Source organism: Petromyzon marinus, chromosome 1 (assembly GCF_048934315.1).
Source record: "Petromyzon marinus isolate PM22_M1 ecotype Great Lakes invasive population chromosome 1, UKy_Petmar_22M1.pri1.0, whole genome shotgun sequence".
Taxonomy (NCBI): Eukaryota; Metazoa; Chordata; class Hyperoartia; order Petromyzontiformes; family Petromyzontidae; genus Petromyzon; species Petromyzon marinus.
In genome coordinates, this window is record NC_133667.1 from 9,343,374 (window position 1) to 9,406,609 (window position 63,236).

At 45.8% G+C, this 63,236-nt stretch overlaps 2 protein-coding genes across 4 annotated transcripts; both read right to left on the reverse strand.

Moving 5' to 3' along the window:
• Positions 1–22,785: 22,785 nt before the first annotated feature.
• LOC116943002 (uncharacterized) lies at positions 22,786–30,708 on the reverse strand. Its single transcript, XM_032955588.2, has 3 exons — positions 30,292–30,708; positions 27,364–27,918; positions 22,786–25,423 (listed from the first exon to the last, which is right to left on the reverse strand). Exons 2-3 carry the CDS (start codon positions 27,914–27,916, stop codon positions 24,939–24,941), a joined length of 1,038 nt encoding a protein of 345 aa, XP_032811479.2. The 5' UTR covers positions 27,917–27,918; positions 30,292–30,708; the 3' UTR covers positions 22,786–24,938.
• Positions 30,709–39,719: 9,011 nt separating this feature from the next.
• LOC142915323 (uncharacterized) lies at positions 39,720–60,188 on the reverse strand. Of its 3 annotated transcripts, XM_076061237.1 has the most exons (9): positions 59,468–60,188; positions 56,974–59,434; positions 55,404–55,732; positions 53,832–53,987; positions 49,300–49,422; positions 47,375–48,384; positions 46,263–46,525; positions 44,630–44,897; positions 39,720–43,365 (listed from the first exon to the last, which is right to left on the reverse strand). In XM_076061237.1, exons 1-9 carry the CDS (start codon positions 59,868–59,870, stop codon positions 43,096–43,098), a joined length of 5,283 nt encoding a protein of 1,760 aa, XP_075917352.1. In that variant the 5' UTR covers positions 59,871–60,188; the 3' UTR covers positions 39,720–43,095. The 3 variants fall into 3 exon arrangements, with proteins under 3 accessions (XP_075917352.1, XP_075917377.1, XP_075917305.1); XM_076061262.1 differs by having other exon boundaries at positions 55,404–55,552; positions 56,974–60,188; XM_076061190.1 differs by having other exon boundaries at positions 56,974–60,188.
• Positions 60,189–63,236: the final 3,048 nt, after the last annotated feature.

The following is a 63,236-nucleotide window of genomic DNA, read 5'->3' on the forward strand; positions in this document are numbered from 1 at the left end:
GCAATTGGAAAATACGATTCAATCCATCAACACAAACACAATGCAGGAAATAGCTGTCAAGATGAAAAACATAATAACTCAACAAACTCGTCAACACCACTGCCTTCATAAAAATAATATGTAATCGGAGACGTTTTGAAAAATGGCCCTTCTCCATAGCACCAATGAAGAAGGGCCATTGTCTGAAACGTCGCCAGTTATCTATATTAGGCCATAGTTGTGTCGATGTGTGCATTCAGTTTTGTTTATTGTGCTTGTACCCAATTCCCAACGCAGCAGAATTACCAAATAATTGAAACAAAAATAGGGCAGTTAAGGCTTAATTCAATAAAAGCAATGGTAACGTCTTTGCCGTTCAATATTGAGCAATGCAATGTATATTCGTGCGTCGCATTAAAACATATAAAAAAAATGTGCATTCGTAATAGACAAATAGTGACAGTGTACTGAAACATGAATGAGGTGGAAGGGATGCTAAAATGTTAGCATATGAGCACTATGTAATTATATGTGTGATGATGCATCGTCAAAGCACAGATACAGACTGCCCAAAGTTTTATGGTGGATAACAAACCAGATTAGCTATTCGTGATAATTCACCGGTACATTATTAATATCCACTGCTGAATGAAGGCCTCGCCCATGCCGTGCTGGTCGATTCAGTTAGGGTTGGTGACTGGAGTGGGGGGCCCGTCCAGGGCAGCTTTAGTACCCGGTCAGGATTGCTAGATCTCGCTTTAGGTCTAACTCGCTACTAACGGTTACCCGTGGTCAGGAATCAAATTCATATCGTCAGGTTCATATTGCACTGCGCTAATCACCGAGCCACCGATCCACTAACAATTTTATCTGTGGGCCCTCCTTAACTTAAATTAAATTTGGACGTATGAAACATTTAAGTACTGTATAGTCCCCCCCCCCCCATCTCAAGTCACTTGCACTGTATTCATGTCAGCTGTTCAGGGAAGTGCGTGTAGAGTTCAGGGTGCTGGACATCTGTGAAAAAGAGCTTCGCAGCTCATCGGATTTCTCCAGTATAAAATAAAGATTCTGATACAGTAGAAACCCTCTTAACGACGGTAATTGGTTCCACGAAACTGGTCGTTAAGTGATTGTTGGGTCGTTAAAAGCGAGTTTTGGAAATTCATGCTAAAGTCTTGATTCGTTCCGATGGCATTGGAAGTTACCCCTTTTCACCCAAAAAAAAGTACTTTATCATATTCAAACAATGGATATTAATACATAAAGATACTGACAACATCAGAAACACATACTATTAAAAGAAACATAGTTAATCAAAGTATTAATGAATATTTACTGTACCTACAACAGCTTGTCGTTAACAGGGGAATGGTCGGTAAGCGAACACATTGGGCTCTATGGAGGCCCGTTGTTAAGCGATTAGTCATGAACAGGAGTGGTCGTTAAGAGGGGTACGACTGTGCTGAGTTTATGACTCATGGATGAACTATATAACCCTACCACGAAATAAAGATCAGTAAAATGTATGGCTTTACATTCTAAAAAATGTGGTCAATTATGAGTCATTTCATCGCATTGCTATTTATTAAGGTCGTTCGATCAAACATTGTTTATTTAAATACGGGTAACCACACTAAGGACACAATAATATACTCTATACACAAATGCACGTACTGTAATTGTACAAGCCTGTGTTTTTGCGTCTGTCCTCCTACATGGTATATGTGCTTTTGTGGTTATCGCATGAAGTTGGCTTTCAATTCAGATATAGTACCTCCATTCAATCTCCCAATAAGGGCAGTTGCATGAAATAATGGGGCAAGCTTTGTAAATGTCCTTGCCTCTTTTTCAACCCAGCAGTATAACAGTACTCCACAATTCGTCCTTTCCCAGGTTGCGTGCGGTGGGATTAAGTGTGGGTACGTCCACCTCTTCCAACACATTTGACCAGCGTGGAAGAGTAGGCCAAATATTTGACCCTCATGGAGCAGTGGTTCTCAACATTTTTTGGCGACTGTAGCCCTTGTTGAATTTTGTTTCAACCGAGTACCCCCTTTGCCTGACCCAACATGGTTCTGAGAAATCAATGTATGAATAATGAACGTCAATATTTTAAGCAATTTGTCCATTTTGTTAGGTATCCTAACTAGCTAGTAACTGCAATATAATACCAAAAAATCAACGAACGTTCAGCATGCATGGCGTAAATTGTTCGTGCTCGCTGGTGACTCTTGGAAACCACATTGTTTACGATCAATGAGTTTAGAAAGATATTTCATAGCATTCTAAGTTACCATATGGATTTAAATGGTATAGTAGTTATTTTATGTTGGCAGATTCATACATGAGTATTCACCAATTACTCTAATGTACGATTTTATTTCACAACATGTATAAATCATCTCACGTACCCCCTGGGACTTTGCCACGTATCCCCAGGGGATCCGCGTACCCCCGGTTGAGAACCACTGCTCTAGAGGGCCTGCTCTGTAACTCCCTCTAGTGGAGGCGCTTCTGCCAGCAGTGGTATGTGGATCAGAACCTAACGTTACGTTCCCAGTCTCTCCTATCCCTCCCTATGCATCCCTCGCCATGCGCCCAGTCAACACTTTCGATCCTTTTCTCTTCTGGCTCCCCTTCACTGGAGCACAGTCCCACTGCACGTAACACAATCATCCTCACTATGACAACCTGCTTCCGTTCCTCCCTTAAAACAACCCCCATCTCAACCCACCCTAGTCCATCCTACTGCTAATCCCTGCCACCGCCCCTCAGCTATGCCCAGGCTTACCCCAACCTCTATCACTACCCTATTACTACCTCAACCCCTATCACTACCCCTATTACTACCCCAAACCCTATTACCCCAACCCCTCCATAACTTTCCCCCCTGTCTTCCTGTCACCATAAATATACTACCACTTTTAATAAACCCCACTCTTTAGTTTAACCACTCTAATCTCATGTACAATTCATGAACTGTCGTAATACGCCGTGGATTAAGGTGTTATATCAGAATCAGAATATGTATTTATCCTGGATGAAACCGATGAGCTATAAAGCTCTTTCTCACAAATGTCCAGTGCTATGTACATCCATGTAAGATAAGCTATGGAGACGTCTGCTTATCTAGTTTATTATTATAGTACCGTACTTATATTCTGCACAATGACACTCATGATTATTTGGTTTCATGCATTACTCTGCAGCAAGTGATTCTCAAAGTGTCATCCCCAGACCTCCAGTGGTCTGTGACAGTCCCCCAGAAGGTCTACGGCGCTGTGATGCAAATGCAGGTTGATCTGGAATAAGTAAATATTTAAAAATATTTTTGTTTAAACACGCTTTAATGAAATGTACCGAACTCGTAATGGCAAAACTCCAAGACTCCAGGAAGTGGCCCCGAAGCTTGCCATAACGTAAGGGGACCGTGGTGGTTTACAGCCAATGTCAGTTGAGCGTGGACAATTAGACCCAAGCCGAAACATAACATGTAAAAAACATTCTTTATTTTTTTTTAAATGATAGAATATAGTATATTGTCATCAGTATGACATAAGTATACCAAGTTTGCAGACGATACCACATTGGGAAGTGGGTTAAGATTGAGTTACAAGATTTTGAGGATACGACAACAACAACAGAGTGAGTTTAATAAAAGCGTGTAAAAAATAACAATGTTTATAACATTTGTTTCGGAAATTAATTTATATTTTACTTAGGATATTTAATTGAAAAACTAAGTTCGATAAACTACCCTAGCCTTAAGATCTAAATGCCACTGCTAAAAAACACATATCGCTGTTTAAAAGATGTGTTGTTTATATTCCGGTAATATGAATAATTTGATATCACTGGTATTTCAAAAGAGAAGTGAAAGCCTTTTGTCACCAGGGCTGGGGGGCTGGGTGGTCCGTGGAAATGTCTGCATCGGCCGAGTCATCCGCGGGCCAAAGAAGTTGGAGAAACACTGATCTAGAGGGTGGTCCAGATGTCTTATGATACCAACTTAATTCTCTAAAAGGTATATTTTTGTAAGTAAGGTTTATTTAAAACAGAAATGAATATGCGAAGGAAAGAAATGTTCGGGATCAATTAATTGGCGGTCACAAGACATCTGGACCACCGCGTATATCACTTTGAGTAGAGTCGTGGACCCGTTTCTTAAAATGAGGGGCCTTGCCTGTAACATTTGGCAGTTCTAACTTCAACTAAACTCTTTTACCAGGTAAGTCCTACTGAGTATATATAGCTCTTTTTCGGAAGTGACCTGGACACAAACGATATTTCCACGAAGTGGCTTATCACGTGGAAATTTATAGCAGCCATATACTCTAAACGCATGTTTCTGAATGTGGAAGGAAAAAATCCGGAGGACCCGGAGAAAAATCTACGCGACCACGGGGAGAACAAGCAAGCTCCAAATATACAGCAGGCGTCAGGGTCGGGATCGAACCCACGCACTCCTACATACCAGGCGAGGCAGATAACATCTCCTAACCACCCTGATGATGATGAGAGAGAGAGAGACACGCAAACTCCAAATATACAGCAGGGATCAGGGGTTGAGATCGAACCCACGACCTCCTGTATACCTGGCGAGGTAGTTAACATCTCCTGGGCACCGTGACGATGATGATGAGAGAGAGACACGCAAACTCCAAATATACAGCAGGGATCAGGGGTTGAGATCGAACCCACGACCTCCTGTATACCAGGCGAGGTAGTTAACATCTCACCACCCTGGCGCCTTCAGCATTGATTCAAGAGCAAGCCTGACTCTGCTGATGAGACACTGTATATGTCAAAACCGGCGCAGATATTTGCTATTGCCGAATCAATCAATGCTGCTGATGTAATGCACTACTAGAAGGCCGTTGGCGCCAATTGATTTTTTTTTTATAAAGAAGCACTCTTCTGTTTTTAATGTGCAGAGGCAGACATGAAGGAGACATCGTCTGCTTATTCATCACACAGAGATGTAGCCACCCGGTACACATGGAACGTTGGGAACAATGGTTAGAAACCACATGCCAACGTTGGTCCAACCATGGCGTGTTTACTGGGTATTGGCCAATTAATGACGTATTCGTTCTAACGGTTATAAGCGATTGTTACGCTCGTCATACAGTCCATGCGGCGTATCTCGCGTTATGTGTGAATCGATAATTTTTACACGCTTTTATTTAACTCACTCTGTCTGTTGTTGTATCCCCTAAACATCTTGTAACTCTATTTTTTTGTTGTCTTTGTATTTATATTTATGTCAAGCCAACAGCCACTGGAGGAGCTACATTCACAGCGATTTATTTGAAGAATAGATTCTCAAATGGAATGGCAACTCCGAGTTGTTACCTGCTTTAAGAAGCCAACAGACGAAGCAAGTTATTCGACGAGGCAGTAAAGCAGGCGGGTGCCTGACATGGCTTGCTGTACAGATAAGCAGACAATATGTCTCATTCATATATCGCTAACACATCAATAAATTATGCACTCCCACAAGGCCGTTGGGCCGATAGGTTGCGTAAGACATGTCTTCTGTTTTTAATAATGCGGAGACATGCATCTGGAGACATTGACTGCCTATCTATTAATGTTATTTATATTGTTCACAATAATGACGCACGTTATTATTTTGTGGTTTACTCTCTGGATGAGGTTGAGTTTTCTTCTCGGATGTGAGTGTGTGTGTGAAATGTTCTCTGGCCACTCTAGTTTCCTCTCGCGTAAACAAATCAACGTCTGCCCGAGAGCTCTCTTAATTAACACTCCGCATTGTATCATAACTCACCGAGCACTGCAGTACAGTGCTTTGGGTAGTAAATAAACATAAAGCCCCTTATATTCTTGGTTCTTTCGGTAAAGTCACGTAGAAGGGAAACAATAAAATAATAAAAATATAAAACAATAAAATTCTCACGACGTTTCGACTGCAACACAAGCAATCATCATCAGGTGTGAAAACCACAGCAAGAAAATTTGCTGTGGTTTTCACACCTGATGATCAGGTGTGTTTTATATAAAAATATAAAACAATTAAATTCTCACGACGTTTCGACTGCAACACAAGCAATCATCAGGTGTGAAAACCACAGCAAATTTTCTTGCTGTGGTTTTCACACCTGATGATGATTGCTTGTGTTGCAGTCGAAACGTCGTGAGAATTTTATTGTTTTATATTTTTATTATTTGATTGTTTCCCTTCTACGTGGTGACTTTACCGAAAGAACCAAGAATATTAATCCCTGCAGTCACGAAAGCTTTAAATCAAAATATAAAGCCCCTTCTGTTATTTATATCTGCACAAAATATAATAAAAATTCCATTTCATAACCCAAGATCCCAGTAAACATGCAACGTCGGGACATTGAACAAAATGTTTGGTTATCATGAAGCCAATGTTGGCCCATCGTTGTACGTCGACTGGGAACGTGAGTTTTTAAATGCCATAAAAGTGTTGACACGTTTACACAAAGCCAAACACAGCCACTAGATGCGCTACATTCACAACACTGGCTCAATGTTGTACGTCCTGTACGTTGAACTTCATCGCACCCGGCCCTAGCCCACCGCGCTAGTGTTGTGAATGTAGTTCCAGCGACTTCCTAATATCGGAAGGCAAGGGGCATTCCAGACGGCCGCAGAAAGCGGCCGGATTCAGTGACGCAGTTGGCACAACTTTTCACGTTTACTGGGTTAACGCCGTCATTTTGTTTACACACGCAAACTCTGGCCCGGTTTCACCCTTACGAGACACAACAGGAAAATCAGGTTAGGGGCCGTCCGTAAATGACGTCACCCACCTAGGGGGGAGGGGGGGGTCAGAGATTTGTGACAATGTGTGACGAGGGAGGGAGGGGGGGCGGTTGAGAAATATGACGTCACGTAAAAATGCGCAACTTTAAATAAATATAGACAACACGTTCTACTTAATTAAATAGACTTTTAAATAAACGTTTTCTCCTACAACATCAGAGTGCAGCGCCACATTAAATACGCACTACAATGACAATAGTTTAAAGCGATTTGAAGCATGTTTTTTTTGGGGGGGTGGGACAGAGCTTTGTGACGTCATATTTGAGGGGGGGGGGTCTGACTTTGTGTGACGCCGTGTGACGAGGGAGGGGATCAAAAATCGCCCAAAATCGCGTGACGTCATTTATGGACGGCCCCTTGTGCTAAACGAATTTTTTTGGTGAATCAGATGTTATTGGCAAGTGTCGTCTTCCCTTTATCACGTAGGCTTTCGCGACCAATATTAAAGGTTTTTTGGGTCATATTATCTTCCCTACTACACCATGGACCCTCAACACGCAAAAAACCCCACAAGCTTTCACAAAACCTTACCACAACTATTTAATGCCACATTCTGGGTAGTACCTCCTGTCTGTCCTTAACGTTCGTGACGTCACTCCACATCGACCAGCCCCCCTCATTAATATTCACGAGCAGGTGACGTCATCCAAATGGACACACCCCCCCCCCCCCCCATTATTATAAGCTACTATAATGAGCCGAGAATGTCTGTGTGCAACGCTCGTGACGTCACTGCACGTCGACCAGCCCCCCTCATTAATAATCATGAGCAGGTGACGTCACTCCACATGGACCCTCCCCCCTCATTAATAATCATGAGCAGGTGACGTCACTCCACATGGAGCACCCTCCCCACTTATTAATAATCATGAGCAGGTGACGTCACTCCACATCGAACAGCCCCCCTCATTAATAATCACTGTAAGGTGATGTCCTCCAAATGGACCCACCCCCCATTCATAATAATTAGCGGCTGACGTCACTCCACATGGGGGGAGGGGCGAGGCGCCTCCTCCCCCCTCCTCAGCGTCAACTGACAACACTCACTACAAAGGCAGAACCCTCACGTCACGTGATCTCCGTGACGCTGTTGAGACATCAAAGTAAAAATGACGTCATGATGAACAAGCGATTATAACCTTAAAATGAAATAAGTCCGTGTCACCGCGCCCTTACAAATTGCACACGCATGGATGCAATGAATGTCACGTCGCGGTCTGCTTTTCGCTTGCAAGTTTCACATTTACTGCAATACACCCGCCCTTGGACAGGCAAAAGGCTAGTATATTAATTAATAACCCGTGTCCATACCCATGGTAGAGAGGAAACGGATGACACGAATAACATTGGGTAAACCACAAGCACTGTGCTGTATATGTTTAGCACACCAGGCTGTGCTGACGAGCCCCAGAAGCGATTAACCGCTCAGAGTTAGCGCGATTGAATAAATGCTGCTGCGATTTAATGCACGCGTGGGTTTCGAACTGCGTCTTGTTATTATTGTTGTGTCACTAGAATGGAACGCCTGTGTGAACACGTGCAAGGATGGCCTTAAACACCGTGTGAAGAACACATTGTTACCGACTCCAACTCTTCATCCATTAAAGAGAGAACGGATGTAAATGCGGTCTTCGTAGGTTTCACACGTGTAGTGACACAGTGCCGACTGCTGTCCAGCAGCGGCAACTGCGGTGGACAGTTAGCGCACTCACGCCGTCTTCGCGTATACACACGGCGTGCGTGCCGGCAGGGCGGAGGAACTGGGGCAAGGCTCACGGAAGACCTCATCGGGAAGCCCCTGGAACCCGCTAGTGGCTTCGAGAAGGCAGGCGCGGCCAGGGCGGAGCCAGGCCCCACCGGTTAGCATAAAAGCAGCGGAGAGCGAGAGCTCCGGGCTGCCGGTTCTGGGAGTGGACTCGTCTCTCCGTCGCTGTCTTCGTCATCACCGCCTTCGTCGCTGCTGTCTTGACTCGATAATTGCGCGGCTGGACAGTTGTTGGCTGTCTCGGTGGACGCCGTCGGTGTAACGCGGTCAGGGTTGTGTCTAGGCTGGGCTGTACGGCAACGAGAAGGAAGGAGGCGAGCCTGTGTGTGAACCTAAAGGAGTGTTACAATAAAGAAGGTGCCTCCAGCAACCACCTCGTCTCCGACTTGTGCTACACTACACATATAAAGAACACGAATGTGAAGTGCACTGTTCCACCCCCCCCCCCCCCCCCAAGAACAACGCATGGGATCAAATGATTTGCATTCCCATTGTGGAAATATTTTTTTTTTATCTCACTGCTCTAACCAACTGCATTAGCATCCTTTTGATGACTCAATTTTAGTCTCCCTCATTATGCTCTCTGCAATTAAAATTCACTCGGTGCACTTTGTGATTTGTAAAACTGGCTTCGGGGTCTTTTTGATGCAGCGATCCAGCGACGGCACCAGCACATGAGTAGTTTTCACCACTGTATCTCCACGGGTGACATCCCCTCATGCAACGTTGTCTCATTTGGCTGCCACTTCGTTCGATGCAGGGAAAACGTTGAACCGGGTTACGTTATTGCCAGCCGTAAAAACTGCTTCTGTTTCTCTCTCCCTGCCTCTCTCTCTTCAAAGCTTCTCTTGCAGGACATACCTTTGCTGATGTCGTCAAGACGCATAAACCGCCATGCAAACTCCGGCCATCCTTGCAGCGACTTTTGGCGAGCCATTGAACGAAGATGGTTACTCCATCGCGCGCTTACAGATGCACTTCTGCGGCTGTCTGGAACGTTCTTCCTTCCGATATTCGGAAGCTTTTAAAACAATCTAAATTGAACACTAATTTCTTCAGAACTTATTTTCATGTTTAGTTTGTCGTCTATCTCCTGCACCTAAGAGTAGCACGGTTGGCTACGCACATTGCGAAAGAAGTTCAACGTACATACATCTCTTGTCTGTACATTTTTCCTTCCATATATCTCCCGTGCTATTTCACTCTCTACCAGGGTTCCCCAAACTCCAGGCCTCGCAACCCCAAAGGTTACGTCAATTAACGCTGTCTGCGTTGAGTGCCCGTTCAAATTAGAATCTCCATGTGTGTGTGTGATGCAGACAGCAATAATTGCTTAGCGCGTCACGTGGGACGTGTTTAACCATCATCGGGCGTGATCAGCTTGTAACGGGTTGACTTGTATGTAAGTAAATTGGTGAAAGCGAAAAGACATACAGTTAGGGAAAAAAAGTATTTGATCCTCTGCTGATTTTGTACGTTTGCCCACTGACAAAGAAATGATCCGTCTATAAATTTAATGGTAGGTTTATTTGAACAGTGAGAGACAGAATAACAACAAAAACATCCGGAAAAACGCATGTCGAAAATGTTATTAATTTATTTGCATTTTAATGAGGGAAATAAGTATTTGACCCCTCTGCAAAACATGACTTAGTACTTGGTGGCAAAACCCTTGTTGGCAATCACAGAGGTCAGACGTTTCTTGTAGTTGGCCACCAGGTTTGCACACATCTCAGGAGGGATTTTGTCCCACTCCTCTTTGCAGATCTTCTCCAAGTCATTAAGGTTTCGAGGCTGACGTTTGGCAACTCGAACCTTCAACTCCCTCCACAGATTTTCTATGGGATTAAGGTCTGGAGACTGGCTAGGCTACTCCAGGACCTTAATGTGCTTCTTCTTGAGCCACTCCTTTGTTGCTTTGGCCATGTGTTTTGGGTCAGTCATGCTGGAATATCCATCCACGACCCATTTTCAAGGTCTGGCTGAGGGAAGGAGGTTCTCACCCAAGATTTGACGGTACATGGCCCCGTCCATCGTCCCTTTGATGCGGTGAAGTTGTCCTGTCCCCTTAGCAGAAAACACCCCCAAAGCATAATGTTTCCACCTCCATGTTTGACGGTGGGGATAGTGTTCTTGGGGTCATAGGCAGCATTCCTCCTCCTCCAAACACGGCAAGTTGAGTTGATGCCAAAGAGCTCCATTTTGGTCTCATCTGACCACAGCACTTTCACCCAGTTGTCTTCTGAATCATTCAGATGTTCATTGGCAAACTTCAGATGGGCATGTATATGTGCTTTCTTGAGCAGGGGGACCTTGCGGGCGCTGCAGGATTTCAGTCCTTCACGGCGTAGTGTGTTTCCAATTGTTTTCTTGGTGACTATGGTCCCAGCTGCCTTGAGATCATTGACAAGATCCTCCCGTGTAGTTCTGGGCTGATTCCTCACCGTTCGCATGATCATTGCAACTCCACGAGGTGAGATCTTGCATGAAGCCCCAGACCGAGGGAGATTGACAGTTATTTTGTGTTTCTTCCATTTGCGAATAATCGCACCAACTGTTGTCACCTTCTCACCAAGCTGCTTGGCAATGGTCTTGTAGCCCATTCCAGCCTTGTGTAGGTCTAAAATCTTGTCCCTGACATCCTTGGAGAGCTCTTTGGTCTTGGCCATGGTGGAGAGTTTGGAATCTGATTGATTGATTGCTTCTGTGGACAGGTGTCTTTTATACAGGTAACAAGCTGAGATTAGGAGCACTCCCTTTAAGAGTGTGCTCCTTATCTCAGCTCATTACCTGTATAAAAGACATCTGGGAGCCAGAAATCTTTCTGATTGAGAAGGGGTCAAATACTTATTTCCCTCATTAAAATGCAAATCAATTTATAACATTTTTGACATGCGTTTTTCTGGATTGTTTTGTTGTTATTCTGTCTCTCACTGTTCAAATAAACCTACCATTAAATTATAGACTGATCATTTCTTTGTCAGTGGGCAAACGTACAAAATCAGCAGGGGATCAAATACTTTTTCCCCTCACTGTAAGTGTGGTGAATCGCGAGGACTGGAAATCCTACTTTATACATCTCACTCAACATCCCCCTGTTGTGCCTCTGCTTCTCTTACTCCATCTACTTTCTTACGTGGGGCGTCACGGTGGAAAGATGTTAACTACCTCGCCTGGTATACAGGAGGTCGTGAGTTCGATCTCGATCCTGACGATGCCTGTATAGTTGTAGTTTGCAGTACCTTTCTCCTCGTGGTCACATGGGTTTTTCTCCGGGTCCTCCGGGTTTTCCCCCGCTATATTTAGAATCAACATCACGCGTTTAAGAGTATTTGGCTGCTATACGCTTCCACATGACAAGCCACTTCGTTAACCTGTCATTTGTGGTTAGGTCCCTTCTGAAAAAGAGCTATATACCTCAGTGTCCCTTACCTGGTAAAATAAAAAGAATAGTTTAGTTTAAATAGTTTCATACACAGTATAGTATCTGTTTCTACATGGTGTTTCTGCTTCTTCCACACCGTAAATCTCAATGGTGTTTCTGCTTCTCTCGCTCCGTATATCTCCTTGTCCGTTTCTGCTTCTCTCGCTCATGCAATTTTAAATCTAAATTGTAAACTCATTCCTGTAGAACTGCTTTTTGTGTTTCGTTAGTTGTCCTTCCCCCGCACCTTCGATTAGCACTGTTGCCTACGTACAGTGCAAAATAAGTTCAACATACACACCTGTATCTGCTAGTTGTGTACGTGTGGCAAATGTTACATTGGTCAGATGGGGTTTTTTTTTGGGGGGGGGGGGGGAGAGATCCTGAGTAGAAATGTAAGGGAATAAAAGAGCCAAAATGAGTAAAAACACGTCTGGAATTCTAAATGCAGGGGGTGAAAATACCAGCCTGAAAATAGGTGCGTTAGTGTTTCTAGGTGGCTATCGGAATGCGGGTAAACAGCACAATTTGTTCACTCTCACGCCCACTCTCATATTACGGGGCTTCGTGAAATCGCTCCATCGCCCACGACTTCTTCTTTTGGGTTTCAGTTGAGCTGTTTTGTTTTATTACGGATGAGTGAGGGGAAATGAGGGTCCAAGGACAGCCCTTGGCTCGTGTTCTTTATCTAAAATACCCATGTAATATGTACACATGAACAGTCTACAAAGACAAATATACTCACGTTTGACCTTATAGACTGTAAAGGTGTAACAGCACGCTGACCTTGGTAGCGACAGTCTGGTGGATGCCTCAAATGTGTAACAGTGTAACATGTAAGCATGAACAGACGCACTTTATTTTAGTCGTTCGTCTTCTAAAACTTAAAACAAAAGTCTTTGTTGAATGACATCCCAATTGCGGAGGGAATTTGCAGCTCAAAGGGAACCTACCGGCAACTACGAACTCAAACACACGAAGCATAACCAGTGGTTAGAATTCTAGATTTGAAGCTTTCGTGACTGCAAGGATTCATACTCTTTGGTTTTTTCGGTAAAGTCACGTAGGTGAAAATCAATCAAATAAAATAAATGAAAACAAACTAAATTGTGGTTAGAACCCTATACAGAGGACAGAGCTTCAGCCGAGCTGTGCCAATCACCGACTTAGGAATCAGAAATATTTATTACTACTGGAGGAATTCGACGAGCTATAGAGCTATGTTTCACAGACTTCCAATAGGGGCGGGTCAGGACGTTACAGCAACAAACAATACAAAACACGTTAGGGGTGCAACACATAGCGAAGGTAAACCAAACCATGAAAAAAAACCACGAAGAAAAAAACACTTTTTTATCTCACCAGATAAAGCTCACTGAGCTATTCGCTTATTTTTTTTAGAAGCAACCTGGCCACAAATAATAGCTCAACAAAGTGGCTTACCGTGTGCAAATTTATAGCGGCAAAAGAATTTAAATAATCTAAATGATGAATGCGGGCCACAAACCAGCCACGAAACGCATGCTCTTAGAGTGCTGTTTAAATAGGCCCCCGGCCAACCAGTTCTCCCAAGTTGGACCCACATTTGATGGCGATAAAGCCCTCCCTTCAACATCACCCCACCACAATCCGCACCTCCGGTTAGCACGGTTGGCTACGTACGGTGCGAAAGAAATTCAACATACAATCTGATTTAGCTCGAACCCAATGACCCCACCAGCGTGAATTCATCCCTGATTCGCCACATCTCTGGAACTTTCCCGAAAGCGAATTCCGTTTCCAGGCTGCTTGGGTTCGCCTCCCAGCCAACAACAAAGTATTGTTGTGAAAACAACACTTTTTTGAAAAAAAAATCTTGCTGTGGTTTTCACACCTGATGATGATTGCTTGTGTTGAAATCGAAACGTCGTGAGAATTTTATTATTTTATATTTTTATTATTTTATTGTTTCCCTTCTACGTGACTTTACCGAAAGAACCAAGAATATGAATCCCTGCAGTCACGAAAGCTTTAAATCAAAATTTAAGTTGTCTCTTGTAGATTTAACAGGACAAAAGATGTGCATTTCATGGACAAAAACTCTCAGCCTTATCTAGACCACCAGCTCAAAATAACATCATGTGTGGCCGTTATGTCATTTTAGGCCAACTTAAGAAAAACATGTGGCCAACCAACAAGGTTGTTAATATTTTTATTATTTTATTATTTCCCTTCTACGTGACTCTTACCGAAAGAACCAAGAATATGGTCCTGGATTCTATTTTGTGTCATCTTCCAGGGTTCTAGCCTGCCATTACACGAGGCTTGTCTGATTGGGTCCGTTCCAGAGTTCGATGACATTTTTCCTCTTATGCCTCCAAAAGTGTATTTGGGAGGATACACTTTTTTTAATCCAACACAAAAGACATAGTCAAATAGCAGTGCCATTGTTTACGTGGAACTCTTTAAGTGGTGACAAGGTGAGGTTCCAGTTACAGTAGGAATACCTATGACTCACGTGTATCGGTATACAAGTGAGTAAATAATAACACGGTGGTTTTCGCGACTAATATTATTCATAATAAATGTTTTTTGGGTTAGATTGCGTGAAGTATAAATGTTGTGTCGTAACCCTCCACCACCCGACACGACCAGTAAGGTCACGTAGGTATAAAATATAAAATAAATTAAATCACGACGTTTCGGACGCAACACAAGCGTCCGTCATCAGGCGGGAAACCCACAGCAGGAAACAATTGCTGAAGTAGGCAATTTTATACTTTATACCTACCACGTGACTTTACCTAAAGAACCAAAGAGTATGGATCCCTGCAGTCACGAAAACTTCAAATCTAGAAACAGCCAGTAAGGTTTGTCATGTAAACAAAATGCCCCGATTAGTAACTACTTGAGCCCACCGGTGTGTTGGAGAGTAAATCCACAACATTTACAATTTGCCAGAATCGTGCCACTATTCTGGCAAATCGCCCCATGATGCTGGTTGATGTAATTACCAGCGAAATGTCGTACTACTTAAATTGTAAATGTTGTGGATTTACTCTCCAACACACCGGTGGGCTGACGTAGTAACTAAATGGCGCTTTTTGTTTATGTGACAAACTTTACTGGCCGTGTTGGGTGGTGGAGGGTTACGACACATTTATAATTAGGCAATCTAACCCAAAAACCCTTATCATGGGTAGAAAATAATTTACATTTGTCAAGCGCATTTCATCCATAGGTTCCCAATTGGTAGGCGTGTGTGCGTAAATATGACTCGGTGCATGCATCTCTTCTTGCAACAACAAAGAAATTCACGCGTGCTCTTAGCGTGCTGTTTAAATAGGCCCCCGGCCAACCAGTTCTCCCAGGTTGGACCCACATTTGATGGCGATAAAGCCCTCCCTTCAACATCAACCCACCACAATCCGCACCTCCGATTAGCACGGTTGGCTACGTACGGTGCGAAAGAAGTTCAACATACAATCTGATTTAGCTCGAACCCAATGACCCCACCAGCGTTAATTCATCCCTGGTTCGCCACATCTCTGGAACTTTCCCGAAAACGAATTCCGTTTCCAGGCTGCTTGGGTTCGCCTCCCGACACATTTATAATTACGCGATCTAACCCAAAAACCCTTATTATGGGTAGAAAATTATTGACATTTGTCAGGCGCATTTCATCCATAGGTTTCCAATTGGTATGCGTGTGTGCGTAAATATGTCTCGGTGCATGCATCTCTTCTTGCAACATCAAAGAAATTCCCGTTATCTACCATGAAAATATAATAAATATATTGTACGCATGTATCTTGAACTTTCGCACCATACTTAGCCAAATATTGATGAACAGTTGTCACATTTATAATACGTAATTAAAAATAAATGAATACATTGCAAAATAAAATTCTCACGACGTTTTTTTTCTTCACCTGAGGAAGGCTACTTGTGTTGTGGCCGAAACGTCGTGAGAATTTTATTTTATCATGTTTTATTTTTATTATTTTATTATTTCCATTCTACGTGGTGACTTTACCGAAAGAACCAAGAAGGTGAATCCCTGCAGTCACGAAAGCTTTAAATCGAAATTGAATACATTGCATTGACGGAGCAGATTGCGAGGGGCCGGCCCTGTTATGTGGCCTTCAATCATCCAGGATATAGACATCGTGGCAGCTGCATTGCTTCTGGACGAAATGAAGAAATTCCCTGAAGTGCAGAGTCGCACAGGAAAATCTCCTCCCAGGCCCCCCCTCCCCTCATCGAGCTTTCTTTTTCCCCGGCAGTGGTGACATCCTCTTCCTCCGTCACCTCATCCGGGCTGAGAGTGGGATCCAAGCTGATAATGAGATGCGTTTGCCATCGCTGTCCTGCGTTTCTTTGCCCGCATCTCCAATAAACACCGTTGGCTACATAGGTGCGAAAGAAGTTCTACATACACACATTTTTTTCAATCAAGATTGAAAACTAATTTTTTCAGAATAGCCTTTTTTTTGCTATTAGTTTGTTGTCCTTCCCCCGCGTCTCCTATTAGCACAGTTGGCTACACATGGCTCAAAAGAAGTTCAACATACATACACATTTTTTTAAAATCAAGATTGAAAACGAATTTCTTAATAATTGCTTTTTGCGTTTCGTTTGTTGTCCGTCTCCGGCACCTCCGATGAGCATGGTTGACTACATATACGGAGTGAAAGAAGTTCACCACACGTACACATATACCCTCCCATGTGCCTTCATCCACTCGTAACTGTGCTCTCACATACTGTGTAACATCTGTACCGTTGCAGGACGCCCATGCAATAACATTAATGCGGAGGGAGCTGGTTGGAACGTTGGGTTGCTCGGTCAATGGCCAGGGTCAATGGCGGCGAGGTGTATTCTGCAAATATGCCCGACTGTGAGGGCGGGCACAACCCGGCGTGAGTAGGTTAAACGTTGAGTTTTATAAGGGCACCACGGGGTGACCAGCCCCTCCCCACCCAGCCCCATCCCACCCAGCCCCACCCCTCCCACCCCCCACCCAGCCCCACCCTCTCCACCCAGCCCCTCCCCACCCATCCCCTCCCCACCCAGCCCCTCCCTACCCTCCCCTCTCCACCCAGCCCCACCCCTCCCACGTGGACAGACATCCACAGACATACACAATTAATCCCCTGCCTCCTGTGAATTAATCCCGGTTGGGCTTCCAGTCCACTACGTTTCCTATTACCAGTATAACAGAACCTAGCAGCGCGTTGGGCCCTTTCCTGCTGAAATAAATAAAATATGTCATCTATCCTACTTCAAAACAACTGAAAGGTCAACAGTCCAGATTTCTCACTGCTGCAAACGAGCAAGAGGAAGTCGGTGGCACTCATCTCCACTGACGATACAACGCCCACTGAGAACAATTCCACATCCACATGACAGGGGCAGAACGCCACTCGCTGTACTCATCCCAGAGGGATGATGAGCTGTTCATTCGAGATTTGAAGTGTTTCGTGACTGCAAGGATCCATGCTCTTTGTTTTTTTTTGGTGAAGTCACGTAAGTAAATAAAATAAAAATACATTAAATCACGACGTTTCGGACACAACACAAGCGTCTGTCATCAGGTGGGGACAACCACAGCAAAAAAACAGTTGCTGAAGTAGGAAAAAGAGCCGCTGGTAACAGGGGGGGGGGGTTATAGGTGAGGGATGGGGGGGGGGGCAAGGATAGAGAGGGTGGCGGGGGGGAGCAAATATGACATTGAGGGCAATTCACCTGAGGAGCAGGGAGCGGTAAATGAATCTGCGCTGCAAATTTCTGAATTATGGGAATGAGCAGGCAGGGCTGAGTGTAGGAGACTGGAGATGCGGATATTAAAGCAAACTATAAAGCATCTTCTTTGGTTCTTTCGGTAAAGTCACGTAGAATGAGAATAAAATAATAAAATAAAAATAAGACAATAAAATGTTATTTTATTCTCATTCTACGTGACTTTACCGAAAGAACCAAAGAAGATGATTCCCTGCAGTCACGAAAGCTTTAAATCGAAATTTAAACAGTAAAGCAGTTAGAGTTTTACCAGGTTAATAGCATCCTTCCAATGATTGCTCAATTTGTATCCACCTTCTCGGTTGAAGTTGCGTCTATGTTTATATGCCTGGACGGCTTCATGAACAAACCTTTGACAGCAGCCGGAAGGTTTTCGAAGCACCTTGGTCTCGGAGAAAACAATATCATGAGAATAAAGAATTAAAGCTTTCGCGACTGCATAAATTACTCATTGGTTTTTTGTCGGTGACTTTACCGAAAAAAAAACAATGAGTAATATCATGAGAGATCAGCAATGGTCGGCAACGGCGGAATAATTCGTTTTTGCCGTGTTTCATGATGAGCTGATTGATTGAGCTGTTGACAACTGACCTTGAATTTGAACCCAAAAACAATTCCATTCAAAGTGGAACATTAACCCAACAGTGCCACCCAGTGGATGCAGTGGATTAAAAACATTGCATTTCTAAAGAGCACCTCCGATTTGAGCACGGTTGGGCCACGTACGGTGCGAAAGGAGCTCAACGTTCATAATAAAGGGTTTGGGATAGATCGCGTAAATACAAATGTGTCGTTAACCCACCACCACCCGCGATTTAAGCCAAATAAACCTTTATCATTGTTATTAATATTGGTCGCGAAAGCCTACGCGTTTAACTGAAGTTTAACATCTCCATATATATAAAAGGCAAAGTTGTGATTGTGTGTCTGTTAAAAATGTTTAGCGGACTTCCCGACATGCAACAAACTGGAAATTTGCCATGTGGGTACTTTCCAGACTGTACACCATGCAAAAATTATAAAAAAAAATACTTTTTTTGGTGGGGGGGGGAGCTCAATAATGCATAGATTTTTTGCACGGCAAGTGAGCTGACGTCAAACCTGTCACGTGACCGTCGCATGTGGAAGCGTAACGCATTGTAGTGTAGTGGTTAGCGCGCTGTGTATGTCTGTGTGTGTCTGTCTGTGTTTCTGTGTGTGTCTGTGTGTGTGTCTGTGTCTGTGTGGAAGCGTAACGCATTGTAGTGTAGTGGTTAGCGCGCTGCACTACGAACCCGGCGACCCGAGTTCGATTCCCCTCACGACCACCACCGGTGACGATTATTTTAACTGCTCCTGGGCCTCCCCTAGGTCGACTCAGCCTCAAACGAGTAACTGGTGTGGTGTGTGAACATCGCCACTGGGTGCTGCCCACCCACCCCCCTCGTGTACCGTTCTGGCCTTCTTAGGGTGCTCGCTAACAGCACTTGCCCCTACAGTCTGTTAAGGCTATACGGGGGATCTTTGTCTTTGTATGTCTTTTTGAGCTGCTTGTGTGTGCATGTCAGAGAAGCGCCAATTAAAAGTCAGTCAACCCATGTTTCGTGACCTGCCAACGCTTCACGTTGCCTTAAAGTGGACATAGCCTGGCACAAGCACCGTGGTGACGTCACCGCCACTTAGTGGCGAATGACGATTGTTGTGTGCGTGTATTATAAGCTGCGCTCCGAACATGGCCACCCTAATTCGATTCCTCCGCACGGCCAACACCAGTGACGATTATCCGAACCGGTCCTGGGCCTCCCCTAGGTCGACTCAGCCTTAAATTAATATCTGATGCGATGTGTGAGCATCGCCACTCGGGAGACAAAGGCGGCCGTGTGTGGCACTGGTCACCCACCCACTCGTGTGCCGTGCCGGCCTTCAAAGGCCCCCAAAGTCTTTGTTCAAACCCAACTGTGTTGGCACGTGGCCATAAACATTGCTTTGTCCCCGAAACTGTTGGAGGCCCTGTTTAGTGGTAGCGAACACAAACCCAGTGCCAGCATGATCACCGTCACCCGATGCCTCCAAACCCTGCTTGAAATTAAATTTCCTGTTTGGAGGAACAGTCTCCCGAATCGAGTTGTACCACCGTATTCTTCCATCTCCTTGTCAGCTGGCTCCGAAACCTGCCGAAACTCTCAGGAGCTGTCTGCATCACCCTGAGCGTTGTGATAAAACACCTTGTGAAAGACCCAACGCAGAAGATCCCTGGGGGTCAGGGGCGGAGCCAGGATTTTCAGCCCCGAGGTGACATTCAACAAATTTTAATTTCAAGATTGATTGAATGAGAAATCGGCTATACCCCACGCCATCGGTTGGCGACACACTCTGACAATGCAGTTGCACGGAGTCCGCCAGACCGAGTGTCGTACACTTAGACGCAGAATGTTTCAGATTTTCGATTTTTTATTTTTTTTCGGGGGTGACAATTGTTTACCCTGTCACCCCCTGGCTCCGCCCCTGCTGGGGGTTGATCTTCTACGAAGCTGATGGTCTGTGTCCGCACAAACCATGGCAGATGCGGATACCTTATTTACAAATTGTGATAAATTGAAAACTTTTCAGTGTGTAACGGTGGTCATCCAGAACAGATCGTACGACATGTAACAATGCAATGCCCACTCCACAAATACGAAAAAGACATCACAGCAATACACTCCGCTACTCCTCACGTGGCTATCTGGCTTGACCACCTAAATGTTAAATTGTAGTTGTTGCATTTTCATCAGCCATACAAAAAAAAGATCATTGTTGAGCTGGTTCTGGAGTTGCTTTCATCTTGGGAGTGGCGTAAACTTGGCTGGAAGAGAATGTCGGTGGCCATGGGGAGGGCACTGGCCCGGATGCCTCAGCAGTTGGCTCACTAACCTCAGGAGTCGTCAGATGTTTCAGCGCCTCGGAGGCTGGCTCCAATACCATAAGAGGCGGCTCACAATTCCCAGGGGTCAAATTCGGCTTCTGGGTCTCGGACGTTGGTGTGACCCTGAGATGTTGTCTCTGTCCGATGATTCAGGAGCCGGCTGACAGTTCCCAGGAGCCAATAGCTGTGCTGGCATTGCAGATGACGGTGGTGGTGATTGGGGCCGGATTTGGATCTATCAGCACCGGCTGCGGCTCCTCGAAACAACATTTTTATTTTATTTTACCAGACAAGGCCCACTGAGCAATAGAACTCTTAATTCAGAAACGACCTAACAAATAATAGCCCAATGAAGTGGTTCATCATGTGGAAATGTATATCAGCCAAAAACGAAATGTATAGCAGCCAAAAACTTTAAACATCGCGAGAACCCGGAGAAAAATCCCAAACGACCACGTGTGGAAGAGCCATGCAAACTCCAAATATACAGGTGTCAAGGTCGGGGTCAAACCCACGATCCCCTGTATACCAGGCGAGGTCGTTAACATATCGCCAACGTGGTACCCCTGGGTCAGGTCACGCGAGTTGCTACTGGAGGCGATGGGGGTTTCCACGGAGGTGGTCATTGACACCCAGAACAAACGGGTGCTGCAGGGCCTCCTTGGGCGTGAGCTGGCACGCAGGATCCCACCTGCAACGAGATGAGCGAGGGTGTCGTTCGGCTCACCACCGCTCTTCATCGATTAGCTTCGACTCGTCGGGAGGGGGGGATGCTTCGTTTTCAATTGTAATACAAAATCGCATTGTCCGTAATATTTTTGGATTTAACAATGCACAAGGGCCAGACACGGTCGCCCTGATGTAACACAAATCTACCCAGTCTCGGCTAAGATTGCAACGTCATGTGCTGCTTTGTTTGTTCACGACGAGTGTTCATCGGCATCTATTTGAATTCTCATTTCCTGAGATGATTTTGTGGACAGTGATGATGAGTCTCTGATGCCAGACATCTTTGCAAGTAAATTCTAAAAATGTCCACTCGACCCCCAGGCAGTTTATTTTGGAACGATAACCCTGCTATCGACGAAGCAGCATTTCCATGTGCTGTAGTTTTCAGGAGAAAAAAAAGAGACCAGAACCATGAACAAGGAGTTTTGTGGCAGAAAGTGAAATGAGAGGGATTTCTTGATAATGAATCGGTGAAAGCGACCCCAGATTTAATCAAATTTCATGTGCTCAATAAAAGTGGGTGGCTTCATTTCGATATGTTCAATTTTCTTTATGCAAGTCAACCACTTTTATTGAACACATTAAATTAGGTTAATACAGGTAGAAACCTCCTGGTTACACCAGCCCACAAAAAATTATTGTGTCCGTCCGTCCGTCGTGCATCCAAAAATTGGGAGGGGTGGGGCTGGGTGGGGACGAAGGGGCTGGGTGGGGAGGGGAGGGTGGGGCTGGGTTGGGGTGGGAGGGGTGGGGCTGGGTGGGGAGGGGCTGGTCACCCCGTGGTGCCCTTATAAAACTCAACGTTTAACCTACTCACGCCGGCTTGTGCCCGCCCTCACAGTCGGGCATATTTGCGGAATACACCACGTGGTGCCGCCGTTGACCCTGGTCATTGACCGAGCAACCCAACGTTCCTACCAGCACCCTCCGCAGGAATGTGTTTTAACAAACCTGAACCTATGGAGGCCGAAAACGGTCCAAGATTTGCTTGCTTAAATAAATGCTGCTGGATTAATATTGGCCGAGAAAGGCATATAAGCCAATGGACCAAAACTATGATAGCAGAATGGAGTTCTCGTACAGTAAAACCTTGGATTGCGAGTAACTTGGTCTGCGAGTGTTTTGCAAGACGAGCAAAATTTTTAAATAAATATTAATTTGATAAACGAGCAAGGTCTTGCAATACGAGTAGTACGTATAGACGCTTTGTACTGCCGAGTGTCACGTGATCACAACTGATATACGAGTGCTTTGGATTACAAACACGTTTCCGGAACGAATTATGCTCGCAATCCAAGGTTTTACTGTATATATTATTTCAGAAGCACTGCATATTTTAAATATAAAATTTCTATTTTCAATTCGTTGATTAAAAAAATATATGTATAAACAGCAAAACAGTACTCATCTCCAAGTAGATTTATTGTGAACTGCAAGTATATTTCACGCTTCAAAATTTATAAATAAATGTGTTAATTCTATTAAACGTGTTTGTGTTTTAAATGTAATCACCAATCGTATCTCAATTGTCCCATTACATGTCCAGAGTTAAATGGTGAAAAATTCTTATCAGAACCTTGCACGTCAGTAAATTAAAATTGAAAGATGACACGGGGAAAAAAGCAATAATTCTTCTACACTAAAATTGCACAATTTCATGCTTTGTAAAACATCACTTGTACATGTCAATATTACAATGAAAAATGTTACCCGTGAGATAGGGCTTGGTCCAATTGTTCTCACTAAATTTGCACGAGATATTTTTCGTAAAATAATTATCGGGGGTTGAGACCATCAACGTTTGAATACCAAATGGACATTTTTTTTCCCCCCGTAATAATACATTTGGTATTCGCGTCATTCGTATAGCAAATATACTACCACGAATGTGCTATGCTTATGCTTAGTAAGCTCTACAGAACATTTACAGCTCCAGTTTCCTGCAGAATTCGCTAAAAGTCGGTGACAAGTTCAGTGTACATTATTCACGAACTTGCTATCCACGATTTTGGATTTCTGCGAATCGCATCTGGAACTCCACGCGACTGCATCGAGAGAGAAAGTGATATTAAGTAATGATGCATAGCACAATCATAATTTAAAGTAAGTTCATTTATAAACTATTATTTAATACTTTCATATGTATATTAATTTACTTCATGTTGATTATAATTTCAGTTTGTGTGTTATAATCGCATGTGTTTAATAGCTTATTCGTGTATTTAAATGAGGTAATTCATTAAAAAAAAGGCCAGCATCATAAAAAATAACTAGAAAACATGAAAAGAAGCACCGCACAAACAGCTCCAATTTGGCACAGCACTTAACAGGTCATGGAAACAATGCATTACAAATTTTTGGTCGAAGTTTTTTTGTTGTTGTTAAGACCGGAGTGAAGGAAGGCCAATAGTGATGGATGTGCAAGCTCTCGGTGGATTTGTTTGAAGATGTGTGAAGACGCCCATCTGCAGGAGCTAAGAGGTGCCTGTAGGAGACAATAAAACAAGTAGGTTTGCCAACCTATCCGCGTTAAGTTTTGAGCTTTAACCCCTCGCAGGTGTGTGCGTGTACTTTTCTGGGCACTCCGATTACAAGCCTGTGTTTCTCCGTCTTCATTTTTCATATCGGATTACTTATCCCTCCACTCAGGGATCAAATCCCACCCACCCTCAACTCCGACACTCCACCGGAGGTGCCCAGGCACTGTTGTAAGAAGATGGGCGAAATTATATTTTTTATAAACGATTTACAACGCGAGGATATTTTCACAAATTGGATGCAGTGTTTAATCGATAATTCGGGAGACGCGGCGCCAGAGCTCAAAGTCCCCTCATGCGCCAGCTTGAACAGGTGACAGCCAGAACAGGCGAGGCTTGACCTGCTGCTTGAAGGTGCATAGAGGTGCTTGGCTGCTGCGTATGTGCAGTGCGGAGGGAGTTCCAGATGGCTGCTGGTGCAGCTATGGGGAAACGCCGTTCACCCAGGGCGGTCCCCGGTTCTGGACACAATGAGCTGGTTGTTGGTTGAACTCCATGGGACGTGGTGGTTAGCCGTGGTTGGTGGAGTGAGGAGGGTGGGGAGAGGGATGGTGGGAGACGTTGAAAAAGAAGTCGGTGACGCGAGTCAGTGATTCCGTATTGCATCTTTGATTTGATGGGCAGCCAGTGGCAAAGTTTTTCGCATAGCTACGGAAGCCATAACACGGAGAACGGCGCGCGACAAGTTGTTGTGAAGCCGCCCTCGTTCGTCGAGGTGTTTTACTGAAGTCCGGGGAAGGATGACGAAGTCGGACTGGGGGCCCCATTTTATTGCTTGCACCAGAATCAAAATATTTATGCCGGAGGAATCCAATCCAATGAGCTACAAAGCTCTTTTTCACAGATGTTTTGTAGTGGCGGGTCAGAAAGGTGACCCCCCCCGCCCCGCCCTCTCCCATCACTCCCGATGTTTTTTTGCATTTAGTTTGTTGTCCTTCCCCCGCGCCTCCGATTAGCACGGGTGGCTATATATATACGGCGCGGAAGAAGTCCAACGTGCGTATGTAACGTAACGTAACGTTACATTGCCACCCCCGGCGCGACCCCCTTTGAAACGACCGCCTCCCTGTCGTGCAAACGCACGTGAGTCCGCAGGTTGGAGCGGAACGAGAAGGTGCGCCCGCACACGTCGCACCGGTACGGCCGCTCGCCCGTGTGCGTCCGCCGGTGCTCCTTGAGGTGGCAGGTCTGGCGGAAGGCGCGGCCGCACACCTCGCAGCGGTACGGCCGCTCGCCCGTGTGCGTCCGCACGTGCGTCTTCAAGTGGCAGCTCTGCGTGAAGGTTCGGCCGCACTCGTCGCAGTGGTAGGGCCGTGCCTGCAAGCGGGGCGGCGCCGAGGACGGGTGGAGCCGCGCACGGCGGCGCGCTCGCGTCGCCGCCGCCGCCGCCGCCGCAGCCGCCGCCGACGCCGCCGCCGCCGTGATGGAGGGGCGCAGCGCTGCCGGTCCCTGCAGCGACGTGACGTCCTCTATGATGAAGCCAAAATGATTGCCGGCGCTTTCGCCTGCAGGTTTGGGGAAAAGGCTGTTTGTTAAGCTTTGCGATGGACAATTCCATGGCAACCTCATAGTTAAAATGAAATTCATCTTCTTGGTTCTTTCGGTTAAGTCACGTAGAATGGAAACAAAGTAATACAAATAAAACATAATAAAATAAAATTATCACGACGTTTCGGCCACAACACAAGTAGCCTTCTTCAGGTGAAGGCACAGAACTGTCGTCCCGACACATCGTGAGAATTTTATTTTATTATGTTTTATTTTTATTACTTTGTTTCCATTCTACGTGGTGACTTTACCGAAAGAACCAAGAAGATGAATCCCTGCAGTCACGAAAGCTTTAAATCGAAATAAAATTCATCCTTATATCAATGGTTTGACACATATAAGAAATTGATTGTGCCATCACCATTCCAGTTTGTCTCGAGTACGTCCAACACCATGGTATTTTGAGCATTTCTCTTATTAGGAAAGGTAGATATTATATCCATCTAAATGAGTCCTTATTGGTTAACATAATATACCCAAGTTATAATCTGCATCATAATTATACTAATGACTATTCACATCTTCATAGCGTCTAAAATCGATGCCCCAAAGCGTCGAATTCCAATCGTAAATGCAAATACGTCTCTGGGAGAAAAAAACATCTTCCAATGGCCGTGGGGCGACATTAATCTCTGTCTGGTGGCCCTGAGCCGGTGTTAAATATCCAACATTCCTAAATGGAGTATCACACTGATTTCAGGATGAGTACCAAAACTCATCCTCACATCACGTGGCACACAAGTGATACTCGATTTAACTGACAGGTGAGACAAGGGGCTGTTAACACCCAAACTAAGTTTATAGTCAACTAAACGAGAAAGTTCCGGGACATTCTTTCTATTAGATATATAATAAAACTGATCTATATATACGTATATAACAACAACAAAATAAGTGTGGTTAGAGCACGTGCCTCACAATTGGATGGTTACAAGCTCAAATCCAGGTCAACTCAACTCTTCAGCACGATACAGTTGCTCAAATGAACACCCCCCTCCCCACTTTGGGAACTCAACAGTAGTTTTCCTATACAGTGATAACTGATCTCCGTCATAATGCTGTGGAATTTCCAAAGATGACTCGATGAAGAAAGCTCTAAGAAGGATAGAATATGGGTTTTCCCCTTTTTTCTAGCAACAAAACTGAAACCTTTTTTACAAGGATTCATGTCTGCATTAACCACAATACCTGCAGTCAAAATGCAAACAAAAAACATACTATGATAATATATGCATTGTCCTTGAAACTGATTGGTCCACACCAAGGGACGGCTTTCTTTTGAGCCTCGACCCAATTGGTGCTCGACCAGATGACGCCAATTAGACCCAAGCCAAAAACATAAGATATAAAAAAGATTGTTTAAAAAGATAGATGTTTTTTTATTAAAAGGCGTCATTTATTAAAAGGCGTCATCTGGTCGAGCACTAATTGGGTCGAGGCTCAAAAGAAAGCCGTCCTTTGGTGTGGACCAATCAGTTTCAAGGACAATGCATATATTATCATAGTATGTTTTTTGTTTGCATTTTGACTGCAGGTATTGTGGTTAATGCAGACATGAATCCTCGTAAAAAGGTTTCAGTTTTGTTGCCAGAAAAAAAGGGGAAAAACCCTATTATTACATTTTGGTACTGGCAAAGGAGGTCTAATGATGTAGATACTCTAAGAAGGATGTTTAGCAAAGAGGCCAAGAGGCAGCAAAAGAAGGATGCTGCTTAATGACTTGAAGGCAAGAGGGTCAACACAGGAAAATAAAGCTCAAGATTAGACAGGAAGGATGGAGGGAGTTAGAGCAGAGGACCTGCCATTGTGCAGGAGACTAAAGAGAGTGAACCGATGTGTTAAAACCTTAATGTTTTTTGGTAATCGCCGTGTTATTGCTGTGGTGGAGAATACTCACCATACAGCGAACCATCCACGATCTCCTCCTCGTTTCTTCTGGACTGCTCCTCCTCATCATCGATGATCTCAAGACCAAGTTCCGCCACGCCCTCACACGGAACATCACCATTCGCATTGTCCCCACAAACTTCACCACCTCCATCACCACCACCATCACCTCCCAGCCTCCGCGCAGACAACAGCAGCTCCCGGCTCAAGCCGCTGAACAGCGTGAGCAGCACTTCCACCAGGCCTCCCAGCGTCAGGTCGCCGGGGGAGGCGGCGGCCGCGTCGTCCCAGCGTGGTGTCCCGGCACCGTCGTGGGGCTCGGCGCCCCGCAGGGCCTTCACCACCTGCCGCAGCACGGCGTAGAAGCCGAAGGGCAGGCGGTCGCGCGCCGTGGCCAGCAGCTCGGCCCGCACGAGGCCGTCCCCGACGCAGGCGCGCAGGACCCCGTAGTCCCGGATGCCCAGCTCGGAGTCCATGGCCCGCGCCACCTCCGCGTTCACGCCCTGCGTCTCCAGCCACGCCGGGAAGTCCCCGCTCGGTTCCAAAACAGCGGCGCAAGCCATTTCTGTTAACAAATACTTTCACTGTAACCACACTGCTCCGTTTACCACTGTTTTGTTTGGTATCACGTGTAAAGTTACATGTTAGTTGGTGGACTATTCAGGTTGCAAATTGTGCTTGCAAAATAAAGATGAATATAAAATAGGGTATTCCACTCAATCATGCCTATTATGCATGCTGCTTCTATAATTATTAGACACGCTTAACTGCTTCGTTTAGGAACAGCCATGTCTTCCATACCACTGTGAGTAAATGTTTTGTGTGCAGGCTAATTTACATGTTTTGCATTGCCCATGGGTTTGTTTTATCCAAATAATCTTCAGTACCCCAAATAATCGACTGAATGTAATATATTTACGACTGAATGTAATAATTACCTCGAGCATAAAAGCACAATTTTTATCTTGGTGAAAACTGTTTTCCACCAAATATTGGCATAAGCTGCCTTTTTTTACAAACAGCTGTATCAGACCTTGTATTTGACAAGAAATCTAGGGCCCACAGAACACAACTCTGGTCTATACTTAAATCTTTGTCATTTGGTTTTAACTAATGCAAATTGTCAACCTACTGACCACTGCCATGGGGATATGGATTCACCACCACTTGCTAAGGAAGGTCACGAGGAGGCAGCCCATAACTTGGGATCAAGGGACGAGGTCACGGGGGTCAGAAACCTGCGGCTCCAGAGCCACATGCGGTTCTTCTAGGACTGCTTCGTGATGTTATTCATTGTGGCTTTTAAAATATTTAGGTTTGTTTTTACCGAATTCGAACAAAATGCCTCTTCTTGTTTTGCTTGCCGATCCCTGGATGATAATAACGCAAACCGATGCAACAGGATCCCCAAAAAGATATATGGTACAATACAACCACGTAAAAATAAAATCCTGTCCAATAATAAACTCTCTCTCATCTGGGCGGTGCTTATCGACGTTTGCGGGCTCTGAACCCATGAATATTCCACATTCACTCGGCAGGTAAACGAAACTTCTATTTACCAGGTAAAGCCCACCGAGTTATGATCCAAATTGACCATTCCCAACACTCATTGAGGTGTTCTACACAAGGTGGTTTCTGAATTGTTGGATGCACACTTACAAAATGTTCATCGTAAAAGAGCTGTACTAAACTATATTAACCAATTTTTTATTTTACCAGGTAAGGCCAACCGAGCTGTAGATCTCTTTTTGAGAAGCAACCTGGCCACAAATGATCGCTCAACGAAGTGGCTTATCACGTGGAAAATAGTTTCGCAGCCAAATAGTCAAAATGAATGTTTCTCTCAACGTGCAGGCAAGAACGGGAAGGCCGGCAATAATCCATGTGACCACGGGGACAGACAGCGCGAAACTCCAACGATACAGTGGGCGTCAGTGTCGGGATGGAACCCACGACCTTCTGCACACCACCAGGCTTTTATAGCTTTATTTTGGTGATTTTGAAAACGTTTTGGTTTAGCCATATTTGTTTGTTGTTGTACAGAGTGAGACTGATTACTTTCATCTAAATTGTCTTATGGTTGTTATTGTTTGCCTTGCATCCCACTGGGATTTTTGCACACAGCGTTGGTGTACGGTGCTTTCTCTGGAAGACTTTGCCGGTTTTTTTCCCTGGATTTTTCTGTTTGCGCGTAGTCACTTTAAGATGTTTTTCTTGTTCATGTTTTTGTTTGTTGCGGTTGCATCCGATTCCAGAGCCGAATGGCTCACAGGGCTATACCAAAATAAATGAAACCTTAAACTGAAATAACATCTCGCCACCTGGTATGCTCAAGGAATAGCGGGGGGGGGGGGGGGTTAAAAAAGTCTATCCACAGTACAGTATTGCCAACAAATCCAAGGTGATAACAGGACCCGCGAATAACAATAGTACGGTCTAAGATCGCATCATCGGGAATGTGTCCCCCGTGTCTTCGTCAAATCTCCGAAGCTCAGCCGTGCTTTGAGAGCCTGGATGGTGGGGTTGGTGGTGGTGGTGACCACCATCCACTAAGGAGGGCTGCTGCTCCAAAATTGTCGCAGAGTTCCAGATGAGCAAAGATCCTCGCACCACCGATTGGCACGGTTTGCTACGTACGGTGCGAACGAAGTTGAACACATACACACACATACACACAACTGCGACTTCGCCTTCCACCAATTCGCACGGTGAAGTTGCGTGGTTCAGTAGCATTCGCGAACCCGAGCAGACGCGTGCTGGGGGAGGTTTGGCAGGAGGCCTTCATCCGCACTTTAAAAAAAAAAACACCGACAGACAAGAAGATCACATCATCCTTTCCCTCAATTGCATTTCGTTCATTGACACGGTCGCTTGCTTGCGCCTTTTGTAATAATAAACATATATACATACACACACGCGCACGCACAATACTTACCGGTAGTTATATCTTTGTTTGTAAAGCGGTGCAGGCAATGACGGCCAACTCGTTCTCTTTGCGGCTTTTGTTAACGCGCGCGGGAATTCGTTTCGTCGGAAGCCTTTGGCTGGTCCTCCCCGGCCAGGAGGTGGGGGGGGGTTAACAAACAAATAAAAAAATAAACCTCCTCCTCTCTTCCTCTTCTTCCTTCTCCTCTTCCTCCTCCTCTTCCTCCTCCTCCTCTCCTCCTCTTCCTCCTCTCTTCCTCTTCTTCCTCCTCCTCTCTTCCTCTTCTTCTTCCTCTTCTTCCTCCAACCGCCACCGCCACCAGATCCTCGAGGACAAAACGAAATTTCCAGCGGCGCACGGCGGCGGAAGTCGGCGGCGCGAGACGGCGCCGGGACGGACATCTTACGTAGGGGGAGAGGAGGGGGGTGGGGGAGGGGGGTGGGGGATGGGGGGTAGGGGAGGAGGGGTGTAGGGGAGGGGGGTAGGGGAGGAGGGGTGTAGGGGAGAGGGGTAGGGGAGGGGTGAAGGGGAGGGGGTAGGGGAGGGGGGGTAGGGGAGGAGGGGTGTAGGGGAGGAGGGGGTAGGGGAGGGTAGGGGAGGGGTGAAGGGGAGGGGTGTAGGGGAGGAGGGGGTTGGGGAGAAGGGGGGAGGGGGGGAGGGGAGGGGGGTAGGGGAGGAAGGGGTAGGGGAGGGGGGTCGGGGAGAAGGGGAGGGAGGTAGTGGAGGGGGGGTAGGAGGGGTAGGGGAGGAAGGGGTAGGGGAGGAGGGGTAGGGGAGGTAGTGGAGGGGGTTAGGGGAGGAGGGGTAGGGGAGGAGGGGTAGGGGAGGTAGTGGAGGGGGTTAGGGGTGGAGGGGTAGGGGAGGAGGGGTAGGGGAGGTAGTGGAGGGGGTTAGGGGAGGAGGGGTAGGGGAGGAGGGGTAGGGGAGGTAGTGGAGGGGGTTAGGGGTGGAGGGGTAGGGGAGGTAGTGGAGGGGGTTAGGGGAGGAGGGGTAGGGGAGGAGGGGTAGGGGAGGTAGTGGAGGGGGTTAGGGGAGGAGGGGTAGGGGAGGAGGGGTAGGGGAGGTAGTGGAGGGGGTTAGGGGTGGATGGGAGTAGGGGAGGAAGGGGTAGTGGAGGGGGTTAGGGGTGGAGGGGAGTAGGGGAGGAGGTTTCGGGGATGAGGGGTCGTGGTATGGGAGCGGCCAAACCGAAATCCCCACCGCTCTCGTTCTAAGCGTTCCGCAGGCGGTGGGGGGTGGGTGACGGACCGACTCCCACCACCACTAACCCCTTTCTTCTTCTGCTGCTACTGCGTTATCCCGTTAGCAAGTTGCTGTGGGCGAGTTAAGCACGCGGCCACCATACCCGTCAAACCCAGCCGGTTTATGCGCTCCCGTGTTCTCGTGCAGGGAAATTTAGTTTTCAGGCGCGAACATCAATTTCAGTACGGGCAAAAACTAAAAAGTGTTGTCTATTTGTGTGTCCCCCCCCCCCCATTGTTGATGGGACTTTGTAGGATAAACGTTGAGATGTTTAAGTTTCACGGGGAGGTGATCAATAAGGTCTGCAACAAGGGTGGCCACTGATAAAGGGGTGCACAGGTACGAGCGCCTATGACGGCACACGAGAGAGCCGTGGGTGGCACGGCGCGCGAGAGGGCCGTGGGTGGCACGGCACACGATAGGGTCGTGGGTGGCACGGCGCGCGAGAGGGCCGTGGGTGGCACGGCACACGAGAGGGCCGTGGGTGGCACGGAGAACGAGAGGGCCGTGGGTGGCACGGAAACCCACACTTCGACCACGACGGCGTTGCCCCGACTTCACGCTCCCCACCACCACCACCACCCTGCCCGCACCAACATGGCGATCGGACGCGTGCTCGTGCGTCTGCTGTTCGCGTGACACAGTCCGCCCGTGGCTTGCCACAACAGAGGTTTTAAACCTTCGTTCTTAGAGGACCTTTGTTTGCAGCCAACAAGGGCTTCAGAAATAAAATTGGACATCTGTGAAAAAAGCTTTGTAGCTTATCGAATTCCTCCAGTATAAATAAAGATTCTGAAAACGTTCACGGTCCGACATGGCTTGCCATAACAGAGACTTTAAACCTCCGTTCCTAGAGGGCTTTGTTGTACATGTCACAGCCAATAAGGGCTTCGGAAATAAAATTGGACATCTGTGAAAAAGAGCTTTTTAGCTCATCGGATTCCTCCAGTATAAATAAAGATTCTGAAAACGTTCACGCTCACCGTGGCTTGTCGCAACAGAGATTTAAACCTCTATTCCTAGAGGGCCTTTGTTGCAGATGTTGCAGTCAATAAGGGCTTTGGAAATAAAACTGGACGTCTGCGAAGAAGAGCTCAGTAGCTCATCGGATTCCTCCAGTATACATAAAGATTCTGAAAACGTCCGCGGTCCACCGTGGCTTGTTGCAACAGAGATTTAAACCTCTATTCCGTGAGGGCTTTGTTGCACATGTGTCATGACCGAAAAATTACCCCAAACTATTATGCAGCCTCATGTCTATTTGAAAATAAACAAAAGGTCTCCAATTAATATAAAGAGGCCCTCCACGGTGATTGGTCGAGAAGCAGACTTTTAAAGGGATTAAACGAATAGATTTGAACGAGATCAATCAGAAAACAGAAAGTATCCGTTAGAGGGGAAGGACAGGGATTGACTAAGGGAAAAAGGACAAGGTTCCAGAAAGGGGGCCGAGGAATATAAAAGGAGAGCACGAGGAGTGGGGACAGTCAGAGGAAGTTACAAGCTGAAGACAAGCACAAAGCCTAGGGTCCCGCAATTGTGGCTGTGTCCCAATAAAGTGGCTCTTAAAACATCGTCGCCAGAGTCATTACAGTGGTGTCAGAAGTGGGGTATTAAATGTCACGCCCAAGTCCCCCGAAGATTTTCACCCATGATATCCGACGCCGAAGAAACCCTAGAATGTCTCGGGAGAAGAGGACCCGGAAACCAACCTCTTGGTTGCGGGAGAGGCAATCGCGGTGCTGGCTGAGTGGGAGCCCCAGCAGCTACAACCACTGGAGAGCCTGCCCGCAGAGATGCTGCTGGAGGGGTGGATTGACTGCCTCGCCGCCGCGGCCTCCCAGCTGGTGGTGCAGCTCGCCGCAAAGGAGGGAAGATCTGGAGCGGCAGCATTGGCGGCCGGAACCACGGAACCGGCAGTCAGAACGGCCCCGTCAAAAGCGGGGGGAGCCTTGGAACCGAGGCCGCCCAAAGCAACCGGGGCGAGGGCAAGAGCGGCCGACCGACCTCGCCGGCTGGGGCCGGTGAAAGAGTTTGTGGCAGCGGGCGGCGATTGGGGGGCCTTCGTCAGCCGATTCGAGGCTGCGTACCAGGCTCTCGACTGGTCAGAGGCCAAGGCACTGAAGGCCTTGCCGACGGCTCTTGATGACGAGGCCCTTGCCATCTTCAGGGCGATACCGCCGCGGCGGAGGACCACACTCCAGGCAGCCTGTCGCGGGATGGCAGAGGTCTTCAACCTGCCATAAAATGCCAAAAAGACATTTCAGCAGCGCCCGCGGGAGGAAGCCGAGTTGCCCCTCACATACAGCAGTGCCCTGTTGGCACTCGGCCAAGCAGCTTACCCTCGCTCGGGTCGAAGCAGCGCTGGACTTGCTCATCTTGGTAATAATGATGGAGATGTTCCAAGAGAGGGCGGTGGTACTTACAAGAGTCAAAGAGGAGGCTCAAACCTCCTTGTGGGTGGCCCTATGCCTGCGGGCCCACGAGGAGATGAGCCAGTGGACCCGGGTGGTGGCTCGTGGTGGAGAGGAGCCCCAACCCCATCGGCTGCGCATCCTGCCGGGGCTGCCAGGCAGGAAGCGCTGTTGGCGGGGCCTTATTCGCCGCGACAGCAGTGGAGGTCGACGAGAGTCCGCGGGGGGGAGGTGATGGCGGTCGTTCATGAGTGGATGGGGCCTAGCAGGTAAATCCCGCAGCGGCAGTGGGAATGGGAGCTTAAGAGGGAGACGGCAACTCCGCGACAGGGCCCGACTATCACCTGTCATCGCTGTGGTCGGCCGGGGCACATCACGTAAATCGATGAGCGTCAGGGATAACGGGACCGAGAACTCATCGTAGAAACGTCGGGACGCGTTTCTCCACGGTGGCCCGAGTCCAGCAACCAGTGTACGAAGCCGGCTCGACGGGTCATAGCGGCAGCCACGGGAACCTCGGTCGTGATGAGCTTCAGTAGAAGGAGTGACGGTTCGCATATTAATTGATACGGAAGCGTCGGCTACTGTTATTTCCAATTATATATTTGACATGTTATTGTCCAGCACTCGTTGTTTAGCGCCGGTTACGAACACATGTGGTGGCGAATGGCGGTTACATGGGGATAATGGAAAAAATCGAATTAGGGAACTCGCCTCGACAGGACTCATTTTAGTTTCAAATACGCTAGCAGTTCCATGCCTGCTAGGAACCGACTTTTTGAAAAAATTGCTGCTACACAAGCTCACTGACCGATGCATTTTTTGTTCTAAATCCAACTGAAAAATGTACCGAGATGGGCGTGACAGTCAGTGAATCTGTAAATGTCCCTTCAGGCGCGCAAACGTTGATACCATTGAGATACCGAGTCGTCAGTTTTGATTGTTCCATGGTATGCAACGACTCGCAGATTGACGCTAACGGCAGCACAAACAGTCGTAAGCGCGGATCATAAACCATTCATTCAGGTGTTAAATGTCGGTGAGAGACCGATCGCTGTGCAAGCAGGAACCGTGATGGCACATGCGAGACCTGTATCCCATTGATGCGGAGGTCTCATCAAAATCGATAGGAGCGGGAGTTAATAGTGCGGTTCCGTCAGCAGAGGAAAGTTGACTAAACCAACTTTGTGACAAAGGGCCGTCCATAAATTACGTCACGCGATTTTGGACGATTTTTGACCCCCCCCTCCCTCGTCACACGGCGTCACAAAAAGTCAGACCCCCCCCTGAAATATTACGTCACAAAGTTCTGCCCCCTAACCCCCAAAAATTAAACATGCTTCAACTCGCTTTAAACTATTGTCATTGTAGTGCGTATTTCATGTGCCGCTGCACTCTGATGTTGTGCGAGAAAACATCAAAAAGTCTATTTAATTAAGTAGAACGTGTTGTCTATATTTAAAGTTGCGCATTTTGATGTGACGTCACATTTCTCAAACCCCCCCCCCCTCGTCACACATCGTCACAAATGGCTGACCCCCCCCCCCCCCGGTGCGTGACGTCATTTATGGACGGCCCCCAAGAGCACGGAGTTGTCAGTACAGAGAACCCAACTGAAAGAACTGCTCCTGCAATTCTCTGATTTATTCAGCAGAGGGTAGTATGACATAGGGCAGACGAGCCTCGCTAAACATCACATCGACACAGGAGATTCTCCTCCTATTCGGCAAAATTAATATCGTATGAGCCCCGTCGAAAAATAAGCAGGCGGTGAACGATATGTGAGTGGCAAACTTCATTTCTCCATCCACCAGTCCTTGGGGGGGCTCCCCGTGGTACTTGTTTAAAATAACCTAAGGTTTTGCGTCGATTTCCGTCGCCTAAACAAGGTCACGTTATTAGTTTCCCCTTCTACGTGACTTTACCGAAAGAACCAAGAATATAAGGTCACGTTGGCTGAGGCGTACCCGGCTCCTGCACATTGACGACTCATTGGATGCATTGTCAGGGGCTACATTTTTCTCCACCTTGGATTTACTTTCGGTATTTTGGCAATTTCCCTTAGACGAGGCCTCGAGGCCCAAAATAGTGTTCTAACCTAAAAAAACCCCTCTATTATGGAGGCCTGAGTTTGTCTGTCTTGGCAACTGTAAATCCAGCCACTAATCAGTTGCTCACTGTCTCTCAGGGCTCTGTCCTTGGTCTGACATTGTACTTGCTTGTTTGCCCGTCCTAGGACAGAAGCTGTAATATTTACGAAAAAATTGAGCAGAGTATAATTGTATCTTGTGTAAGTTTTAATGGCAGTTAATCTTGCACGAAAGTATATCATCAAACACTTCACTGCAGTTCACTGTAGCACTGTATTAATGGAAGTGAATCTTGCACAAAACTAATTCATAAAACACCTCACTTCATGTCACTGTAGCACTGTATATAACTGACCTTCAATTTGTTCGAATTCACTGCTCCGATACTTAATTCTCTTCTGCTTTTGGTCGCTGGGGTTGAAATAAATGGGAATTCGATACAATATCTGGAAAATCACCGAGAAATGTATATTTTACCATAATGTAGAAGCATAAATTACTTACCCTTTGTCTCAAGTGCTGAAGAAATAAAGACACCAAATCCACTTTGTTGCTGCGTATAATTATTTATTAGATTCACTTTAAATAAAGAAACGTCAAACTTAAAGCAAATTATTCTTGGTTCTTTCGGTAAAACCACAGCAAGAAATGTTCTTGCTGTGGTTTTCACACCTGATGATGATTGCTTGTGTTGCAGTCGAAACGTCGTGAGAATTGTATTGTTTCATATTTTTATTATTTTATTGTTTCCCTTCTACGTGACTTTACCGAAAGAACCAAGAATATGAATCCCTGCAGTCACGAAAGCTTTAAATCAAAATTTAAAGCAAATTTGCGAAAAAAATATTTCCGCTAGACCATCTGCGTGTGGAAAAATCCACCCGCTCATGAATATTAATGAGCGGGTGGGGAGGGCGGCATGTAGAGTGACGTCACGCGCGTTACACACAGACATTCTTGGCTACCTCTGGGCCACATTCTCCGCAGATTTGTGCTTGGCTACCACTTTTATGCTGATGACACTCAAATCTATTTCAGCACCAGAGGTGGTAGTCAAGATGAGGCCTCTCAACTCATTCACTGCCTGGTTGAAATCATACCGTGGATGTCACAGTATATTTTAAGTCAACTGTGACAAACCTGAATTTATTTCTGTCGGGACAAAGGCCCTTCTTTGGAACGTCGACACATTTTCACTTACCCGAGGCGACGACACCATCATAACCTCACCCACTGTCAGATATCTTTGCATCATCTTAGATTTCTCCCTCAATTAGGGGCTATCCATTTAGTACGTACGCATGGCGGGGGGAGGGGGGGTTAACCCAAATGCGTATGGGGGGTCTACTGACACTGTCCGTACGCATAGGAAACGGGGAGGGGGGTGAAGCCTCGATAATAATTTGTCTACATTGGCCTTCAAATGAGTTAGATAGTCGGGCGGTGGATATTATTAATCCTTGATCGTTTCTGCGTGGATTAAATATCGGCGGTTCTATAAGATTCGGGGGGGGGGGGGGGTGCGTCAAGTAGATGGCCCCTTATCAGTCCCACATTAACCACACATCATAAAAGTGTCATTCTTCCACCTCGGCATCATCATCCCTCTCTGACGCATATCAGCTTTTCCACGCCTTCATTCCTTCACACCTTGATTACTGTAACTCATTCCTTGCTGGTGCTCCCGCCAATCTCTTCTCACAGCTTCAACCGATTCAAAATTCCACAGCCCACTCCTCACCCGCACAAATAGCAAACAACACATAACCCCTGTTTTATGCAACCTACACTGGCTCACTGACAACGCCCTACATGGTATTGCTCCTGACTACATCCGCCAACCCGAGAAGTGGCCCGACGATCTTCTGACACCAATAAACTCGTGACTCACCACCAACCTTCGCTCCATGGGTGGCAGGACCTTCTGCTCAGTTGCCCCCAGGCTATGGAACACACGACTCCTTGTTTTTTTTCGGTAAAGTCACGTAGAAATAATAATAAAAAAATTATATAATAGCATACGACGTTTCGATTGCAACACAAGCAATCATCATCAGGTACAGAATTATGATTGCTTGTGTTGCAATCGAAACGTATGCTATTATATAATTTTATTTTTTATTATTTCTACGTGACTTTACCGAAAAAAAACAGAGTAATTCCTGCAGTCACGAAAGCACCTGATCAAGTTCGAATCACCTCTACGGGGAGGTATGAAGTCTGTGTCTTTGTGTTGTTCTCTGCTGGTGTATCTGCTTTTGTGTCTTGACTTGGGTTTGTATCACTGTGTTGTCTCTGCCTGTGTATGTGACCACTCGTGTCCACCCGCACCGTCCTTTGATGTGCTCTCTTCATGCTAATTTGTGTCCCATTGTCTCTGAGTCCCAGCTCCGCATAGATGCCGTTTTACTTCTTCACTGTGTGCGTGTCTCTCACCATATGTCTCTTTGCTATCTGTGTTCTATCACTTCTCTTAAATTTCACTTAACTTACAATTTAGCAATCTTTGAAATAGCGTAATCAACAGACCATGCGTTAATTGTGTTTTAACCGACCGTCTGTGTTGCTTTATAGTTTCAAATTTTTTTTGCTAAACCTTGTTTGATTTAGTGTGCTCCTCCACCTCTCTCTGTGTCCCCTGGTGTGTCTGTGTTAATTCTGTCACCGTGTGCGTGTCTCTCCCGATGTCTCTTTGCGATCTGTGTTCTATCACTTCTCTTAAATTTCACACTTAACTTACAATTTAACAATATTTGAAATAGCGTAATCAACCAGACCATGCGTTAATTGTGTTTTAACCGACCGTCTGTGTTGCTTTATATAGTTTCAACATTTTTGCTAAACCCTGTTTGATTTAGTGTGCTCCTCCGCCTCTCTCTGTGTCCCCTGATGTGTCTGTTTTAATTCTGTACCTGATGATGATTGCTTATGTTGCAATCGAAACGTCGTATGCTATTATATAATTTTATTTTTTATTATTTCTACGTGACTTTACCGAAAAAAACAGAGTAATTCCTGCAGTCACGAAAGCACCTAATCAAGTATGGAACACACTGCCCATTGAGATGAGATCGGCTGAGTCAATCTCCACCTTCAAATCTCAATGAAAAACGAATCTGTTCAAAAGGTTTTACAATCTGGCTTGAATTCCTCCTACTAACCCACCATCTCTTGAATGCTCTCTATGCTGCTGTTATGTTATGTAAAAATGCCAGTTTTTTTCACATACTATTTTTTTGGTATGTATGTATAATATTGTTCAGTATTTTGAGCATGAGAAAAGCACTATGCAAACAGGTCCCTGCAGGGTGGGCTGGTAGGAACATTGGAATTTTGCGTTTGCTATAGACGTAATTTTTTTAATTAAAATAAAGTATTGAAAGGGGACGGACGGACAGACACATTAATCTATTGCAGGCTGGTACACTCAGTTTACAACTTCGTTCCTACCAGTAAAAAATGCATTCTTACATCTCGAAGATGTTTTAATCCAATCATAGGGACGATTAACAAAAAAACTCAACATATTCGTTAATAACACTGCCTTCAAGAAAACAAAAATAGTCAACGTTTCTGACAATAGCCCTTCTTTAAAGCACACATACAATCATAGATGTACAATCATTGCCAAACCTTGGACTATGTCACCAATTGTTTAGTTGTCAGTTGATGAAATCTCATGGGATGCCGCTTTATTGGTGCCCAAGTAAATTTTTATTGCATTTAATCGACCGGGACAAAGGCATAGTTTAAGAACACAACGTGACACTCCAAAAACAGATTAACTTGCTTATATTAACGATGTTTTTAAAATTCAACATACCAACAGGTAACAAACGTTCATTGCAATCTGTAAAATAATGATAAAACTTCGTTTTAAAGCTTTCGTGACTGCAAGGATTCATCTTCTTTGGTTCTTTCGGTAAAGTCACGTAGAATGAGAATAAAATAATAAATTGAAAAAATAACACAATAAAATTCTCACGTTTCGGCCACAACACAAGCGGCCTTCATCAGGTGAAGGGACGAGACTGTCTGGAGGACAGCGCTGGAGCTGTCCTCCAGACAGTCTGATGAAGGCCGCTTGTGTTGTGGCCGAAACGTCGTGAGAATTTTATTGTGTTATTTTATCAATTTATTATTTTATTCTCATTCTACGTGACTTTACCGAAAGAACCAAAAAAGATGAGAAAACGTCACCACAAAAAATAGTGCAGGTCGGAACACGATTTTACAATACAATGTGATTTCATATAGGGAAGCTAATGGTTCTAAATAGTTTAAAAGGAAGCCCCGATCTATATGGGGTTCCCAGGGGACGTGGCTGTGGTGCGAATTGGTAAATGTGCCGTACTGATGAGTTCTATTGGAAATAACCACATAAGTCACTGCTATTAACAACCCTGTTGGTTGGCCACATGTTATTCTTAAGTTGGCCTAAAACGACAAAACGGCCACACATGCTGTTATTTTGAGCTGGTGGTCTGGATAAGGCTGAGAGTTTTTGTCCATGAAATGCACATCTTTTGTCCTGTTAAATCTACAGGAGACAACTTGTAAAATTTAGCAACTCAGAAAACCCTACGGCAACATGCAATGTAACATGCCATAAATTCATCCGTGAGCCCAGACCAAAACGTGACTTCATTTGTAGTACCCGAGATGGCAAAGTTAAATCTTGACTTAAAGCTTTCGTGACTGCAGGAATTCATATTCTTTGAGCCTTTCGGTAAAGTCACGTAGATAGGTTCAAAGGAAATAACAAAAAACTACGACGTTTCAATCGCAACACAAGCGTTCCTGATGATGAACGCTTGTGTTGCGATTGTAACATCCTAGTTTTTTTTGTTATTTTCTTTGAACCTATCTACGTGACTTTCCTGAAAGACCCAAAGAATATGACGAAGTTAGTGTGTTATAAACATCCATAACTGTACATATGGAGAAATGAAATCAGATCCTGTGCAGGCGCTGGGTGGATTGTCACATCTCAAGTCCGTAGGAGTACGCTACGACTTGCGGATCCCTTAATGCTGATAACTCGCCTTGCTGTGATATTTTTGACAATACAATACAAAATTCCGAAAGTACGATATCAGTCTTCCATAACTTTATAATTGTATTCTATTTCATATAATTGTTTTATGATTTTGCATACTTCCAGTATGAACGAAAGGACTGAAAAGTTAAATGCAATAAAAGCTTGCCAATAGTCTTCTAATCATTGCAACTTTACAACATACGTAATCATGACCCCGAAATAAAGGCGGAAAATTATGGCCTTATAGTTAACCCCCATTCTGTTAAGTAATCTGGAAAAAGTTTTGCAAAACGCAAATGTATTTGGTAATAGCTAGTTATTTCCAAATTTACTTATTAAGTTATACGCAGTTAAATTTCGATTTAAAGCTTTCGTGACTGCAAGGATTCATCTTCTTTGGTTCTTTCGGTAAAGTCACGTAGAATGAGAATAAAATAAAACAATAAAATTCTCACGACGTTTCGGCCACAACACAAGTGGCCTTCTTCAGGTGAAAGGAACAACCTGTCGGGATGACACTTCTCTCAACCAGCTTAAAAGACGCTGCGAATCTTAGCAGCGTTCACTGTAGCTCTGTCGTCCCGACAGGTTTGTTCCTTTCACCTGAAGGCCACTTGTGTTGTGGCCGAAACGTCGTGAGAATGTTATCGTTTTATTTTATTATTTTATTCTCATTCTACGTGACTTTACCGAAAGAACCAAAGAAGAAGTTATACGCATTTTGTAAGAATAAAATATACAAATATTAAAATGTGCACTGACTACGATAAAATATATAGTAAAATGGATGATAAAACTGCTGTGTATCTTATACAATCCTAATGATAACCATAGATGAAATGTAGATATAATAAACATTGACAACAATGTTGCATTTTACTCACTTCCATTGGGCATACATTGAATAGAAGCAATACCTCCACGAGCATTGTGCAGGGTGATGCAGATGTCTTGTGATCACCAATTAATTGAACCATAAGACGTTTTTCCTATTAATTTCTGTTTTCAATACAACTTACGTAAACAATGTTAAGCTTTATATAATTAAATGAGGGTCACAAGACATCTAGACCACACGCTGTACAAAACCTATACTTTTGGCCCATGGGCTAAATCACATTTTTACACTAACAATTAACAAGGCATCCTGAACAACCTGACGAGCCCGTTATAGCAGACAATAGGAAACATTTACAATGATGGACATTGTAAATAATCACTGTTAAATTTGATATGAGCATGCAGGAATAGATAATTGAATGGTGACCACGTGAATAGCAACTCTGTTATCTTGCACAGTGGCATTTTTATGTTTTGCTGGCTGTAGATAAATATTAGGTGGAAGACAAGCAGTGGGTAGTGTTTTTTGAAGCGTGCATAAGTGAGTAGTGATTTGGCTCACAGATTGCTCGTTCATATGAGGTCTGTTACGCATTTACACTGCACCATTTACAAACTCACTTCCCCACAAACTCTGGACAATGTGAAATCGCATTCAAAAACTGCAGCCGGTGGGCAATTTTTTTCTTTTAAATAAAGTTTAAGAAAAACTATTTTAAAAAGAGGGATGCGACAAGCATACCTCAATACATGCTTTTTAAATTGTTGTATACGGTACTTGTTAAATTTGCTGAAATTTTGTCTTATGATTAACCTTTTTTACAAGAATGGAGTATTGATGGTATGGCCAGATTTTTTTTATGTTCGGGAACCATTGTTACTAATTTGCTCTTTTGTATTACCAAACAAATTATGTTTTAATCAGTGGTTCACAAAGTAATCTTCCTCGTGTTGTTCAGAATCTTTCCAGTGTAAACACAATTAATGTCCTCCGATGTGTTTTCAGGTTGTACCGTGAAATTTTGGCATGTGCTGGGAGCTTCAAAAACGTCAAACATGCCAAATAACGTGGTACAATCCCATTGATTTGGAGAAGTTACTAACATAACTGTGACAACCAATGAATAATGCGTTTACACTACAACTATGTAATGCCAAAACATTAATTTCGAACAAGTGTGCCGGCTTATGGCAAGTTTGTGGAAAGAAACACTATCTGGTCGAGTAACTTCTGGTCTCTGTGTGTTCTAGGACTGTTGCTACCGCTGTTGGTGCTGTTGCCAGGCCGAGGTAAGGCCAGGGTGGAGCTGCTCGCCATGGCCGGGATGCACAGGCATGCACGGGCAAGCAAGGCGAGCGCAGGGAAGCGTTGCTCGGCGAAGCGCCACCACATCAGCGGGCAGCAGCTCATGTCCAGAGGGGGCTCGTGCAGATACATCTCCAGCTCCACGGCCATCTGCACAACATGAGCATGCAGACATCTGCTTATTTTTCACTGGGAATAAATGTAGAGGTCAATTACAGCATGCCCTCTCCAAGTAGTTGATTGAAACACCTCAAGGTGTTCTTAGTTTATTATTTAAAGTAGTATATTAATATTTAAAGTAGTATAAGAAGAATTCCCTCATCAAAAGTCTACACAATAGAGCTCGATGCATCTCCGACCATCATCACCTAGCCAGTGAACTGAAACATATGCACCAAGCTCTCAAGATGAATGAATATTCGGACCACACAATCCATAAAGCTACCACCCCAACTGTTGGGAAAGAACACCATCTGAGGACCCAATCAAAACCATCATATTGCCATACATAGTAGGGGTTACCAAAAAGATTTCCACAATCTTGAGCAAACACAAGATCCAGGCTCGATTTAACACAGTACATAAAATTCGTGATCTGATCCCATCTGTGAAGGATAGGATCCCTAAAATGCAATACCCTGGCGTCTACAAACTAAGCTGTGTCTGCGGCAGCAGTTACATTGGGGAAACTAAGCGAAATGTCTCACACCGTGTTCGTGAGCACAAGGCATATTTGAAACACGGCAGGACAAACACATCGGCCGTGGCTGATCATTGTTTTAATGCGGTTGGCTCACATGAAATAGATTTCTCTAAGATGAAGGTACTTTGTAAGCCCACTGGCTATCAACAAAGATCCGTTTATGAAGCCATCCATATATACAGACACAGACACAATTTCAACAGAGAGGATGGGTAAAAAATCAGCAATCATTGGAAAGACGTCATCAACCAGTTTAAGTCATAACTGGCTGTGATGTTCCCATCCTGCCACCTTCCGATGTTAAATTTGTTTTCCCCGTGGCTTCGGCTCTCCGATTTCACATTAACAGGTTGAATTTCTCGCGCCAACGTGGCCACCTCCGGACGCCGACCACTACGTCGGGGTGGCTCTGCGATCTTAAATTAACATCATGCTAATTTCTCACATTAACATGACGAGGCCCCACCCACTTCGTTTAGACTCCACCCTATAAAAGTCTGAATTCAGCAGCTTTCCCCCTTTCCTCCTGATGGTGATCGCTTGTGTTATGATCGAAGCGTCGTAGTTTTATTTGATATTTATTTGTATTAATTTGTACCTATCTACGTGACTTTACCGAAAGACCCAAAGAATAAGTGCCTAAAGAAGTTCAAAATACATACATACATACAAGCCGTGTGTGTGTGTGTGTATGGGGTGCGTGTCGTGTACCTGCTCGGGCAGGGTGCGGTGGAGGGCATTCCCGCTCTCCTTCTTGAAGATGCTTTTGAAGCCGCCGGCTGCAGGGATATTGGCCCCAAGGCCAAAGCTGCTGGGTCTAGTATCATTGGCCATGGCCTGGCCCGGCGAAACGCTTGAACCGGGAGGGGTGAGCTCAGGCCTCCTGTCCCCCACAAGCCATGCTGACATCACCTTGTTCATTTCGTCCAGGGCCAGCGGAAGCACCTCGGCCACGCTGGCCATGGGAAAGCTGCGGAACCTGCAAGGTTGGATTGAGGAGAAAGCATAGGAGCGTTTATACAGGTTTTGGATGCGCAGATTTATATGTGGCTCATAATGGACTTGTCATCGCAAACAGTCAGCACGACTAAGATACCGGGTTTAAACTAAACATTTTTTATTTTACCAGATAAGGCATACAGAGCTTTTTCAGAAGCCATAATTGATAGCTCAATCAAATTTCTAGCAGCCAAATACTCGAAATGCATGTGGCTAAATGTAGAGGGAAAAACCGAAGGACCCGGAGAAAAATTCACGAGACCACGGGGTCAACATGCAAACTCCAAATATACAGGCGTCAGGGTCAGGATCGAACCCACGACCTCCTGTATACCAGGTGAAGTAGTTAACATCTCGCCATCTGGGTTTTAGCTACCTGCTGTTAAACTGAGTTTTAAAGTGGAGAAAAGTTGATGTCTTACCCTGGTAACCAATGTGCACAGACTTAAAAGGCGACAACTCAAACACAAATAGGTGTTGATATATACCAATGCAGTTTGCCATCTGTCTGACACGAGTTTAACGGTTTATTGGCACTGCATTAAATGGCCTTGTGATATCGGTGTCGTCACAAAAGTCCTACAATTATGTGCTTTACAATAACTTTACATTTACATACATACCATCCAATGCATCTATAGTGAGTATGGGGTTGGAGTGGTGCTGTGGTTGCTAGGACATTTCCCTTTGAATTCAGTGAATCGAGTTTGAGTTCTGGCACTGGCTAACAGTGGCGAGCGCTATTTGAAACGGTCCTGGGTACCCACTTCACCAACCCTCACTGACCAGAATGGCAAAGTATGATAAAACCACAGATGTCCGCATCGTGTTGTAAAGGGTTCATCCAGCAGTGGTTTGGCAAACAGCTGAAATTAATATCATTCGTATAAGAATAAATTTGAATCAATAAAACAATGAATTAATAATGTATTTTTTCAACATATTTTTTACAAAAATGTTTGTACTTGCATGGATTATCTAATGCTTTCTATGATGTGGTTCTGTTCAGAAGTATTAATTAATAATTATGTCAGCTTATGAGCCGCACAATGATGTCACAATGGTGACGCGAAGCACGTACACTGGCCACAAAAGGCTGATCTATTTAGCCCTGTTTTTATCACCAAGTTTTGGGCAACCCTTTAATAAATTTAGCCACTTTTCTATAAGGTAAGTCCTTAACATAAATGTATCCAAAAAAATATATTGCATATATATTGCAGCTAATGCATGAACGCTTTAAACCTCAGCTGGAAATAATTAACAAAGATGTAAGAAAAACATTTTCAGCATATCCCCTGTGGTGTGCCTATCTGCAGACACCAATGGGGCTTGTCGGTGGCACCTGGGGTCGAGGATGGTGCACAGTTGCAGGAATTTGGCGGTGTCCACACGATCAGTGTACAAGAAGCTTAGGGAGTGGCAAATGTCAGCCTTGAGGCACAGGCTCGTGGGTGTGTCCGAGTGCTCCTCAACGAGGATGCCCTTCACGTGCTGCAGCAGCGGCTCCAGCGCCGATGCGGGCACGTGGGGCTCGCACGCCAACTTTACCACAAACCGACGTAGGGCCTGCAGTACGAGGACCACTGACTGCAGGGAGTCCAGGTCCTGTGTGCGAGGCAGTTATATTGGGGATATTTTTTCAATCACAGTTAAATTATAAACTATTTAAAACTATTTTTTTATTTTACCAGGTAAGGCCCACTAAGCTATGTAGCGCTTTTTCAGAAGCGACCTGGCCAAAAATGATTGCCCAACGAAGTAGCTTATCACGTGGAAATTTAAAGCAGCCAAATACTTTATAGACGAATTTTGATTTTAAATGTGGAGGGAAAAACCAGGGGACCTGGAAAAAAATCCACACCACCATGGGGAGAACATGCAAACTCCAAATATATACAGGCGTTAGGGTCGGAATATAATCAACGACCTCCTGCATACCAGGTGAGGGAGTTAACATCTCGCCACCGCGGCAGCCTTTTGAGGGGCACCTTTGAGCCTGTGCTCGGTTTGTGAGCTGCATCATTACTCTCCTAGCTCTTTTACAATTTCACTGCAGTGATGTCACTGGAGTGTTATAATAGTAACTTGCCACGATTTCTTTGTTTCTTCTTTTTCTATTCAGACTTATAGTGGATAGCTTGAGATACACAGCCCAGACACTAGGGTTGCCACCTGTCCTGGTTAATAATAACCACAACCTCTATAGCGCCATATCTCAGCAAGTCCTCCTTTTGAGGTAACTATCCTGGGAAATCGGTATGTCTTCTACAGGCATTAAAAGTTTCAGCTTTTGTCAGCTGCATGAGAATACACCACTAAAGAAAATGCATTTTACAAGTAATTATCCCCTTTTATTCAGAGATGACAAACCTATCAGGCATGCATGTAGCAGATAACAATAAAAATTCGCGGCTGCATATTCCTTTAAATCCCACAATCAAAACACTTTCCTACCTGCAAATTCAGCAGCGGTAACTGCTCCAAATTGCTGCTAGAATGTGAATCCAAGGGACTTGTGTAAATGTGATGCATCTCCTGCAGCAGCTCTAGAGTTTCGATCCAACTCGACATGTGCTCCTCTCTTTCCAGCCGGCCCTGTGTGGGTGCCGAGCGCAAGCCCTGAAATTTTCTTGCCACAACCTTGCTAGCCTCAACCAAACTCTGCAGCCGCATGCCGTTCAGGCCCTTGTGAATGGCCAGGCTCAGGCACCAGTTGACGCAGGGCACAAAGTAGCTGCCATGCAAAGCGCATGTATTGACTATGTCGCTTGTCAAGTCCGTAGTGAAGGCCACCATGTTCTTGGCTTTGAGCCCCCAGACCATGAGAACGTGCTTTAGCACCGCATCCAGTTCCTCTGTCCTAAGGCCCCTTGATGAGCAGTGTTCCTCATGGAGCCAGCACCTGTGCATATTCCAGTTGACATCTATGTAGTGCACCATGAAGTACATGTGCACCTCACTCTCAATTTTCCTAGTCCGAGCAGCCATGGCAAACAAGCCCATGCAATTCTTGTGCAGTATTTCCAAAAGGTTTTGGAATATCTCATTGTAGACTCTGGGCAGCACCACTTTGGAGAAGAAGCCAACATCAGGCACCTTGTAGGATGAGTTGAGTACTTTGAGCATGTGCTTGAAGCCTGGCTTCTCCACAGTGTTCAGTGGCAGGTTGTCCTTGGTCAGGAAGTAGATCACACTCTCCGTGTATTTCCTGTGCTCTGGGCACCATGTGCTGCGAATGGCCCCTGTGGCCGTTGTTACAGAGTTGTACATTGAGTCTGTGGGGGACAGGGCTACTGAGCCTTGCCTAAAGCCCTCATTGTTGTTGTCCATTCTGATGCACCCTAACTCCGATTCGGAGGTGGAACGGTTGTCCGTGTCCTCCCTTGTCTCAGTGGCGTTGACGATTGGGTCAGTACTCGAGATTAATTCCGTCGCAGTTGAAATGCTTTCATCATGAGATTTTTCTATGACCCACACAACAAAAGGGGTACAGATAAGTAAAAAAACTAAATGTTCCTTGCTCAGGCAGTGAGTAGTGCTAAATCAGTGGTGAAAATTACATATTCATGTGACAAGGCAAATTTTGTTTCTTGTTTGTAAACTTTTAAAGTGAATTAATAGTTATCAGAAGAATGTATACTTTCCCATATTAGTTATGGCCAACACTTTACCAATTTTACCAACCTAATAATTGTGTATTTTGTTAAAATCATAAAAAGGTGTCCATAAATGTTAATTCCAATTAGCATTTTCAGATATGTTGGTTTAACACCGGTGTACATACTTGGTAGTATAAAGTTTATCAGCATAGTTTTAATACCTGTCAACACATACAGTTTACCCGTTTCCTTGTACTGTACAAGGAAATTTAGTTTTTAGGTCCATACGGCATACAGCCGTTTCAATACGGGCACAATTTGTTGTCTATTTGTTTGTGTTTCTCCCTTGTGATGGGATTTGTAGGATGAACGTTGAGATTTCTAAGGGCATGGGGTGACCAATAGGGTCTGAATTGGTCTGTAATAAGGTAGGCACCGATAAGGGTTTGACATGTACGAGTTTTATCTATCTACACCTCCACATGTCTACCATGAATTGAGTCTCAAGTATTCACCATCATCTCAGGTTTTATTGTGTCGAATGCTTCTGTTATGTGCTGTTGAAGATCACCCAATATTTAAAAAATGAAAGTATAACTTTAAAAAAAGTATATAACGAATACGTTGCAAACATTTCAGCCACATAGTTCAAATTACTGTCGATTTACAATTACTTAACAATACCGCAGACACCTTTATGGACATCCTGTATTATAATTTACAAAGTCTGAAAGTGAGTGCATTTATAACTAGAGCTATCTAATACTTCCTGTTACTGACCTGTGTCAGACTCCAAGGTGACCACGCTAATGCTGTGCTCTTGGTGTAGCTCAACCGCTCCTGTGCTTAATGAGGCACATAAGGCATTGCCACGACTCACTGTAGCCTTTGAATTGCCGTGGCCTGTTACGCGTGTCAAGAACGGTAAACAATTAGATTCAGCTAGTGAAGAAATTGAGGCAAACAAGGAAATCCATAATAGAGGTTTTTTGGGTTAGACCGCATAAATGTTTCATTAAAACCCGCCACCACCTGACACAGTCAACTAGTAAGGGGTTGTCACGTTAACAGAACATGCCAATTCGTCACTAGTAGTGACGAATTGAAATCCATGTTACGTTTTTTCTTCAGCACATTGCACACTTAGCTGCTGTTTTATCTTAACTTTTTTCTTGAAATATTGTATTAAACTCATGTGATCTCATTGCATGCAATCATGAGATAATGAAGATGTGATGTCAATTTTTTTTTTATAAACCTGTTGTAAGGGCACTTTGTCCGTGTCACAATCATTAAGTAATTTCATGTATAAAATGTCCTGCACCTCGGCTACATACGGTGTCAAGGAAGCTCAACAAACATACAGAACATAGATGGACTCTTTTTGATTTAAAGCTTTCGTGACTGCACTAATTCATATTCTTAGCTCTTTCGGTAAAGTCACGTTGAAGGGAAACAATATATTTATATATTTCATTATTTTATTGTTTCCCTTCAATGTGACTTTACCGAAAGAGCTAAGAATATAGATTGACTCGTCCTTCTAAACAAACTGCCAAATCGCTGCCCGTGGTACTAACGTTTTTTTAAAATAAATACAAACACCGTAAAAAATAAATAAATGCAAACCACCACTTCTTTCAAATGTTTCTTGCCGTTGGTTTTTCACACCTGAGTATGACCGTTTGTGTTATGGTCGAAACGTCGTGAGAATTGTTATTGTTCTATATATATTTTAATATTTTATTGTTTCCCTTCAACGTGACTTTACCGAAAGAGCTAAGAATATGAATTACTGCAGTCACGAAAGCTTTAAATCAAAATTTATACATACTATTGTTACGGGCAACATTGTTTAAAAGCCGTATTTTTTTAAGTAACAATCAAACACATCTTTAAACGAGTTATGTGGTGCCACGACAGCGAAGCCGCTCCGTGGGAGCCATGCCTGCAATGGGGGTGCGGCAGCAGAGAAGCTGTGGTGCCGCCACAGCGGAGCCGCTCCGTCGGGGCCGTGCCCACCGCCGTAACGCCGCCACCGGGGAGCGACGACGCCGACGCTGCGCACCCCTCGCCGCCCCCCACATGAATGCACGCATACCCTACATAGAGCCGGGGAGGAAGGTCACCTGGCCGACAGGTTTTCGTCTAGAAGCCCCTACTGGGATCAAGCATCATGGTTTCCTACGGCCGGGGAATTGGGCGACCTACCCCCGAGGCTGACGGGCACCGCGGCGCCGTGACCTGGGATTTTAATTGCATGGTCACGGCAGGGGCTGTTGAGCCACCGTGGACGGAATCGCGCACACGCAACATGGGTCAGTGGGCTGGTAGCGGGAAGAACATAAAGCGAACGTCGAGGGGACCACTGCGGTGACGTCACCAGAGCTAGGATCCGAATATCAAAAGGGCGGGAAAATCCGGGCCCCTGATTGGACGGGAGGCCAAGAGGGCGAAACAGCGGAACTCCTTTGTTGTAGGTAGGATAAAAGGAGGGGGATTCAGGCAGTAAAGGGGAAGTCCTTCAAGGCATCGAGATCAGCGGGGTGTTGGAGCAAGCTGTTCGAGTCGTCCGTGTGACGAGGTTCAACGCAGCCAGGCCCAATTCCCCATGGAGACGACCCACAGCATCGCCCTTCTACAGCTTCCGGCGGATCAGATTGGAAGTAAGCATAAGTAAGAGAAAGGTGAGTTTGGGCTAATTAATCAGAGGGTAGAAAGCGGAGCGCCAGGCAGGATAAATTGAGTCCAGGATCCCCGAAGGATAGGCTAGTTAGTGTCTGCTGACCCACACAATCACGCGTAGTTTAGCGGGTTATTCACGGGGAATAAAATCGCCAGGAGAGGATAAACTGTGTAGTGTGGTCTTTGTGAGTGTGAGGAGGAGGGTGCAGTGCCTTGTGTTCGCGTGCATGCGCGGCTGTTTACGGCGACGAGGAGAGTGTAGCGTCTGATGTTCGCGTACATGCGTGGCTGTTTAAACGGCCTTTAAATCGGGGCGGAGTGACTCCCTCCAATCAGCGGCGCGCGCACGGTGGACACCCCCTGACTTCTGACCCCCGACTTCGAGTCCCGTGCGTGGGTGCTCGGTGCGACCGCGGAGTCACGCGTCGGCGCGCTGTACCCTTTTGTTTACGCACGAGACGGGGTTTTACTTCGCGGGCGCGCTCACCGCGGCACGTCTGCCACTGGGCCCGCGGAGCGCGTCGTAAGCGTAAAGTGGTCGGTCCCACCAATTAAATCATGAATACGCGGGCAGCAACAAAGGCGGGGGTACAGGGGGGCGAGGAATTGGGGGTCGGTAGCCCGAACCCGACGGAGCAGTCAGCGGGTAGTAGCTCGATCCTAACGGAGGAGTCGGGGGACAACGGCCCCGACAAAGCCACCCGACTACCGTCACAGCGCTTCCCCCACCACCCTCCACATGAACACACACACGCACTCACGTAGAGCCTCGTGGGGGGGTCACCTGCCCCTGAGTTTTCACCCGAGGGCCCCCCTCGTGGGGGTGCTCCACGTTTTTTTAGGGCCAGAGAAGTGGCAGGCCCCCCCAGGCCGAATGGCACTGCGGCACCGTGGATTGACTTAAAATTGCACGGCCACGGCGAACTACTTAGAGCCGCAGTGAGGAAACAGCCCAAGGAACACGCGGACCAGCAGGCAGGTGGGGGGCGGGGCGGCACAGGTTGATCCCTATGATGCCGTGCACTCGGCTAAACAATAGGGGGGCGGGGCGTCGGAGAGCGGATGAGAGGCCAGCGGATCGGCGGTGCGTGGGCTTTGAAGTAGGAGCATAAAAAGGGATGAAATTGGGAAGCAAGCCCTCTTTTGCCCAGGGTCTTGTGGAGTGAGGGACCGAGGAGTGATCGTCCCTTGCTACTCAAACGTCCGTGAGACAGGCCGCAGAGCAGCCAGATCCAGTTCCCAGCAAAAGCCGCGTGCAGCCTCGTCTTTCCGCGACTTCCAACACCACGAGGTCGGATCGTAAGTACGAGTAGGAGAGGTAAGGCAAAGGGGAATATCTAATAGAGAGAGTGAGTAGGGAGAGGTCAGGCTAATTGAGTCTTAGACCGTAGAGAGATAGGTTAGATCTGCCCTGCTGGTCCACATTGACACAGATAGGTTGGCTTCATTAATCGAGGAATACATTGCCAGTGGACATTAAACTTTGTCGTGCTGTCTCTGTGAGTACGGAGGGGGGGGGGGGTGCCTGGTGTTGTGAGCCTGAGTGTAGGCTAACCTAAGCCAGGGCGAAGCAGTGGTGAAGTGGTTAGTGCACAAGGATATGAAACCAGCAACATGAGTTTGATTACCACCAGGGCTTACATCAAGTGATGGTGATATCTTAACCAGTCCTGGGTCTCCCCCTTCACCAACCCACATTGACCAGCATAGAAAAGTATGGAAAAAATTATCGCCATGACTGACACGGAATGGGAAGGCCTTCAACTAGGAGTGGTTTACCTAAAAACATTTAAATTAACCTAAACTAAGCCCGTGTTAAATATATTTTAGAGGTTGTTTCCCAATTACAACCCTCAACTATGAAGGGTAGGCAGAGGGAGTCAATGGAAGGTGACAGAGTGGGAGAAGCCAAATCATTAACTGTGGGAACACAAATCTGAGCCTTACTGCTGATCCCATAATAGATTGTTCTTGGCCCCGAGTCCTGTTACAATGGAAACATCACAAATAATACCCATCGCTGTTCGTAAGCACCTAGTAGGCACATGATGGGGTGGTGTTGCTGCACCACATCCAACCACTAACTTGTCTACCCAAGTGATTCTAACCGCACCACACACTACTTATGTTATGCTAAGTCAACCTTATGGCTATATGCAGTTCATATACCAGATGTCATCAATGTACAAGTCCAGAAATCGAATCAGTGTCAGGCTTGTAGGACATGACCCAGGTCTGACTACCTAACCCAACCCAAACCCGCTTCAACGACGACATCTTACACACAAACCAACCCGACCCACTTTCATGAGACCTACAACCCGAGAGAAACACACAAATTATATTTTCAATTCAATCAATCTGTTTGCATGCTATGTTATTCTCGCAATGTCACACCACCTCAGTGACAATACATCTGCGCTTTTCCCGCCATAAATGGTGTTAAAGCACCTTTTTAGCACAAAGAAGCATTCAATTATTATATAATGTAAATGTTCTAGAAATCAAAAAAATTAACTGAAATTGTCCTTAAAAACTGATTTTAGAATCCAAAACCTAAGCCTAGCACACATATGCATGGACAAATTATGTGAACACCAATTAAAAGGAACAAATACAAGCATTACCGGTGGTAGTGTTGGTGGATGTAGAAACACTACATCTGACGCTGGAAAGTTTGTTTTGCTGGAAGAGTTTCTGGGGGGTGATGGATTTTGAACACAAGGTGAGAGCCTGATCTTGCTTTTCATGAGCTCCACACATTGCCAGGGAATGTTGGTCACCTGCACGTACAAAGTACATCATTCACAAACATTAGCCTTCAAAGCTCTCGTCAGCTCACTCCTGATGTTGCAAAAAATAAATTAAATGTAAAATATAACGTATTTTGAAATAAAGTCACGTGATACACTTGACTCTGCAACGTGCTGTAATCCACCACCTAATCGTAGGTGCGGGGGAAGGACAAAAAAGTTCAAACAAAAAAAAGTTCTATGGAATTTCGTTTCTAGTCTACATTTAAAAGTGCATAGCTCCAGTGGTTTCCTAATATTGTTAGAGCATTCCAGATGGCCATAGATGCGCATCTAAAAACGTGTGATGCGGTGACCATCTTTGTTCGATGGTTAGTCAAAAGCCACTGCGAGAATAAACCGGAGTTTGTGATGGTTTATGCTCCTTGACGAGACCAGAAAGGTATTGTGGTTCATAAGTGGCAAGCACTGTGTGTAATAAGTGCAACCTTATGTATTCATTCGGCAAATGAAAACGTTTCACACTCCCAGCCAGAAGAGCTACACAGTGACCAGTATATGGCAGTACAACAAGTAGGCTGATGATCCAGCTACTGTATATGTACATTTATTATTTCCTCACATGCACAGTTTAATTCCAGGATCTTAGGAATCCTTCCCCACGTAAAATACTCTAAAATAATTGTCCAAATATCCCAAGCGGGAGTTATGAAAACAAATGTATTTAAAACTCAGTGGCATTTCTGGGTAAATAAATGACAGTATTTTCTTAATTTATATTGGTATTTTAATTCTGAAGCAAAGCCCTTGATTAAGAATTAGAATATCCCAACTTTAAATTCTAGTGTGAGGATAGACAACTGAATAAAACAAGCACGAGTCTTGTGAGTTCAATGGTCATTGTATGGTGTGTCTGGTCCCAAAAACAAAAGTATGTGGAATATGAAGTGGGTTCAGGACTGCCAATGGGGTTGAATACTCACCAATTGTAAGGTATGGTGACAATTACTTCTTAATGCATGTCAATCATCCAGGGGCTGACACACACATTGGTGAATGTTTCCTTTGATCCAATTTTTGATGAAAACCAATGTCTCTATCGTCAACAGTGGGGTTAAAAGCCGAGGCAGTGTATTTTGGTCGTTTAGTGACTGTCATTCTCGGCCACACTATCTCCCTGCTCAATTGAGCAAGGAAGCAGCGCTCGTCAGCAATGGTGGTCCTGAACCAACAGCAGAAATCCCAATTTCACATAGAGACTGAAGTGCAAAAATCTATTGAGTGGTCTACACCTTTGACATCCAGACTAAACCTTCCTTATAATTCCTCAGATTGTTGTCAACTAGACTAAGACAACACAAATTTATTTTGGATAATTTAACACTGGGCAGGGGAGCCAGTCTCTCAACACTTTTGACCGCCAAACCGCCCTTGCCGCATCATTACCAGAGACGATGGAAACTTGCTTCGAGGGAAACTGCTGCTGTTCCTGTGGCGGTGCCACCTCTCCACTCATCGAGACGTTGAGAATCTTGGCCAGGTTTTTCCAGAGGGAATTCAGCTTGATCATGCTCAGCTTCTCGGATGTAAACAACCTGGAAACCACACCCCTGTTCGTGTTGACTGACAGATAGAACGGGGCGTCGGGGACGCACATTTTCTTGGGCCGGTGATTACTGTATAACAAGTACAGTTGAACCGGGCACCTCTCCCAGCGCTCGACATTGCCAAATATTTTTGGTGACGCAGAGTCATTTTCTGCATTCGCATGGCCTCTGAGAACAAAATCACAATCGCAGTGTAAACCAAGGGTGGGGAACCTCTTCCTTCGTGCTGAATAAAAGGTCAAGGTGCGGCCCTGCAATTTCTTGCTTAGATCTTGGAAGAGATGGGAGTGCACATACCTTACCCCATCACACATGATCTTCCAAGTGACTGTGGTCTACCCATTTATACTGCTGGGCGGACAGAGGCTGGGGATTTAAGTATCCGTTATTGCAACTGCTGTGCTAACCAAAACACCAAAGATATAACTTTTTCCTAAATTTAGTGGGTCACATATTGACACCAATCAGTTAATTATGTCAATGAAAGAGGCCCCCCAACACATCCCAAGGTATCATACTTCTGATGTCTCCTTATATTAATTTTGCTCTACAAAGCACACATTATAGCAATACAAAATGTATGGCTTGGTGAACTGTGGATAACATATCAACGTTCATTGCCAAAATATACATTTCATTCCATCAGCTTCTGGGTCTTTTAGTAAAAAAATATTCAAGTAGCATTTGACATAGCAGGCAAATTCTGGACCAGTTTCAACTTAACGAGTCGCATTAGCAGAATGTGGCCTCCAAACAAATCTTGCCGGTTTTTCATTGATCTTTTAGTTATATCCATGAACACTGTGGTGCATCTTCAACACCACAATATTGCAAAATGACATTAAAATCAAATTGTGTAAATCCGACATCTTAAAATGCTGTCCATGAAAATAGGCCTATTTATTTTATCGAGGGATTGGATTGGGGGCCAGTTAAAGGATTGTGTTTACTCAAACAGGACCATGCCATGCCTGAATATGGGTATTGGTGGCCAATTCTCCAACAGGCAGGGGGAAAAAAGGGAAGTCTTGAATCTGGATTTAATAAAGGGCACATGTTTAAGAGCACAAATGGCTGGGGGAAGGGAGTTCCAGACTTTAAAAAAGGATTATTAAACACTGCCTTGGTAGATGGTGGTAAATAATTTAACGAATTATGTCGGGAAGGGTGGAGCTGTGGTTCAGTGGCGAGTGTACTGCATTATGAACCAGTGGTCTGAGTTAGATTCCCAGCCATCAGTCGGCGAGTAATATCTCAACCAGTCCTGGGCCCTACCCATCACCGACTCACACTGACTGGCGAGGTGAAATATGACCAAACAACATCCGTTAAGCCGTACATTGCCAAAGGGTTGCAAATTACAAATCGTGTCGTGCAAAAACTGGAGCTTTAGCGGCAGCACCACACACTTTTCCACAAGTGGCCGGTACCGCAGATAGTAGTCACTCTCTGTGCCCATGTGGCACTGCACGTCGCCCCAGAGCATCTTGACGTGCTCACGCATCGTCACCAGCCTGAAGTAGATGGTGTTGAAGAGGAAGAGGGTGTTCAGCATCACTTCAGCGTCGCTGTGCCCCAGCAGCCTGGCCATCCACAGCGGCTCGATGTCCATCTCCGGGGTGATCTGCAACTGCTTATCAGAGAGAGCAGGCTCACTCCCAGCCCGTTTTTCACCGATGCCACCCCTACTACCGCCACGACTACCCCGACCCCTGTTAGCCTTAACTAAAGCGCCACCGTTGCCTTTAACCACGCAACCACCACTACTTCCACTAGCGATATCAATACCAACTGCATTAACTAGCAAACCATCACCATCCCTATGGGCATCCATTCCCTTACCGACTTCAAGCACGTATAGATTATGTCCACGAACAGAACCCATAGCACCACAACCACCTTCCACGTCACCATCTACTCCATTCTTACTAACTGCAGGGAAACACTCCTCACCTCTACCTCTGACTTCAACATTACCACTATCAACGATAGAACCATCACTGCCACGAACCACATAACCACTAATACCACCAACCACATAATCAGTGCTGCTGTCATTTGCAGCAACAGTGACACCATTCCCACCACCACCACCACCCACGTTACAATTTCCTCCACTCGGAGCCAAAACGCAACCACCCTCACTGTCACCACTATTTCCATTATTAACAACGACACCACCACTAATCGTAACACCCTCTCCACCTCTAACAACACCAGTGCCTCCCCGTGTACCACCCACGGGAACACCACCCAGGGCACCACCGGCAAGTAAATTACCATCAGCCTCTAAACCACCACAATCCACTCCTCCATCACGACTACCTCCTCCTGCACCACCACCACCATCATCATCACCACTACCACCCCCATTGTCTATCAGCCGCCTCTTCCTCTCACTGTCATCATCATCACCACCTCCTCCACCCCCATTGTCCATCAGCTGCTTCTTCCTCTCACTGTTATCATCATCATCACCTCCTCCACCCCCATTGTCCATCAGCTGCTTCTTCCTCTCACTGTCCTCGTCATCACCTCCTCCACCCCCATTGTCCATCAGCTGCTTCTTCCTCTCACTGTTTTCATCACCACCTCCTCCACCACCACCCCCATTGTCCATCAGCTGCCTCTTCTTCTTCCCCCTCTCATCTTCATCACCTCCTCCACCCCCATTGTCCATCAGCTGCTTCTTCCTCTCACTGTTTTCATCACCACCACCTCCTCCACCACCACCCCCATTGTCCATCAGCTGCTTCTTCTTCTTCCCCCTCTCATCTTCATCACCTCCTCCACCCCCATTGTCCATCAGCTGCTTCTTCCTCTCACTGTTCTCATCACCACCTCCTCCTCCATCACCACCCCCATTGTCCATCAGCTGCCTCTTCTTCTTCCCCCTCTCATCATCATCACCACCACCACCACCTCCATTGTCCATCAGCTGCCTCTTCCTCTCACTGTTCTCATCACCATCTCCTCTTCCACCACCCCCATTGTCCATCAGCCGCCTCTTCTTCTTCCCCCTCTCATCTTCATCACCTCCTCCACCCTCATTGTCCATCAGCTGCTTCTTCCTCTCACTGTTTTCATCACCACCTCCTCCACCACCACCTCCATTGTCCATCAGCTGCCTCTTCTTCTTCCCCCTCTCATCTTCATCACCTCCTCCACCCCCATTGTCCATCAGCTGCTTCTTCCTCTCACTGTTCTCATCACCACCTCCTCCTCCACCACCCCCATTGTCCATCAGCCGCCTCTTCTTCTTCCCCCTCTCATCTCCATCACCTCCTCCACCCCCATTGTCCATCAGCTGCTTCTTCCTCTCACTGTTCTCATCACCACCTCCTCCTCCATCACCACCCCCATTGTCCATCAGCTGCTTCTTCCTCTCACTGTTTTCATCACCACCACCTCCTCCACCACCACCCCCATTGTCCATCAGCCGCCTCTTCTTCTTCCCCCTCTCATCATCACCACCACCTCCTCCACCGTCATTGTCCATCAGCCGCCTCTTGCTCTCACCGCCCTCGTCATCGCCACCTCCTCCACCGTCAACAAATCCTCCGTCCGCCTCATCTTGCTCGGGGTCTCGGTGGACGTCGGCGAACACCGTGATCCTGAAGTTGGGTAACCTCCCGCCGGCGCCACCGCGGGAGGGATGGCACTTCTCCTTCAACTGGAAGTCCTCCAAATCAACAGTCAGGTAGCGGCGACCCAGCATCTTTCCCGCTTGTCCACCTCTTCCTCCTCTTCTTCCTCTTCTCTGCACATCACCGCAATTTTGTTTTGTACTCGAGACTCCATATTCTCCTTTTACACAACGTCCACCTCGTCCAGCACCTTCTCCTTTGGGGATATCGCCACCACCGCCACCTCTGCGTGATACACCACCTCTGCGTGATCCACCACCTCTGCGTGATCCACCACAACCACCACCACCTTCCTTTTCTTTCCCACCTCTTCCCGCTGCATCAGCATCTCCTCCTAAATGCCCACCTCTTTTTCCACCGTGTCCGCCACCGCCACGTTTTTCTGGCAAATCACTTCCATCTCTTTGCCCACCTGAGCTTCCCTCGCCACGTCTAGCACGTCTTTGTTGTAATCCTTTCCCTTCTTCTTCTCCTTTACCTCCTCTTCCCCTGGGCGTCTCCACGAAGAACCTCCCCACGGAGTTGCCCGTCAGCTCGGGCCGCAAATCGTCTATGCTCCTCTGGATGCCCGCCTCGAGCAAGTCGCGACAAATTGCCGCGCTAGCCCGGGTCCGCCTCTCCCCCGTATTGTACGACGTCGACGTCGTCGTCTTCTTCATCTTCTTTCTCCTCACAGGTTCCAATTTGATCTCCGCCTCAACGTTCTCCTTCCTGCGCTTCTTCCCCGACTTGCAAGCGGGGACGTTTGGCGCCACGGTCGCCTTTCGTCGTCAGCGCCTCACGAATGCAATCGACAGTTGAGGGTGGGTGTTTGTGATTATATAAACAGTTTAAGGGCACTGCAACAACAACATAAATGTACGCACAACTACAACAATTGCGATTTAATTGTTTTCGTTTGTTTTTTGTTGTTGGTGTGAAACCAACTTCGTGAGGCGAATACCAAAGGACCGACACCTTTCACGCCGCGGTATTGAATAGGGGGAGGGGCGGGGCGGGGGGGGAGGGGCGGGGCGGGGGCGCGCGCCTCGCCTCGTTTGCCTTTTCCCGCGCTTTTCCACGGCGCGCGCCATTTGGCGAATTCAGAAGTTATTGCCTGGTGAGATGTTTAATATTAAATAATAATTATTTAGGTAAAGCAATAATAAAAAATAAAGTATATATTTTTTTATTATTATTATTTTTTTCCTACGTGACTTTTACCTAAAGAACTAAAGAGTATGGATCATTGCAGTCACGAAAACTTCAAATCTAGAATTCAATAATAATTATTGCTAGGTCACTTTTATTGTATTATTGTAAAATAAGAGTTTGTTTCATAAAAAAAAATATTGGCACAGGTCACAGTTTCATATTCTTTTGGTTCTTTCGGTAAAGTCACAAAGGGAAATAATAAAATAATAAAACAATTCTCACGACGTTTCGATTGAGAATTTAATTGTTTAATTTTTATTATTTTATTATTTCCCTTCTACGTGGTGACTTTACCGAAAGAACCAAGAATATGAATCTCTGCAGTGACGAAAGCTTTAAATCGAAATTCAGGTCAGAGTTGTTGTTTTTTAAATCTAATACTAAATAAACTAAACTATTAAACAATTTTTATTTTACCAGGTAAGGCCCACTTAAGCTATTTAGCTCTTTTTCAGAAGCCACCTGGCCACAATTGATAGCTCAACGATTCAACGAAGTGCCTTTATCGTCACGTGGACATTTACAGCAGCCAAATATTCTAAAATGGCGTGATGATGATTTTAAATGTGGAGGGGACAAACCTGGAGGATCTAAACAAAAATTCAGAGAGACACGCAAACTCCAAATATACAGCAGGCATCAGGGGTTGGCATCGAACCCAAGACCTCCTGTATACCAGGCGAGGTAGTTAACATCTCCTAGCCACCCTGATGATGATGAGAGAGAGAGACACCGCAAACTCCAATTATACAGCAGACATCAGGGGTTGGCATCGAACCCAAGACCTCCTGTAGACCAGGCGAGGTAGTTAACATCTCCTAGCCACCCTGATGATGAGAGAGAGAGACACCGCAAACTCCAATTATACAGCAGGCATCAGGGGTTGAGATCGAACCCAAGACCTCCTGTATACCTGGCGAGGTAGTTAACATCTCCTGGCCACCGTGGTGATGATGAGAGAGAGACACGCAAACTCCAATTATACAGCAGGCATCAGGGGTTGGCATCGAACCCAAGACATCCTGTATACCAGGCGAGGTAGTTAACATCTCCTGGCCACCCTGATGATGAGAGAGAGAAAGAGACACGCAAACTCCAAATATACAGCAGCGATCAGGGGTTGAGATCTAACCCACGACCTCCTGTATACCAGGCGAGGTAGTTAACATCTCCTAGCCACCGTGATGATGATGAGAGAGAGAGAGAGACACGGAAACTCCAAATATACAGCAGGCGTCAGATTTGGCATCGAACCCAAGACGTCCTGTATACCAGGCGAGGTAGTTAACATATCCTGGCCAGCGTAATGATGATGAGAGAGACACGCAAACTCTAATTATACAGCAGGCATCAGGGGTTGAGATCGAACCCAAGACCTCCTGTATACCAGGCGAGGTAGTTAACATCTCCTGGCCACCGTGATGATGATGAGAGAGAGACACGCAAACCCCAATTATACAGCAGGCATCAGGGGTTGGCATCGAACCCAAGACGTCCTGTATACCAGGAGAGGTAGTTAACATCTCCTGGCCACCCTGATAATGAGAGAGAGAGAGACACGCAAACTCCAAATATACAGCAGGGATCAGGGGTTGAGATCGAACCCACGACCTCCTGTATACCAGGCGAGGTAGTTAACATCTCCTAGCCATCGTGATGATGATGAGAGAGAGAGACACGCAAACTCCAAATATACAGCAGGGATCAGGGGTTGAGATCGAACCCACGACCTCCTGTATACCATGCGAGGTAGTTAACATCTCCTGGCCACCGTGATGATGCTGAGAGAGAGAGAGACGCGCAAACTCCAAATATACAGCAGGCATCAGATTTGGCATCTGACCCAAGACATCCTGTATACGAGGCGAGGTAGTTAACATCTCCTAGCCACCCTGATGATGATGAGAGAGAGAGAGACACGCAAACTCCAAATATACAGCAGGCATCAGGGGTTGAGTTCGAACCAAAGACGTCCTGTATACCAGGCGAGCTAGTTAACGTCTCCTAGCCACCGTGATGAGAGAGAGAGACACGCAAACTCCAAATATACAGCAGGCATTAGGGGTTGAGATCGAACCCACGACCTCCTGTATACCATGCGAGGTAGTTAACATCTCCTAGCCACCCTGATGATGATGAGAGAGAGAGACACCGCAAACTCCAATTATATAGTAGGCATCAGGGGTTGAGATCGAACCCAAGACCTCCTGTATACCAGGCGAGGTCATTAACATCTCCTGGCCACCCTGATGATGATGAGAGAGAGACACCGCAAACTCCAATTATACAGCAGGCATCAGGGGTTGAGATCGAACCCAAGACCTCCTGTATACCAGGCGAGGTAGTTAACATCTCCTGGCCCCTCTGATGATGATGAGAGAGAGACACCGCAAACTCCAATTATACAGCAGGCATCAGGGGTTGAGATCGAACCCAAGACCTCCTGTATACCAGGCGAGGTAGTTAACATCTCCTGGCCACCGTGATGATGATGAGAGAGAGACACGCAAGCTCCAATTATACAGCAGGCATCAGGGGTTGGCATCGAACCCAAGACGTCCTGTATACCTGGCGAGGTAGTTAACTTCTCCTGGCCACCCTGATGATGAGAGAAAGAGAGACACGCCAACTCCAAATATACAGCAGGGATCAGGGGTTGAGATCGAACCCACGACCTCCTGTACACCAGGCGAGGTAGTTAACATCTCCTAGCCACCGTGATGATGATGAGAGAGATAGACACGCAAACTCCAAATATACAGCAGGCGTCAGATTTGGCATCGAACCCAAGACGTCCTGTATACGAGGTGAGGTAGTTAACATCTCCTAGC

Coding starts and splice junctions, on each gene's coding strand:
- LOC116943002 (XM_032955588.2), bottom strand. CDS start 27,916: ATGGCTTGCGCCGCTGTTTTGGAACCGAGCGGGGACTTCCCGGCGTGG. Junction 25,424..27,363: donor CGTGGATGGTTCGCTGTATG/GTGAGTATTCTC, acceptor CCAAACCTGCAG/GCGAAAGCGCCGGCAATCAT.
- LOC142915323 (XM_076061190.1), bottom strand. CDS start 59,870: ATGAAGAAGACGACGACGTCGACGTCGTACAATACGGGGGAGAGGCGG. Junction 55,733..56,973: donor TACCGGCCACTTGTGGAAAA/GTGTGTGGTGCT, acceptor TTTTGTTCTCAG/AGGCCATGCGAATGCAGAAA. Junction 48,385..49,299: donor CACCTTGGAGTCTGACACAG/GTCAGTAACAGG, acceptor TGTGGGTCATAG/AAAAATCTCATGATGAAAGC.